The sequence below is a fragment of the Polypterus senegalus genome, chromosome 11 (genome assembly GCF_016835505.1).
Source record: "Polypterus senegalus isolate Bchr_013 chromosome 11, ASM1683550v1, whole genome shotgun sequence".
NCBI lineage: Eukaryota > Metazoa > Chordata > Cladistia > Polypteriformes > Polypteridae > Polypterus > Polypterus senegalus.
The window spans coordinates 140,793,835-140,864,387 of NC_053164.1; the positions used below are offsets into that span (position 1 = coordinate 140,793,835).

At 38.0% G+C, this 70,553-nt stretch overlaps 1 protein-coding gene across 1 annotated transcript; it reads left to right on the forward strand.

Moving 5' to 3' along the window:
• Positions 1-32,468: 32,468 nt before the first annotated feature.
• spx (spexin hormone) lies at positions 32,469-60,253 on the forward strand. Its single transcript, XM_039770196.1, has 6 exons — positions 32,469-32,760; positions 34,925-35,005; positions 35,104-35,161; positions 44,879-44,941; positions 55,340-55,426; positions 59,889-60,253. The coding sequence occupies exons 1-6, from the start codon at positions 32,755-32,757 to the stop codon at positions 59,948-59,950; spliced, it is 357 nt and encodes a 118-aa protein (XP_039626130.1). The 5' UTR covers positions 32,469-32,754; the 3' UTR covers positions 59,951-60,253.
• Positions 60,254-70,553: the final 10,300 nt, after the last annotated feature.

The window sequence follows — 70,553 nt, forward strand, 5'->3', positions numbered from 1 at the left end:
GGGAATGTAGTGACTGGAGCGACGGATGGCCTTATATAGGCAGGCAGCCAACAATGTGGGAGGCGTTGGGATGGGGGACCCAACGCCGCCTCACACGGTGACCGAGCTGCAGGCTATGGAAGTATATATGTACGTAAGTAGGATTTAGTTAGCGTTGGGAACCCGCGTACCAAATTTCTTGAAGCTGGGCCCATAAGTAACAAAGACCGTTGAAAGGTGCAATATGGCGGCCGACAGTGGCATCATACCACCGAAATAAGTACGTACATTGGTCTCGGTTATCGCAGGGAAGCCGCCTACCAAATTTCGTGAAGATGGGGCCATAAATAAGGAAGTTCAACATGGCGGACTTGTCGACCGTTATGACCGTTACACGTAGAATTTCGAAATGAAACCTGCTTAACTTTTGTAAGTAAGCTGTAAGGAATGAACCTGCCAAATTTCAGCCTTCTACCTACATGGGAAGTTGGAGAATAAGTGACATTGGAAAGTTCAATATGGTGGCTGACAGTGGCGTCATACCACCGAAATAAGTACGTACATTGGTTTCGGTTAGCGCAGGGAAGCCTGTGGTGTTATGGGTCCACAGCTCGTGGAGAAAAGGCCATTGATTTTAAATAAATAATCATCGCACCCGAGGCGGCTTCGTGAGGGGGCGTTGTTATGTGCGAGCAGCTGGCAGTCGCCGATGTGGGCGTTTCTCACCGTGTGCACAGGTGAGGAACTGCCCACATTCGTGATTGCTCCCGTGGCTAATGCTGCAGCTGTGATGGCCCTCACGTTTTTAAAAGAAGCGCGAGTCGGTTTTAGGGAGAGAGAAAGAAACGATCGGAGAAAGGAAAGGAAAGGAGAGGACGGAGGTTACCGGGAGCAGGAGAGGAAGCAGGTCGGTGAGAGGGAGAGAGCCGCGAAGAGCGAGCGGACGTGCGAGCGAATGAGCGCTCGTGGACAGCTGCATGGAAGCTGGGTGTTAGGCCGACACCCACGTGTTTGTGTTGATGTCGCTCCCGCTGAGCGAGCAGGTAGCGGGAGTGACCAAGGTGAAAGCGACGAGCCGCAGAAAGGCAGCGGAAGTCGGGAGGCTTGGAGTGGCAGTCCTTGGTGTGAGCGTCCTGGAGACCAAGGAGTCCAAGTCTCGAGGCTGGGATGAGAGCCAAACCGAAGCCAGGGATCGGGAGGTCTCCAGTCTCATGCGTGTGTTGTAGGAGGGCAGCTGCTGAGAGCGTCTTGCCTGCTGCTTGGCCCATACGGGATAAGCAGGTGAGACGCTAACAGAAGAGCACCGTATTTGTTGATGGTTTTAAGACTGCTTCCTAAAAAGATTTTAACCTCTCGTTTTTAAGGATTGTTTTTTCTATTTATTGGTTTTACTCCACGTTCTTTTTATGGATTATTTATTTAATGAATTTGAAGAACTGCACTATTTATGAACTTTGTTTTTGTTGACTGTTTTAAATAAAAGCACTTTTGCACTTTCTACCTTCCCCTTGCTCAGTAATTTGCCTCCATTGACTAGCTCATTCGGCAACATTATCGACGGTGTTGGGTTCAAGTGCTTCCAACATCAAAGGGAGTGTGGAGCCAGAACCCACATCGTCACATTTGGTGGCAGCGGTGGGATATCCCCAGTGGTGGGATGAGCTAGCAGTGGAGGCAGGAAGAGGAGACAGAGCAGCAAGTGGGATTGGTAACTGACTTTGAAAGAACCCACGTACCCAAGCCGGAGGAGGACATTTTTAAGGACTGAGCTTTTTAAGTACATTTATTTATTGCTGGTTTTTATTTGTCTTTTAAGGTTCTTATTCTTTTAATGTCCTGGTTTTATGAAGGGGGCTTGGGTTGGTTTGTTTTAGTGGAATTGTTTTAGTGCTTTTATTGTTTTAGTGCAGTGTAGAGTGGCCGAGCTGTGGACCTGAGCTCCAGTTGCATTGGGTTGGCAGTGGAGTGGAGCCTTCCCATGCAACTGGAGTTTTATGGGGGGTGGAATGTGGTGTTATGGGTCCACAGCTCGTGGAGAAAAGGCCATTGATTTTAAATAAATAATCATCGCACCCGAGGCGGCTTCGTGAGGGGGGCGTTGTTGTAGCGAGCCGCGGCAGTTGTCGATGTGGGCGTTTCTCACCGTGTGCACAGGTGAGGAACTGCCCACATTCGTGATTGCTCCCGTGGCTAATGCTGCAGCTGTGATGGCCCCTCACGTTTTTAAAAGAAGAGCGAGTCGGTTTTAGGGAGAGAGAAAGAAACGATCGGAGAAAGGAAAGGAAAGGAGAGGACGGAGGTTACCGGGAGCAGGAGAGGAAGCAGGTCGGTGAGAGGGAGAGAGCCGCGAAGAGCGAGCGGACGTGCGAGCGAATGAGCTCGTGGACAGCTGCATGGAAGCTGGGTGTTAGGCCGACACCCACGTGTTTGTGTTGATGTCGCTCCCGCTGAGCGAGCAGGTAGCGGGAGTGACCAAGGTGAAAGCGACGAGCCGCAGAAAGGCAGCGAAGTCGGAGGCTTGGAGTGGCAGTCCTTGGTGTGAGCGTCCTGGAGACCAAGGAGTCCAAGTCTCGAGGCTGGGATGAGAGCCAAACCGAAGCCAGGGATCGGGAGGTCTCCAGTCTCATGCGTGTGTTGTAGGAGGGCAACTGCTGAGAGCGTCTTGCCTGCTGCTTGGCCCATACGGGATAAGCAGGTGAGACGCTAACAGAAGAGCACCGTATTTGTTGATGGTTTTAAGACTGCTTCCTAAAAAGATTTTAACCTCTCGTTTTTAAGGATTGTTTTTTCTATTTATTGGTTTTACTCCACGTTCTTTTTATGGATTATTTATTTAATGAATTTGAAGAACTGCACTATTTATGAACTTTGTTTTTGTTGACTGTTTTAAATAAAAGCACTTTTGCACTTTCTACCTTCCCCTTGCTCAGTAATTTGCCTCCATTGACTAGCTCATTCGGCAACATTATCGACGGTGTTGGGTTCAAGTGCTTCCAACATCAAAGGGAGTGTGGAGCCAGAACCCACATCGTCACAAAGCCGCCTACCAAATTTCGTGATGATGGGGCCATAAATAAGAAAGTTCAACATGGCGGACATTGTTGACCATTACGCATAGAATTTCGAAATGAAACCTGCTTAACTTTTGTAAGTAACCTGTAAGGAATGGGCCTGCCAGATTTCAGCCTTCTACCTACACGGGAAGTTGGAAAATTGGTGATGTTGGATAGTTCAATATGGCGGCCGACAGTGGCGTCATACCATCGAAATAAGTAAGTACATCGGTTTCGGTTAGTGCAGGGAAGCCGCATACCAAATTTCGTGAAGATGGGGCCATAAATAAGAAAGTTCAACATGGCGGACGTTGTCGACCGTTATCGACCGTTAGGACCGTTACGTGTAGAATTTCGAAATGAAACCTGCTTAACTTTTGTAAGTAAGCTGTAAGGAATAAGCCTGCCAAATTTCAGCCTTCTACCTACATGGGAAGTTGGAGAATTAGTGATGAGTCAGTGAGTGAGTGAGTGAGTCAGTCAGTCAGTCAGTCAGTGAGGGCTTTGCCTTTTATTAATATAGATTATTTATTTAATGAATTATATATTTAATATGCTGGTAATTGTTATTCTATAATATTAACCTCTTTGAAAGCAGAAAGCATAACAATGTAATGAAAATACATAATTAAAACAAAGCACTATGTTAAAGAGTCATAAGTGAACAAGAATTGTGTGACTAGTTCTTAGATAATAGTTCATTGATTCATTTCACAAATAAAATGAATAAAAATCGTCGGCTTGTTCAAAAAACAAATGAAGAAGATGTCACAAGCTATCTACTAAAGCAGATGGCCTGCTAGTAGTTCAGGACTGACTAATACCAAGGGTATAATAAAAGAGGCAGATGTACAAAAAAAGGGTAGATTTGTATTCCATGGTAATTAAACAAACCTCACAATTCTTGGTGTAAATATTTATATGGGAAAAGTGAATGATGCACCAAACAAACAAAAAATGCAGACCAGAGTCAAAACAATTCTTCTTAGGAGAATTAAAAAAAAAAAGATGGAGTGAGAAAAAGTAAATGAAACATATGCTTGTAACCTGATATTTATTCGGTCTGTTTCAGTCCAGTAAAAGTTATTAGTCTCTTTAAAAGCAAAAACTACAAAAAATGGGGTTCTGTTCAGTCCATAAATACAACTCCTCAAAAACAAAAAATCTCAGCAGCTGTTTTTGGTTCACAGGAGTCTCAAGCTGCTCCTTCAGAGCAACCAACTGCTCAGCCACCAGACCCCTGTGTGTATGGTGCACCTGACACATACTAACCCTGTCTCTCAAGTCTCCGCAATGGATCAGTAAAATCTCCCCCTCGTGGCCACAACTGTACTTATAAATACAACTTCATTCTCCCATGCAGCATGAATACACACAGGGAGACACCATTGCAGTCCTCAAACAAACATCATAGTGTCAACAAACAAAATAAACATAGTCGATCATTAATGTAACAAAACACAATTTCACCTAAAAAAAAGAAAAAGATAAACACTATGGTGAATGTCCATTGCTGAAAAATTGGACTCCACTGTGACTGTCTTTCTAGATTCCCAGACATCTGCTGTTGCGCTTAGCCTTGGTGCCAGCTTTAAAACATTGGCTAGTAAACATTGAGTAATATGTGTGAGGACTGTAGCTGAAATGAACAGTAGAATGTCTGAAAAATACAGAAACAACCTGCCGGTAAGTCTAAAACCTTTTTACATATTTTGTTTTTCACTATAAACCCGCTGACGATAATTTATTTCTGCTTGTGTTAATGCTTGCAGAGTGTCTTGTGGCTGTTCATCTGGCTGCACAGTGCTGCATTGATGTCCTGGTGAGGCAATCATGTCACACAAGAATCTTGTGACTTTTTCTCGGGTAATGATTCCTTTTGAACTCAAAAGAATAAACGATACATGCACATTGCATTTAATGAGCCATAAGAAGTGTGTATTAAAGTAAGGTCAAAAATTGTGATTGTGTTTTTTGTTTATAACAATTCCAATAACAAAATGTACCAAACAAACAATAAGAACATTGTAATGTAAATGTGCTGTTACTGTATGGTACTTTGTATAATGGACGAATGATTATTTACAGAGTTCTCATTTGCCATTGATGATTTAGTTTTAACTAGAAAGTATCAAAAGTGAAGTGAACGAGAATCATTAATGGGTAGTACTGGCACATGCTCTTTAAACATCTAAAGAAAAGAGGTTGATGACATCACGCCGCATGCACTTTTAGCATTTAAATGAAAGGGTCTAATGGCATCACACATGTGCTTAGTAGTACTGTCCTTTTTATTTTGTCTCCTGTTTTGCATTCAGAAAACTGCAGTACTGTGGGATTTATACATCTAACCAATTAAATATTTCTATTTTTTGCAATTTCTTTAAATAATTAACTGTTATGTGATTTTTCTATTAATTAAGCTATTCTATGTAGTTCATTTGCTGAATTGTATCCAAATGCTGACAACTAATCTCCAGCAGAGCAGGCACCAGGGCAAATAACTCCTAATTGCTAAAGGACAGATATTTAATTGTTATCCTCAAACAGAATATTAAAAATAAGAAAATATTAAAAAGCAAAAATAATGAATTATTAACCATCTGATACAAAAATCTTGCTTCATTCAGTAAACAGTTGATATGATTCTGGTTTGATTTTAAACAAAGAGACTGGGATTAACAGCTTACTTAACTAAGGTGAGAGTCCAATTAGAAGAAGAAGTTGGTTGCAACAAAAATGTGAAGCCACAGGGAACCTCAAGGACTGAACATAAGTGACCATTATGTTAAGAGTATGAAAACCTTTTGAGTGTAGCCAGTCCAAATCCTGCCAAAGGCAGCGATCTGGGAGCAGACTGTGTTCTGTAAATCCTAGCAGGAACAGGTCTCCTGCACTTTGCTAAGGTGTTCAGGAAACTGAGGCAATTGTATCCTCAGCCATTTTTAAGGTTATTTTAGAGGTTGGTGTAGAACCCTTTACAAAGATAGTTTGTTGATGATTTCAGAGATAAGTATTGTGGGGTGTAAATGTAAAACAAGGTTAATCATTTCAGGATTAATTTGTCCACCAATTAAAAGAAACTTTGGAGGCTAAAATTCCTTTTACAGATATTTTCGTGATAAATTTTCGTGCTGAAATAAAAAAGTTAATCTTTTCAATAAATCCTTCTTTTTGCATTTTGATATATTGTAAAACTTCCAATGCTGTTTATACTAGAAAATACCAAGAAACTCTATCCCTCTATGCATTCTGTCAGACAAAAATTGGATTTATTTCTATAATTTATTAACTTTCCTAATCTACTTACTGCAGTGCAAGACACCTGAATATTAAGCTATGGTTAAGAGAAGCAATGGGCAAAAATCACGAACGTGATAATTACAGAACAGGACGATAAAGCAGAAATATCCTTATTTTAAAGTTAATTTAGATAGATGGATGGATAGCGCTTTATTTATCATTAAGGGAAAATACAAACTTTACAGAAGATCAAAAATATAAATATACATTTAATTTCTTTTTTGCAAACACGTGCAGCAAGCTATATGTTAGCCAAAAGCTTCCTGCTGGCCTAACTGAACAGTGTTGTTTATTCGTTAACACTGTTTTAACTAATGCATAATAAAATCAGCAGGCTGAAATCTATCCAACGATCAAATAACATCAAAGGAGAAGAAATTCAGTTATGCCAGCTTTTAGTGTGCGTGAAGGAGCAAAGGTCACATCTAACAGCATTACCTATGGCTCTAAGCCTTTTCATTTATTCTGTGTGAATATTCTAATTGAGTTAAAACACATTATAAAAACAATACTGCAGCTGAGAGGAGGCGTGAAGCTGAAGAAATAAAGGTATAATTATGTAAATATATTGACAAGGAGAAAATAAAAAACAAGCTTAATTTATTTAAAAGTCAGTTTTGATTATTTCACGCCAGGTCATGTTAAAATCCTGGGGATGAAGTGAGATGCAGACTCTGTGTTTAGATTTTAACTCTGGCCTTCGGTTTCATGTCAGTGTTGAGCGAGTGGCATTTGAATACTTCTGGAAGTTGAATCTTGTGAAAGAGGAAATGTAGCAGACATTTGAAATCTGAGAGGGTATTCATTAGAGAAGCAAGATCATTGGCTAAAAGTTGCTTATAAGTGCTATATAAGTTTCAAACTCCGTTCCAGGGGAGATAGGGTCCAGTGTTCCACAGGTTTTCATTCCAGTTATTTTCTTAATTGGAAGCTAATTTCTGCTAATTTATATTGTTTTTCGTTAGAATTATTTTACAAAGGAGATTCAGCACTTTTGTCTCAACTTGAAATTGATATTCTTGCTTTGTAAGTGGTTAAACATTGGCACTGATGTATTAAAATAAGTTTCTGTTATTTTTGGTTTATAGTGCATGTTTTACTTGTTTTAGGCCCAAGTCCAAACACTGCAATATCAACTAGCACTGAATTTCTACCACTAAAGAACAATATGCCCTCAGAGATTCGCTCTCACCTACTTAACGTGTTACAGGACCAGTCCCCCTGCATTTGCCACAGTCAAGAGATGAATTGCAGAATTACATTATGGCATGGAGTCTCTCTAAAATAACCTGGCTGGCCTTTGACAGTGATGACAGAAGAAGATTTGAAACATTGTAACAAAATATAATACAGATTCCAAGAGTACTACCCAACAACATAGTAGACACCATAGGGATTAGTTAGGGGTCAGCTTAATCCATTTTTCACAAGCAATTACATTGACACATTGTCACATCCAATGTTCCAAGGAGAATCTGAAGCTACTTAATTTGGACTGGGAGATTTTAAGAGTTGTTTCATAACTGGGGATGAACCTTTGATACATCCTTGGCCAGATCTACATCCAGAGTTCCTGGATATGTGCCCTGCTTGCCTGGTCAATAAGACACTAAGCACATGTGAGGGGAAAAAAAAATTGCCGACATTGTTCATCAGCATCCAAAGTGAGCTCTCCACAAAGCAATTCACGTATATCAACACACCAGAGACTCCAAGTGGAACCAATGCTCTTCCTATTGATATATGTATATCAGTGGAGTCAAAATTTTCATGGGGACTACCACCGTCAACTTATTCATGTTCTTCAGCTTGTTTAAAAGTTAGTGTGGGGTTCCCCCGACTTGATTATTTGTGAAAAACAGTTAAAGTATTGCAAGAAGGATGAAGAAACCAACAGAAAGAATAGCAGCATTTTACTTGTTTCCATTACAAAGTGAAGTTGACCATATATAGTTAATTTTGATTTATTTTAATTCAATCCCTGTGTCTGATTTAGTATTGACCGATGTGATATTCATAGCCATTTAGTATTTGTGTGTGCTATGTGGGGTAATGAGGTAAAGTGAGGGGACCTTTAGAGCTTTGACATCCCAGGAGCTGTGGAGTCTTAATCGGGCCATGGAAACATCACTATGAGCCAGAGTCCAAACAGCAGTCAAAACAGTGGAAGCGAAGTGATTCTCCATCACCAAAGAAATTCTGGTTCCAACCCTGAACTAGCAGAATCATGTTCACTTTTTTCTATGCGGCTGAGGATGTAAAGAAGTCCATATTAATCACACTGCTGAAACGGCCCACATAACCAGTGAAGATTATGCTCACTTGTTTTATACCATTGCTCTTTTGCATTATGACCGTGCTCCCACTCATACACCATGGGTTGCAAGGACTGCTTGACAAAACTGTAGATTCAAGGAGATGCCACACCTAACCTAAACCCCAGACATTGATCAATGTGACTGCCAACCTTTCCCCAATCTGAAGGTCTACCTCCATGAGACATGCTATACCAATTATGAAGATATCAATTTAGCTAGAGAAGAGGGTTTACACAAAAACATCATAACATTTTATTTGAGTAGCACAGAAAAGCTTCGTGAAAGTTATATATTATCGTCAGAAATTTGTACTTAGGCCCTACCGAATTAATATTTATAAATTCTGGAATCTATTTTTCTCCTTTTTTTATTTTTCTTGTTATGATGGTGACATACACATATTGCCATTTTGTCTGTATTTCCTTGTCTGATTTCTACCATTTTGTGGTAAGTTTCATGAGAACAGCCATCATTTTTATGGTTGCTATGGTCATTGCCAGTCACATGATATGGAAATCGCATGATTAATTTTGTCATCAAGTTCTACCTATATAAAATGGTAGTGTACAGTAGCTCATTATCTGAAAGCAAAAGAAGAAAAAAAAAGAAAGGTGTGCTTTACTGAGAGTTAGTGGAAAAAGAATGGTAAACATTAGGCCCTTTCTTTTAATATGGCTTTTCTGGTTTTCACTCAGGTTTTGTAATTGTGTTTTAACTGTTGATTTTTTGTTTTAACTTTGAGGAGGAGGATATCCATGTTGCAAATCTTTTGGAACTCAAGTATCGTTTATGTCACTGATATATCTTTTGGTTTACAATCTCCAGAATTATTATCTAACTTGGCAAAGTAGGTATTGTACTACCATAACAAACATAAGACAGGCCTCACAGCTCAACTAATGTCTACACATGACAGGAAATGAGTGTGATCAGTTTTTCATTTTTTTAGTATAGAATTTTTAAACACTAAATCAGAGGCAGACACATGCAGAACTAACACAGTAAATGATTTGAGACAAGGACTAAACAGTTTACTCCTGTATCAGTGGAATGAATTCTGCAAGTCACAAAACACCATTTTTTCATGAATTTATTTCAGAAGTAAAAGCAGGTCTTGCACTAGGAATGCTATGTCAACAAGACATTTTGCTAATCAGAATGTGACTGCAGAATATGTTTTAAACCTCACTCACTATTGCTGTCATTTTTGATGTAAGAAGTTATATATGTGTGCTTGTGGAAAAGAAGACAACAGAAGACACTATCTGGAAAACTGACTTTGCTATGATGCTCCTGGAAATGATGTCCCTACCTAACCCATTGGTAATGTAGAAAACACAGTATCTCTCCCTCCCTCTGGACTTAGTGTTTGTGTGAGTGTGATTCAGTTCAATGTAATATCTACTTGGTGTGATTGCATAATCATGTTTTTGTGTGAATATGGTGTGACCCCCTAGAATTTTCAAGGGAAAATCTTCACTGCCAATACAAGATCTCAAAACAGGTTAATATAATAGGACATAGTGGTGTTGCCCTCTCTTCTTAGGCATGGCACTTGAGATTTAAGGTTGCAGTTGAAGTCCCTTCTTTGACACCTAATCCTTAACCTCATTTAAAGTGTGAGTTTCACTGATGCCACAGTAGGCCTTTCTTTGGAATGTGCTTTCTGTGTCTGCATTTTATAAGACTTTCTGATGACCTGGTTCAAAGATATCTCAGGGTTACCACCATGGTCAGTGAGCAAGATAAACGTAACTTGACTTTTGCCAACCTTGATGGGCAAGATTTTGCACCATTTATCAATCAAAAAATTGGGTTTACATTTAATTAAGAAACTAATTGGAAAATGTCCACTACTTTCTTGATAAACCATAGTAAGAATTAGTTAAACCAATTTCTATTAATACTCTGCCTGGCTTTAACTTCTGCTCTATAGCAGGGCCCCCTGTTGTCACAATTTTGCTGTGTACATTAGTATTTTCTGAGTTCTATTTTGATATTTTGGGGTTTATTTTTCATAATATTAATCTTGGAGTTTTCTTTTAGTTTTTTTATCATCATAAAGATGACATTGTGTCACCATTTTGTGTTGCAATTTTTCAATTGAAATTCACAAGTTCACATGAGTCTTTGCAGCCACAGCTGTTTTGTGTATGGAAATGGTATCTGTTGCTTCCATATGCCAGAGCTGCATGTGAAGTCATTTTACATTTAAGACGATACTGTGGTATGTTCAGCATCCAATTTATGGATATTTCAAAATAAATACTATCTAAAGGTTAACAGTTTTCTAGTTAAATGATTATTACTATTATAGTCAGAACTTTTTTGCTTTAGTTTTTGTCCAAGATTTTTGACACTTATTTGAATTGATACCGAATTTTGTTCCATCCAGTTTTGACCTTTGCTTGTTTTCATGACAATTATTTTGCATTCTACTTTGTGTTCAATTCTATTTCCTTGTTCAACACTTTTTTTTCTTTGGGCTGCAAGCTCATTACACCTATTGCCATGGGTGTCTACATAACAAAGGCTGAAGTTACCCTTCTAGTTCAAAGTTAAATCAAATGCCTATTGTGTATCATTAGTTTGAAACATTTTTTAACCTTTCCCTTTGTTCTTTAGACTTTCAACAAAAAAGATAACAGTGGTATGTCTTTCATTTCCTAGGAACATCTGAGTACTGGTGTGTTTTCCGAACAAAGAGTTTTATTGAAGCATTATTTAGTTGTATGAAATTAAATCAAATCTGAAAAACTGGCTGTGCAAAAATTTGGGCACCCTTGCAATTTTGCTGATTTGAATGCATGTAACTGCTCAGTACTGATTACTTGCAACACCAAATTGGTTGGATTAGCTCGTTAAGCCTTGAACATCATAGACAGGTGTGTCCAACCATGAGAAACGCTATTTAAGGTGGTCAATTGCAAGTTGTGCTTCCCTTTGACTCTCCTCTGAAGAGTGACAGCATGGGATCCTTTAAAGTAACTCTCAAAAGATCTGAAAACAAAGATTGTTCAGTATCATGGTTTAGGGGAAGGCTACAAAAAGCTATCTCGGAGGTAAGAAATGTAATCAGGAAATGGAAGGCCACAGGCACAGTTGCTGTTAAACCCAGGCCTGGCAGGCCACGAAAAATACAGGAGCGGCATATGTGCAGGATTGTGAGAATGGTTACAGACAACCCACAGATCACCTCCAAAGACCTGCAAGAACATCTTGCTGCAAATGGTGTATCTGTACGTTCTACGGTTCAGCATAATTTGCACAAAGAACATCTGTATGGCAGGGTGATGAGAAAGAAGCCCTTTCTGTACTCACACCACAGACAGATTTGCTTGTTGTATGCAAATGCTCATTTGGACAAGCCTCATTAAGATTCATTTTGGAACAAAGTGTTTTGGACTGATGAGACAAAAATTTAGTTATTTGGTCATAACAAAAAGCGCTTTGCATGGCAGACGAACAACACCGCATTCCAAGAAAAACACCTGCTACCTAGTGTCAAATTTGGTGGAGGTTCCATCATGCTGTGGGGCTGTGTGGCAAGTTCAGGGAATTCAACCCAATATCAACAAATTCTTGAGGGTAATGTTCAAGCATCATTCACAGAGTTGAAGTTATGCAGGGATTGGATATCCCAACAAGACATTCATGCAGAGGAAGAAGTACAATGATCTGGAATGGCCGTCACAGTCCCCTGACTTCAATATCATCGAAAATCTATGGGATGATTTGAAGCAGGCTGTCCAGTCTTGGTAGCCATCAAATTTAACTGAACTGGAGAGATTTTGTATGGAAGAATGGTCAAAAATACCTCCATCCAGAATCCAGACTCTCATCAAAGGATATAGGAGGCATCTAGAGGCTGTTATATTTGCAAAAGGAGGCTCAACTAAGTGTTGATGTAATATCTCTGTTGGGGTGCCCAAATTTATGCACCTGTCTAATTTTGTTATGATGCATATTGAATATTTTCTGTTAATCCAATAAACTTACGGTAATGTCACTGCTGAAATACTACTGTTTCCATAAGGCATGTCATATATTAAAAGGAAGTTGCTACTTTGAAAGCTCAGCCAATGATGAACAAAATCCAAAGAATTAAGAGGGGTTCCCAAACATTTTCATATACCAATATATATTTGACCAATATCCCATAAGTTTCATTGACTTTATGCTATACTCTGATTAAAAAGTGTTCCTTTAATTCTTTTGAGCAGTATATATATAAATATATATATATATATATATATATATATATATATATATATATATATATATATATATATATATATATATATATATATATATATATTGTTAATTTGGCATTATATCAGGGATGTATTTATGTTATAGTATGTTTGAATCTTTCAAAGATGCCATCTAGGATTTTCATGGGTGCCACCATTTTGTGGAAATTTTATTTAGCAATTGCATCTGTGTTGCTAAGTTAGGACAGCCTTGTCCTCAATGGAGGACACAGAAGTACACTAGAAAGAGATGCTGTATGGATAAGCAATGCATCTGTTTTGGTGATGACAACAGACATTTTTGTGTTACCAAAAGTGTACCACTTTGTGTGGAACCTCAAAGACTTTAACTAAAGTCAAGAGGAAGAAAATCATCTGGATTAAGAAAAAGGTAATGGATATTAGGCTTAAGTGTGTGCCAGGGGATGCTTTTCGTAGATCCTGGAAAAGGTGTTGCCTTCATCACTTGAGAGGTCAGGAATCAAACCATATGCACAGCGTCCATTTTAGGACATTCTCCTTCCTCAGACAATACTCTGTCTTTCCGTGTCACCATTGATACAACTATGTCCTCAATCAGAAAAAAATGCTTTTCATATTTTTACTATCTGACAAAATTCTATGCTTTCCCCTCCCTCCAACCTCAGACACAAAACATGAAAAACACAAGACGTTTTGGAAGTGGGTGAAGCAGTCATCAGTTATGTTTATGATATAAACAGTTAACTCTCAAAAATTGTTACTACAGACTAACCATTAGGATGGTGATTTGTGTCTATCAATCATTTTTTGATAAACATTCTTTATGTGTGTGAAAATACATTTTGGATGACCAATTTTGTTATCCAAGTGATGCGTTTTCTTTGTATTTAACTTTGTAATTATTATAAAGAAAAGTGATGTCTTAACTTGTATATTTCTAGCCATTGGCATTACCATAAGTTAAAATAATGATCTGTTTGAAGGATGAGTCATTATCTTTCTTCCTGAAATTAATAGGAAAAGTAAGCTAACCTGCTATTAATTCAGTGCAGTGTAAATTATGCAGCAACAAACAGATCCTCACAGGGGAGCATTGTGGGTGGGTAAGCAAGTATAGGCAAACTGTGAAGAAAATGAATGATGCTATCAAGACAGGCAGATGTTGAAAATTTCAAAGCTACATAAGATCGGATCCAGTGGTCAAGACATGAGATCTACAGTATAATGCAAGTATTCAAGTGCCGGTCTTGGATGAATAATGTTTCCATTCAGTAATGCTTTAGAAAAGAAAAATCATATGTTTCTGCCTTCCTCGGTAGGGGAGTGGAGATTAAACTAAGCTAAACCTAGATTGATGTTTTGTGTTGTTTATTATTGTCTTGTATCTGTTTATACCTACTGTACATCTGCTTTTAAACATATGTTATGAATAAACTATTATATTTTGTTAAACTGAACACACTGTATGTTATATATATATATATATAAATTGTGGTTATTTGTTGAAAAATGATATATCAATATGTCTGAACCACAAACAGAGAAAATGATTTTGGATTTGTGTATACCTTTGACAATTTATGAATCTTGTTCAGAAATTGAAACATATCTCTTCATAGTTGTGGTGTCCTGGCTAAAGCTTAAAATATAAATATTTCAAACTATTTTGGCAAACAATAAACTACAGATAATTAAAGCGTCCCCTTCTTATTACAATGCCTTATAATACCTATATCCGACTTACTGTATAAAGCACTTATCTTAGCAAATATTCATACCCTGACATTCATCTCTTATGGGTAGCTGTAACATTAGTACATGACAGGAACCAGCCCTAGATAGGACACTAGTGTGTCACAGGTACATTTACAGATCCATTTTAGAGTTCCTATTCAAAATTAGGTACACGTTTTTGTGAGGTAACGAGACAATCAAAAGATCCATCCATGTATTAATTTGTTTGAAAACTCGCTTAATCCAGATAGCCTATGTGAATGCTTGTGGATTTATGGTAATCTTTTCATGCTTTACTTTGAGGAAACAAACCAAAGAAAAGTGAGCCAAAAGAGAGGTGTGACAGAGTATATCTGCATCAGCAGTAGAGAGCAGGAAGTATCAGAGGCATTGCAATGATTTCATAAGTGGTACAATGCATGATGGGAAGGTTTGAAATGTTTGTCTTTTTGAGATGAGGGGACAAGAATGCAGAGAATTTATTTCTTTACCAAAGACAAGTGCATTCATAGACGTTGAATGTAAGAGCAGTTTTAGTGGATTATGGCTGGCAGCTTGTAAGGCTGCAGTGAACTCAAGAAATAAGAACAAAGAAATGAATCTAGCATTAGCAGCAATGGAAAAGTACAGAAGTAAATAATCATCTAAACACATTTGGATCCTTCTATTTTTCAGCCCGCACAATTTTCTTCAATTTAATGTTGTCAGGAATTGGAGCCTGTGTTGGCTGCATTGGGCACAAGAATGGAACCCATTCTGGATAAGGTGCCAGTCCATTGCAGCACACATACATATAACTTTTTATGGTCACCAATTCAACAAAGACAAATGTTTTTGAATGTGAGAAGAAAGCCATAGTTTTTTTTCAGGTAATGTAAAAACCTAAAATTTCAAAATAATGTATAAAATAATGTTTGATTAATTGAATCTAGGTGTTGAAATGATGGCACAATGAATGGCACTTCTGTCCCACAACTCCAGAGACCTGAGTTCACATCCTGGTCCAGATGATGTCTTCTATGGAGTTTGAATGTTCTCTCTGTGTCCAAATGAGTTTTCCTTGGATGATCTGTATTCTTCTCACGTTAGGTCAAGTTATCTGTCCTCTTAATTAGCTTGTTGAGAATGAGTGTGAGTGTATGCCCCATGATGGACTGCTGTCCCATAAAAGTCTGGTTACTCCTATAGCGTCAAGCTCCCCATGATGTTAAATAGTTCATTAAGCAGTAGTTGAGTAGTTCACTCACTTTGTTTATGCTGGTCATTGCTTGAGGTAAAGGCTTTGCATGTTAAACATGCAATGTGGAAGTATCCATCACTGAAGCAAGGCCCTTCAAACCCATACATCTTGGTGCTAAGGATTATTCATTAGAGAAGAAAAAAAATCAAATGCATACAGTACTAAATTGCATTCTTTTAAAATTTATTTTATTGATTTTGTAAATTATATTACAGTGAATAAGACAAATCAATTACAAATGCAATCAGTACTACTTCTAATACATGTATGTTAAATATTAATCAGTTTCAGGATTTCATGCTCACAGTGTTGTCCAGCACCATTCCCATGTGTCCTGCTGCCACCAGTCAGTCCTGAAGAATTAGATTGTTCTCCTACTAGTCATTCACACCCTGCTCCTCACTATTACCATCATAGGCACCTTTAGTGTGTACTTGTGTGTTCTCTTTCTCCCTTAAATGACAGCACCCACTACCTTTTAAGTGATCAAGTTTAACTTTTTTTTTAATTCCTTTTATTTCAGAACACAACTCAATCAAACAAATGAAAATAATACAGCAGGTGCAATAGTATATTTAGAAAACAGTCCATGAATCTCAGCATTCAATGGCCAACCAAACCAGAAGTCTTCATGACTGGAGAACTCTGTCTCAAATGGTTCTTTATAAACATTAAAACAGCAAGTAAAAGAGATAAAATGTAACTTTCAAAGGTATTTATAATCATAACCAAACCAAAGGGGTTGGGGCTGCTGCATTCCTGCTCTAGAATCCTGGGTTTGAATGTTGACCTAAGCACCATCTGCATGCAGATTGTATGTTTTCATTTTTAACAAGGGACAGAAATACTATAAAAGAGCATGCCACTGTGTAATATGATGCTCTGACCGTTGCAGTAGAAGTCAGAATCCCGTTTGGTCTCTCGGATGGAGGAAGTTCCCTGTAACTCCAGTGGACAAGCTGCTGCTCATGTTACCCAGAGAAATAACCAGAACGTCAGAGTGCTTAAACACAGTATGAGATGAGCAATATCTAAATGAACCTCCTCTGAGCCCAAATTGTTGAATGATAAAAACTTTTTATCATAGAGCTTAAACTGGACTTTCAAAAAAAATAAATGAGTAAAATAAATATCAGATTTTTACAACAATTTTCTTTAAGACATTGCTTACCCTTGAGCCATTGCACCCTTTCTTTACATGTACTGACATTGAATGTTTAACCATTATTACCTACGGAGAGTATCTTTTCAATAACTATCCCAAAATAATAATAATAAAACATAGAATAATGATAAACAAATATTTTCTCAATTTCCTCCTATTTATAAACCTATTTTTCTTTCTACTCCAGAAAGCCCTTATAAATATATATATGTTAATAAATATATATATATTTATAAATAAATAAATATATATTATATGTGAAAGTTAATAAGTACAACTCTGAAGATACATTTCACTCATAGCACATCCCTCTTTTTACAGCTTCTTTTAAGAATAGTCAAAAGAATATCGCTTTGTAAAATTCTAAACAGTAGTTTGTTCACAATATTTCTGTACCCTTCACTGAAGGGTGGTCACAGATTGGCAAGGCAAACTGTGACTCTATCTCTCTTAAACCTCAGCTACAACACACTGCTATTCATAGATACTTCCATGAAGGAAAGTTTTGTCAGAGTGGATAAATGGGCACCCCATCCCCATCTCTCCTGTCTGATGATGAAAAGAAATAATCCTGTGGTCTGCACAGGTACTCCTGTAAGTACAATTGGCTCTCCAGTGACTGTTTTTGCTTTCCCTGCTTCCCTTCCTTCCACCTTATAAACAAGACAGCTCTACGTAGCCTGTCTTCCCTCGGCTTCCAGGTGGGCATCTTCATTACAGGTCGACTATGTCACACTCCGCTGCTTGTTTAACAGGCACTAGGGAACTGAAACCACAGTCCTTCCATCTTGACAGCAGCATGCTATGTGTAGTCACTCTTCTCCCATTTTCTTCTTGTGTGTGGACAATAGTAGGTTTACAGTTGTGAGTATGCAAAACAGAACAGTTTATTTGTGTATTATTATTTATTTAATTATTGTATTATTTGTTTTTTCTTTTCATTTGTCTTTTTCTTATTATCATCTTATTAAAGTGTGCTTGAATTTAGCAAGTAGACTACAAGAATGTGTAAATAGTGAAGGCTGACAATTTGAGCACTTGCGATATTTTATTTTTTCTCCAGCCGTCTGGAGTTTTTTTGTTTTTTCTGTCCCCCCTGGCCATTGAACCTTACTCTTATTCGATGTTAATTAATGTTGATTTATTTTGTTTTCTTATTGTGTCTTTTATTTTTCTATTCCTTATTATGTAAAGCACTTTGAGCTACTGTTTGTATGAAAATGTGCTATATAAATAAATGTTGTTGTTGTTGTTGATATTGTACCTAAGTGCACGGAGCCAATGTGACATTGCTGTGAATTAATAAAGTTAATAAAGCTATTGTTATAATCCTAACCTGCTTGTCGTTTTCCAACTGTAAACCTACTTTTGCTCCCCCTTGTATATATTGTCATGGCTGCACATCGGAGGACCTCCTCAAAAGCTCAATCGAGGAGAAGGGATGATGCTGCTAACATTGTCATATCCTTCTTTCTCCACAGTGCTGAGAAGCTGTCTAGTGAGGGAACTGACCCCGCCCCTTCTGGTCCAGCCACCATAAAACCCCAGGCATCTCGGAAAGTAGCGTCATTACTGACTTGAGTGACCTGCGGAACGGAGCTCCACTAGAATTGACTAGGCTATCCAGCCCTCCTTTTACTATTTAAATGCCTGATTTTTCCTGCATTTCAAAGAGCATTTTTTTTGTTCTTTTTTGTTTTGCTTTGTCAACAGACAATAAAAGGGCAACCTTGTTGGCGCCTCAAAATTACTTCATGTTTTGGAACTGTCATTCATGCACACGGCCACAATATGTACATATACACGATTGACACACTCAATGTCATTTACCTGAACATCTGCATCTCTATAATGGAGAGCAAAAATTGGTATACCCACAGTCACTGTTGTTCTGAGACAATGCTTCCTCATATTCTACCAGTAGATCATTCAGTTGCTGCACTTGTCCTTGGTTCAATCTCCCCAGATTGCACTGAAATTTGCAAGGACCTGGTATTTTCTGCCACTGGCCTTGAGGCATGTGCCAAGGCTCTCATGTGCAACATTCCATTGCCCTCCTCTACAGCATAGGTTCTTAAACTATGGATCACAACCCATCTTCGGCTGTGTGTTATCTGGATTTGGGTCGTGGAGATTTGTGAATCACAATATTGCATGATGGGAAAAGGTCACACCCTTGTTGCATTGTGCCTTGCAATGGGTCGCTGCAGGTAGTTTTAGCAAATGTCATTGATCCATGCCCACTCCCTCCCTTGGGTCTCAAAGATAGAAAATTGGTAAAGCAATCGTCTCCTTTGGGAACCATTTCTTTTGGGTAACTAAGCTCTAGCTACTCAAGTTTGAGGGAACAGCTTAACTGTTTTTGTACTGAGGCTGAGAACACTCACAGAAACCTTCTTATTTGATGCTAGTGCCAGCACATTTGTCACAAGTAGCCCACATGGCAAAGTTGCCCATTGTGATACCCTCCATTAATATCTGACATTTCAGCTTGGGTGGCACTCTACAGAGAGCCTCTATTACGTTCCCACAAAATTGAGGAATTTTGATAGGCTGTCTGCCAGGTAACTTGACATTACCAGTCTACCCAGAGGGACCAACACGCTGTTCATCTTTTTCTAGTGGTGCTAGGACATGTCTTAAACTAACAGCCCATCCTTTTCTCTCCTTTCATTTCAGCAGGTCTTGGAGCTCACCAATCATGTTTATGCCAATAATTCCTGGGACTACTTCCATTTCTGTCATGTTCATAGAGGCATCTCAAAGCACAAAAACACAATTTCCTAATTGTGTCTTCCCCATGAACTTAATGTCAACTTCAAGACACCCAATTACTGATATATCAAGGGCATTTGCAGCTGTCATTCTGACCCATTTAACAGGTGACAAAGCACAATCTCTCTTCTCCAAGTGTTCCCTACAATGTGCTTCCAAGATTGTTGTTACCTTGGAACCAATGTCTAAGAGACAGTTAATTTTTGCACCATCAATTGTCACTTCAATGGTAAAGCATTCTCTAAAGACACTGCTGTTTCAAGATTTTACTCGTCACTCTTTCATAGGGAGACTGATCTACACCCCGCCATGGACCTGTCAGCAGCTACCAGCAGGCCAGCAACAGCAATATTTTTAGCAGCTTCACTTGGGGAAGACTTTCCTGGTCTCACCTTTCATTCTACTACTTTCCTTTGTTGACATACCCTACTAGTATGCCTGGGGAGGCTGCAAGCATAGCAGATGAGCATTCCTGCATTGTTTTTTCAGAGCCCGATCTCTGCTGCTGCTTACCTTTTTGCATTTCAGGTACTGCTTTGAATAGCTCTTCTTGGTGGGTAACATCTCTAATGTTAGCTGTGAGGTGGCCTCACCAGCAGCACCAACTCCATTACTACACTTTCTAAGTGCTGTTGCAAGAACTTCCTGCTCTTCAGACCAAGTGATCACTTACAGCTTATGTTTTTGTTGTTCTTTAGCTTGCTTCTTCACTTCCCTGCACAATAAGCCATCTCTGAGGCCCAAGATGAATTGCTCTTTAGGACTGCCTCAACATCAACAATTTGGTTTGAGTCACGATGCTGTATTTTGTTGCACATTTTTGAATATTTGTCACAGGTCATATGCAAAGGAATGAGTCGTGCTGATATCAGCTTCCTTTCATAGGACACCTATACTCTGGTGGCAATAGGAACCTTATCTCCATTAGCCTCCTACAGAACTGAGAAGATCGGAGCTACAACCTCACTCAGCATCACCTTAACCATGTGTTTTGCCTCACCTTTAACATGGTGTCTAAGTATCTTTATTTGTTTTCCTTCCAGTATTTTAGACACTTTGAAGGAAGACTTTATGGGTGCTATCCATTCTTCTACACAAGTATTCAGAGATGAGCACCCACTAAAGTTTGGGAATATTCACTCTCTGGGTATATAAATTGTGTCTAGAGACTTCTGAGCAGCAGCTTGTTGCTCGATAATAGTCTTACAGTGCCTCCTTTTTTTGGCCCTTTCTAGATTGCATCAAGGCGCTGGATTGCTCGGATAGCCCAAGTCCTCAAACTCTTCGTGCAGTCTTGCCAATTAGGCCATATTAATGAGCTCAGTGAATAGGCGGGATAACACGAGGGTTACCTATTTTTGCAAAAGCTTAAATATGCAGAAATATACCCTTTTTGTGAGTGTTAAAATGTAACCGAGAGAAATAACCAAAGTGTCAGAGCTTGCCTGAGAGTGAGCATATATGAGCATAACTACATGAACCACTCAGAGTCAAGACCTTTGAATGATAAAAACAAATTACTGCCAGATAATTAATATAAATATCAGTTTTAGAACACTTTTCTTCAAGACATTTCTTAACCTTGAGTCATTACGCTCTTTCTGTAAATGTCTGAATGTTTAATGACAATTACCTTAGGATAGCACCTGCTTGAAAAAATTCCCAAAATAACAATTTAAAAAAGGTAAGTTAATCAGACATACAGTAGTAATAAAATCACAGAGAACCAATGCGCAAATTATATTTTCTTGATTTCTCCTTTTAGTCCAAACTGTTATTTTTTCTTCCTCCATAAGTCCCATAGCAAGTGAACGTTAATAAGTCCTCACCTTTTCCATCTTTACATTTACATAAGAACAGTCAAATGAGCCCCTATTCTTAACATATACACACACACAAATGACTCAATCAGCACCACTTGCAGGAACATCTATGTTCTCAACAAAACTTTTTTTTCATCCTTTTCATTTTCTTAATTTCACCCAAACTCCTCTCCCTCTGTCTTCTGGTAACGTTCCCCCTGAATGCCATCTGATTTGCAGATTTAAATACACCAAAAGAATGTATTTCCCAGTAAACTTACTGATGTGGATACCCTGAGTTTGAGGACAACCTGTGTGAAAGTCTGAAATGGAAAGGGTCAACGCTCCAAGTGATTTCTCAGCAGTGACATCCCAGCATTCCAGTATTCATCCAAAGATGTGCATCCTTGGTTAATGGATGTATAAATTGTTCATTTATAATTCAATATGCATAGATTTTTTTTACAGAAGCCTGTCCTGTGGTCAGGGCTGGCTTGTCAGATGAACCACTGAATTAAGTGCATCACACCTTATTTATACAGTTAATTCTCCTTATCCACAGGGTTTGAGACCATGAAAACCCTTGGACATGGAAAACATGTATACTGGAGCATTGATCCCATGGGAGATAAAGAAGTTAGCTTCCACTGGACTGCCAGCTTGAAAAGCAGACCAGCGGGCGGAGACAAAGTCTGGCAGAATTTCATTAATGATCCTTCCACTATTTCACCTATAGAAACCTTGTTACAACTTTTACTTCTTCAATAGTCAAGTACGATCACCTTTTAGACACTCCACCAGAAGTCATGAGTGACCACGGTGGGGCTAATCTGAGGACCACACTGAACAATCCAATCAGTAGTAACAGCAGGCGGTGTGTACAAAGGGCAGGGACTTAATCATTGTGAGCTTACGACCCGCACTTACTGTGAATTCCTCATTAATGAGGACCAATTGCAAGCCCTTGTCCCCATTAAGAATGTGGCTCAATGGCTTACCCATGCCTCTTGGTGCTGTGTAGACACACGTTGATCCATCCAGTGTACTGCGCATTTAAGGTATCACAGATCTGTTATTTCTCAATCCCTTGTGTGGTTCATGTATGATAGACCTCTTGGAATTTTTTTTTCTTCTACGCATGGCCATTAATTCAATTAATTCAATCCATCCCCACCTCATCCTACGGTCTGCAGCAAGAACCTTATCTGAGAACAGCTGTTGTTAGAACACAGGTGTTGCAAACCAGGTTACACTTTTATAATAGTTGATAAGTGAATTCACGATTCCATGATCCATGACATCCATGAGTTGGTTCTTTCTGCTTGGAAAAACTTTCTAATACTTAGAAAAATACTGAAATCTTTTAATGTATGGTAGACTACCTAGCAGGACACAAAGTGATTTAGACAGCATGGTCTTAGCCTGTGTTATAGTAAGCAAGAGTTGTTTTAAAAATAATAACCTGTTACTATTTATTCATGGTTATTTACAGTAAGGACTGTCTCTGAGGCATGGTTATTGTGGAGAGCAAGGATTTACTGTACTTGTCTTTTCCATGCTGGTCATGAGGGCTGTGGGGGAAAAATGACATCAGACAAGGAGACATACAGCATGATGTGGCTCAGGTGCTCTGAGTTTTCAACATGTGCTGCACACAATTTTTTTTTCCTTACAATATCCAAAATTGTGAAGTTCAAGGAGGGACTTGTGGCTAAACTTAGGCGATATAGGCATCTGTAAGATTCCTCTCTCCGAGACTACAAAGAAGTCATGCCCTGTAAACGATGGTGCTTTAATTTGGACATGTTTGCCGTCTATATAACCTAAGCTGTTGGGAAAGTTCCAAAGCCTCCAGAATTGAATGATTTCCCATTCTGCACTACTTGGCAACACTACAAGCTCCTTACTCAGTACCTCCCATATGGCTTTGCAAACTTTAGAAACATTTGTAGACACAGTGGAAGATTAAGTTTATAGCTCAAGGCTACACTTTACTGCGTAGGCCCAGAAGCTAAAATACGAAGTGTGTCTGCCATCCTTTCAGACAATCAAACTGAGTTTGAACTGGGTGTTAGAATAATAATAATAATAATAATAATAATAATAATAATAATAATAATAATAATAACAATATTAATAATAATAATAAGAAGAAGAAGAAGAAGAAGAAGAAGAATTCCTTACATTTATATAGGGTTTTTCTCACCACTCAGACACTAGTGAGTGGGGAGGTACTTCAGTTACCACTAATGTGTAGCATCCACCTGGATTGTGATGGCAGCCATTTTTGCGCCAGTACCCTCACCACACATTAGCTGTTAGGTGGAAAAGGGGTAAGAATGATAGCCAATTAGAGATAGGGAATGATTATGGTTCCAAAATGACTAGGCCATTGAGAGCAATTTAGCGTGGACATAGGGATACACCCGTGGTTATTGCAAAGGATACCAAGTGATCATTTATGACCATTAAGGGTTAGGACCTTGGTTATACATCTCATCCAAAAGATGGAGCCATGTTTACAGCACAACATCCCTGACACTGCACTGGGGCATTAGAATCCACATTAAGACTTTCCTAGATCCAAATACTGGCCAGGCTTGAACATGCTTAGCTTTAAGTGGATGACTGCTTCTGAAGTGCATGTGGTATGGAATAATGAACAAAGGGATGAATACGACTCTATATTTCATCAAAGTGCAAGGAAGACGTGAAAATATTTGAATTGCATTTCTTCATCATGTAGGTCACTTGTTTAACGAGAAGAGTGTATTGCCCTCCCATCACTGCTTTCGGTTAATGGATCTGACACTTCATCTACTCCTTTTTTCCTCTTGAAGCCATTAATAACAACTCACTCAAAAATAAAAGTGCCAAAGAGCTTCTTCAGAGCAATGCCATAGGAGAACCAGTTTTGGTTGCCAAAGGGGCCATCCAAATGAAGGTTCCAGAAACCACTTTTATTTATTTAGATACATAACAAGCTCCATACACTAAATAACCATGAATAGATGGTAACAGATTTGTGAAAAACCAATGGGTTATTGATTTTAAAATGACACTTTTTACAATAACACAGGCTAAGTCCAGGTTTTCTTAATCTTTTAGCATCCTGCTAGGTACCCTACCACACATTAAACATGTTATTTTTTTCTATGTATTAGATAGTTTTTCAAATCAGAAAGAACTGGCTTCATATGTAAAGAACACTTCTCAGAATAAAATAGTGCTTGATCAGGCAGTGGTTCTGTGAGGAACCACACAACCTGGTAAAGAACGATAAAGTGCCATTAAAGAACCAGCATTTGAAAGAGTGTAGAGTCTGATATTCCCTGAACTTTCATGTAGACAACTTCATCGGCTGTGAAATTGTGGTTGGTATCTCCGCAGCCTGGAGCCTCCACTCTGGAGCTCCAAGTAGGTGGAGTTAACTTACTCAACACTACTTGCCATTATCTAAGTCGGATAACTCTCCAATAATTCTAATCCTAACCACAGTGTAGCCAGGCAGAGCACTGGAGGTCTAAAGGTAGGCCCACTGGAGTCAACTACACCTCTTTTGACCACCCATTGGAATCAACACTACCAACTTAGATCTCCAGGGTGGAGACTCCAGGATTCACAGATACATATTTGTAAATTGTTAGTTTTGCCACATTGACCAAATGGTGCTACCTACTGACTAAGAGAATATCGACATGTTAAGTGCCACAAGTATAAATCCATTTTGGTCATACTATTTGTGTTGCAGTCTACACACCAGCTTTATGTGTAAATACAAACAGGGCTGCAGTCAGCGCTTTGGTTCTTCATACAAGAGTATTTTTTTTTTATATTATGACAGCGTTTCTCAACCTTTAAGTATTTGCGACCCAAGTTCTCATAACAGTTTTAATCACTCATAATCAATCATTTTTTTCGAAATGTAGATGCATATTTTATTATACCTACTTAACTTTTATCGACATTTATCCAACTCTATATTTATTGTTCTAGTATCAGAATTTAGTTTAAGTTAATTTGTTTTGGTTTCAACAGATTTTTTTTCATATTTTTGATTCTTGTTTTTTTTTTTTCACATCTTCGCTCCCCCTTTTTGTTACTTCACACCCCCCTATGGGGGCCCACCCCACAGGTTGAGAACCACTGCATTACGACATAATAATACAAAAAAAGTTACATATGAGTTACATACATATCAAGCACCTGATTTATATACTGCTTTTATAAATCATTAAAAAAATAATTTTAAAAGTTCAGAGTTGCAGTGTCCATCACTTCACTCTATTTGAGCTTCAGAGAATCAGAATGTCATCTGTGCATTTCAAAGCGTCACGTTACTAACTGATAGTGTTGATCGAATTTTCCAGATTATTCACATGTTGTGTTATGTATATATTGATTACCATTTTGTAAGGTTTTGTTAAATTCTGTAATGGTATTAAAGTGCCAGTCATGGGTTCAAGGTCTGTTAAATGTTTCTGAAGTTTGCAATGCATGTGATTAGTTGAGATAGATTCAGCTGCTGCAGACCTTTGCAGCTCTGCGATTTAGTAGCTCCACTGGACAGCCAATTGGATTGCAGTTTTTTGTCACTTGGTTTACTTGACGTGAGTCCATAGTGTAACCAGGCCTTATCACAGATATACTGTATAATATAAATAGACAACCTCCTCAATGGAGTGGAGCTCTGAAGTTCCACAACAAGAGTCTATTGGTTTAGTTGGAAAGGGAAGGCTCTGTTCAGCTTACACAGCAGAGGTTTGAAACTGATGAGATATTTAGGGAAGCTGTGGGATGAGTGAATCAACTGAGTTTTGTTTCAGTTTCACTATCACAAAACTTAATAAAAATAAATATTTGGGTCAGACAGAAGCAGTGAAGAGATTATACATTTGTATTGTTTTTATTTTGTGTGTTTTATTGATTTTTATGATAATTGTGCTTTTTTTTCTCACATTTATTTTAAAAATAACTGGGGGGCTCTGCCCCCTGCTTACTTCGCTTGCCAACGCCTGGGTAGGTGCTACGCACTAGCCACTTTGTGGATCTGCCACTTGCATATGGGGAAGGCAATGTTCAATTTAAACAGATCGTTAGTTTCATGGGAAATGTTACATATGCATAATAGAACTAACTATTTTACATTACAGTGAGTAATTAACCATATTAAAAAATAGTAAAACGTAATAAATTGAAAGAAAATTATGTTTCAGGTTGCATTAGAGGTATTCATTTCGTTATACATTTTTGTTCTGTTTGGCTTTGAAATTAACACGCAAATACTTTTTAAACTTACACTTTTACTGTAAACCTTTAGTAAAAACAATTTTTTTAATTAACTTTTCGTCAACATCACACTGAATTTTGATTCCGTGTTTGGACTTGCATCGTGACAACGCAACGTATAACTGCCCATGAGTGAGTATTGTTTCTTTCTCTCTAATAAATAAACCGACTTTTTCGAATGTTTGCCCCTGTGATTTGTTAATTGTCATAGCAAAAGCTGTTCTAATGGGAAACTGCAAACATTTTAATACAAATGGCATATCAAGATCTTCTTTGGTGTCTAATGTTATCCACAGAAGATGTACCACATTACCTTTCTTGTCGCGTGTTAAACTTTTACATGCCAGAATTGTTTGACCAATTTTGAATACAACTAATCTTGTCCTATTGCATAGCCCATCACTCATACATAAATTACGCAATAACGTTACGATACATCAGTCTTTCAACAGAAATTCGGTTGGTGGAAAACTAAACGGTGTTAATGGTTGTACATATTCTATGGGATATTGTAAGTTGATGTTTTCATCTTCCACACCATCACCACCAACTGTTTCAACTTAGTCTATTGATACACATTTAACCAATTTGCCATGTAACAAATCAACAATTTGCACATTAATTAGTTTGACTTCATCGTTTCTCGGTGGTAGGATTGCCCGTGTACTCATTTCTTCTTTTGATAACCCATCAGGATGAAATTCTTCAATAGGATTTGGACATAATAAGTCTTCTTTTATTAGGAACTTAAAGAGTAAAAATTTATAAGAGCTGAGAGCACAGGAACTGTGACTGACAAAAGCTTTCACGCAAATGAGAGGTGAGAGGACCGTGGGCGTGGTTGAGAGGAGGGCGGGACTTGAAAAAAATCTCTTGGCAGTAGTCTCATCTCAAGATTTTCTTTTATAATAGAGAGATATTTATTTATTTATTTTTTAATGTATTGCATATAAACCCTACATCGCCACACATTCTGCATGCAGATTTAGGGCATTGATTCATGCCTATAAGAATGTGAGTGGCAAAAAAGTGACTTATGTAGGGCTGGTGCCTGCTTTGCTTCTGAACTGGGTTAAAAATAAATGTAGTTTACAAAAAAGTTTTAATTCATTTTAACCTACTACTTTATGCCCTATATACTGTATATATGATGAGAACATTGGCATGAATTTTCATTTGATATAGAAAGTGCAAATTCATGTGTTCCACATGGGTATCCATTCTTATGCTGCTTTCTACAAAAATTTTTGCTATATGTATATAGATCTTGACATTTGTAATTTTGTAATTTTTGATGTTAAATGTTTTTCAACTTCGTCCTGAGATGAGCTGGCACCCTGCTCAGGGTTTGTTTCCTGCCTTGCGCCCTGCGTTGCTGGGATTGGCTCCAGCAGACGGACCCCCGTGACTCTGTAGTTAGGATATAGCGGGTTGGATAATGGATGGATGGATGGATGTTTTTCAACTTTCTGAATTGTGCCCCCTAGTGTTTGATCTGAGCCATGTCTGACTACAGTAAGGATAAGTGTATCTTCAGTTCTTTCTGTGAGTGCTGCACCGGTTTCATTTCAGAGCTACTTTCTGTCCTGCACACTCTTAAAAATAACAGTTCTTAAATGGTACTTGACAGGGAAGTGTGGTTCTTCATAGCATCACTGCTTGTTTAAAAAACATTTCATTCTGGGAAGGATTCTTTGCATGAAATTGGTTCTTTGCCTTTAAAAGGTTCATAATATGTGGACAAAACAGAAATATTTGATGTAGATTAGACTACTTAGTATGGTACTAACAAAAGAATGGCTGAACTAATGCCCTGTGTTATTTTAAAATTATTATCCCACTGGTATTTCACAAATCTGTTATCATATGTCCGTGGCTATTTGTGGAATCTGCTAAGAGTTCAGGTTTTCTTGATCATTTACTATCCTACTAAATAGCCTATACATTAAAGATTTCTGTTTTGTTCACACATTAGAAGCCCTTTGCAAAGACCAAAGAAACAATTTCAAGGAACATTCACGGAATGAAATGCTTCTTTGTCCAAGAATAGTGGTTCTGCAAGGAACCATGCAACCCAGGACAGTGCATCAAAGAACCGTCATTCTTGTAACAAGGTATCTTAGGAACAAAACAAATAAGATCTTGAATGTTTATTTCATAAACATTGCTTTTTAACACATTACAACTTAACAGGGGAATGAACATTGCAAGTCTAAGTGTACACATATCCCTGAACATTTACCCGTCTAATTTAACCCGTAATTGACAACATAACTTTAAATTCTTAAGAGTGTTGGACAACATGATACAATAGAATAAAATGCAGGAATACGGAAGCTTTAAGGGTTTGCTACACTACAGCTATTAGCCTCTTGTTGCTATGTAACACAAGCAAGCTTTTCGTTAAGATTTATAGGAGTGACTGAAGATGCGCTCAGGTAGCCCCGATTGCTAAAATTAATCGTCTGTGGCACCGAATTTGTGCATAGCACCTCCCTTATACCTCCAACCTGACACGTGTAGAGCCCATCCAAACAAAAAAGAAGAAAAGACCTAACGTGTGTAATGTCCAAGTGCCCGTTTATTCGTAGTCGGTAACACGGTATCACTTTTACATACAAAGAACACCTTTTAATGAATTGTCTCTTTGTGTCAAGCTTGCGACCACATCGAAAGAAAAAAAGGTTTTTGTGTTTTTTTTTTCTTGTCAAAAGACGTCAAGGTGGATGCAGGCATTGATGGGTTACCAGGCGTTGATCAAAACTGAACACACGTCCCCCGTTAAAAAATAAAAAATGGAGTAACTGACAAATTGGAGTAGCTGACCACAAGTCGCAAATCTAGTGCAGATTACTGCTGACAGGCTCTTTCCGCCCAGATGGACGTTATTGTCCGCTGGGAATGTTCTGACGTGCCAATCGATTACATGCCAGGGGGCGCCTCTACTAGTTCTGAAATTTTGTAAAGAAAATGTCATCTTTGACGTCACATCACGGTAATCTTGATCGTTAAAAATGGCTGGGAGTGCAGTACGGGGCAAATTAAGACTTTAACTCAAATGCCAAAAAGCGATTCCAATTCAATGGAGTTCAGAAAATCAGGGACGATTCATGACCCAGCAAGTTGATTATCGCCATCGTTTCTGTGGAGCAGTTTCAAAGCGTTTACCTTAGCACGGCCTCGTTTCTTCTTTACTGTGACCTTCGGCTGGTTTGAGTTCAGACCATTCCGATGGTTGTTCCTTCTTGTCTCAAAAGTTAAACGCATCAACAGCGAAAAAAAATAATTTCTCATCACGCATTTAGTGAATGCTCACAATGTTTTTATCACAACAAACCCCAATCCTTATTGTTCGGCTGTTTGTTTTCATCCCCAACGCCTCCTCAGTCAGTAACAAATTAATTCTGTTTTTACCAAACACCACACAATTATTTTACAAAGGTGAACATATTTTAAAGAGATGCGCCTATTGCTATTACACAACCTTAATTTGGATGTTTATATTGTACATTGTGGGGACGCATTGCTCAGTTTTTCCTCGCACAATCCGAAGTCGTACGCGTTTCATTCAGCAGCTACCTTTAATTTCTTTCTTGTGCGAGCCCATCGATTAACTGGCACCCATTTTCGTGTTGATTCAAGCCTTTCGCCCACTGGTACGACTGAATGGATGGGTTCAAATCCGGACTGGTACTCCAACCAGTTTAAATACAGTCTGGTGGTCGGACCAATCAGATTCATTTTCGTGAATGAGTGAGAACGGCGCCAAGCGTGTGCAGTTATGCTGGTTTGACGTCCCGTCCAGGGTGAGCGCCCACAGCCCCTAAAACTGCACAGAGTGGCTTTGGAAATGTGAAGGATATATAAATCTTCTTATAATAATCATGGTTTAAATACCAGTCATGTCTTTTCTGTTGGAGGTTGTATGTCCTCCTCGTGTCTATCTTTCTCCAATGACGCTAATGTCCAATTTCAAATGTAACGTGGATTGCTGATTCCTTATTGGTCTGGCATGAGTGCAGAGTGTGACAAGAGGTTTGTTCTTAACGTTCCCTATTTGCAAACGAAACTGGTGAAGGCTCCGGCACCCCGCTAAATTCAGCTATCAGGTTGGCAGGGTTAACGACAGCCTGCAGTATACGAGTATATAACATGTTGATCCCCAGACGAAAGGTTCCATTTTCTAAAAGCAAACTCGGGAAATTGATTAACGGACTGACTTTGTAGTGGTCTGACGAAGGAAAACCCTACAAGTGAATCTGATCGTCGTGTTTTTGTTTTTGTTTTTAATTGTGATAATATTTTTTCACGTGTTTGACAATGTAAACTATGGAAGGCGCAAGAAAAAAATGTTTAAAATCACATCTAAACCCAATAATATACATAATTAGGAAAGGTGAATAAGCCTAAACTATAAAGATCTGTATAACTCGGCTTTTAAAGCGAATTGAACTTGACAATAAATTAAAACTGTAAATATGTACAATTCACTACTCATACACCTGCAGTTATTATCGAGAAATATACAAAATACAATAGTTGTGGAGCATAATTTAGGTTTCTTCACTTAATGTCAAAGTGCGAAGCTGTATGCTTATCTTACGGTCCTTCAAGATGTTTCAACCAAAACAGGAGGTAATTGTCTTCTGAAAAGAAAAACTTTAAAATAAGTTTAATTCCTCTTGACATTTTAAATATAGCATGTATATTTGAATGGACAGACTAGCAGTGTTTAATGCTGGAGATGCAAATGTTAACACCTTCTTGTTATATTACTTACCACAATGTGCAGTATTTGTTAGGCAAAGAACAGATACCGTACATGTTCTCCTGTTTCTCTTTCAAAAATAATCACAACAAGGATTGTCCTCAATTTATATTTTAATTAAATAAGAGAGGATGTTTTCTTCACATTCTAAATCAGCAACGTCGAAGGCCAAGAATGAGGCGAAAATACAAGCGTTGCCTGGACCGGTTGCAGCTCGTTTAAGCCACTTAAAACAAAAGTGCACTGCTGTTAACTCCGACTGTTAAGTCATTTTTGGATATATATATATATATGTGTGTGTGTGTGTGTGTGTGTGCGAAGTACACATAATGTCTTAATAAATCTTTGTTAAAAGTAGTGAATGAATGTTGGTCATTCCAAGTATACCCTGTGATGTGTTAGCGCACTGCTGGCGTCCCGTTCTGATCTGGTGCCTGCCTTGCCCCCTGTGCTGGGGACTGCAGAAAGGCATGGATGGACAAACTGTGAGTTAAATACTATTAATCTTGACTGTAAGTAAGCGGAAATTTTTTAATACTATTTGAAGACAGCACTTTTTTTTTTTTTTTACTAATGTACATACCGTTGCAGTCTGTATTCGTTTTGAGGTACAATCAAACAGGCAGATCCGTGTTGGTTAAAACGGAGGAGGGGAAGTCCTGCACTTGAGCGATTATCTTCTATTTAACCAAATGCGCGGCGATGACCAAGAAGCACCGGACGTCGCGATGACGCCCACTTCTCACGTAAGCAAAACTGATTGTCTAAGGAAAGGGAGCTGCTTCGGTCGATATAGCGTCTGACACTTCAGACCACGTGGCCACCTGTGTATTTTATTCAACACCGAGAAAGCGGGTTTGGTGCGGAGCTAAGTCCAGAAGACCTCTTGGCTTAAGCGAGTTTACTAGAAGGATCTCGATTGTGAAATCTTCTTGTCCCGTCGAAGTGTAAGTTTAGTGTGAAGGTCGCTCACACTCTCTCGGAATCCTTCTGATTTAGCAGGATCGCAGTGCTGAGGATTGGCAGGTGGATTGGCGGAGGAGCCAGTCTGTCCGAACTCGGCTCGCTGAGACTGAACAACTGCCAGACAATTATGGGGGTGAGTGAAAAGTTTGAAAGGTGAATACGTATCGGAAGAAATCCATCCATTCTCATCCTTCCATTTCCAAAGCATTGTCGCAGGTATCAGGCTGAATAAAAGGTAAAAGTCTTTAGTTATTAGAATTAGTATAAATTAAGCTCTCGGGCTAAAAGATGCGCACCAGCTTCAAGGATTCCCATCGACCCATCAATTTTCTGAACCTACTTTTTCTAGTCAGATGATTCTCCTTTTTTGACTGCTTCAGATATACATCAGGAATCGCTTTGAGCAAGGGAATGAGGCAACATGGAAATTATATTACGATTGCTACTACAAATATTGATTAGAAAATGCGTGGTTCTGAAGTGGCAGTCCATTATAAATCTTAACTTTTAGAAACTGATATGAGAAAAGCATGTATCTGAGAATAAATGCATTTATATATTTATGTTTAACAAGTAATGATCGCTTATACGTTTCATATATATATATATATATATATATATATATATATATATATATATATATATATATATATATATATATATATATATATAAACATATATATATGTGTGTGTCTGTTTCATATGTACATAAAATATTTATAGTATATAATACAAATATGTGTATATAAAAAACAAATCTATTTCTTTAATGCGGTTATTATTAGACCACGTATTAAACGTCATGTTCTAACAGTCAACTTCCAGAGCAGTTTATCTTGATGCTAAAAAACATTGATTCCTATAAGCACGCCTGGTAGTATAATAGGAGAAAGGAGTAAACCTGATTCCAGAAATTATGCTTAATTCAAAATGATCATGAACGGTTTAATTCAGATTTATCAAAATACGTAGACCGCTCTTTTCCGTCCATCCGTTTAGTTTCTTAGTAATTACACTTCAGCGAACTCACAACTTCTTATGTATAAATTGCAAAAAACAACTCCATAGGAGTAAAGTCGCGTGGTCGAAAACAATTACAGTTCGCGCTAATGCTTACATACTGCATATAAAATCCAATTATACAAACTTACTAAATTCAGTTAGATCGCAGCCCACAATTCATCGATTCATCTTTTAAATCCGGTTACTCCAACTTCATGGTTGCGGGGACCGAAGACTACACCGAAAAAAAAAGAAAACGAATTGAGAGGTACCATCCCTAAACCAGAGCAGTGTTTTATGCATTTTAACATACCTTTAAATCAGAATACTCTGTCTTTAAAAAAATTATAACACGATGGGTGCTAAAACACATCAGTCTAGTCATGCATTAACTAACACCATCAAAACAATATTTCATATCTTCTGACAGCGCTGAGGGCTTTGGACAAGCCAGCCTTTACCATAGTGCCTGTGTATCTACAATTAGAAACGCTTGTTCCGCAAAAGCCATTTAACTGTCCAAAGTGGTCGAACACAAATCCTAAAGCGGCTCATGTCTTTCAAAAAAACTGCCTTGTGTTATCTGAAGTCAGGATAGAAGCAAAATTAAATTGTCAAGAAACTGACGTGTAGGTGGATCTCTTATAAAGAATTTATGAAAAGTTGCAAATGAAATGTAATTTATTTATGTATTTAAGCATGAAATTATAGTATGTGTAGTCTTGTTTTCCTACCAATAAGGTATGGAAGTTTAAACATTTAAATGTGCGAAATTAGGCAGTGCAGCGTAGTGGTTAAGGATTTGGACTTCACACCCCGAGGTTGTGCGTTCAAATCCTACAACTGACACTGTGTGACTATGAGTTAAGTCACTTAACCTGCCTGTACTCCATTTGGAAAACCCAAAGAAATGTAACCAATTGTGTTATAAGTATTATTAGTCGTCTGGCATACAGGCGTCAGCCAATAAGTAAAAGTAAAATCGGACAGGCAGAAGCTAATCACTTTTATTGGGCGGTTATCCTTCCATTGACCTCGTCAGATGTAATGTGTCCTGTAGGGTTTTGCCAGTAAGCCTATAACATTTTGAGCTAGAAATTTTACATTTAATATAGCACTTCTTAAGTTAGACGTTTTATGTTTATTATCTGAAGTAAAAGTGCTGGAGATATTGTGGAGCACCATTCCGAACTCCTGCAGATCAGCGTTAACACGTACGCCTAGTCCAGAAGGAGTATTCTTGGTTATACTTTCACTGGATCATTTTCCGTTCTTTCCTTTTTCTTCCTTGCCAGGTTGCAAGGTGCCTGACAGCAAACTCCCTGACGATTCTCCTTGTGGCCACTTTCATGTCGAACTCTTGGAGCGCCCCTCAGGTATTTACGTTGTCGGTCTGCACTGTGAATTGAAGTTTCAACCCTGGAGCAGGAGGACTGCTGATTGATGATAACTTTCCGCTTCTTTCTCTACCAAGGGCCACTTCCAGAGAAGAAACTGGACTCCTCAGGCGATGCTTTATTTGAAGGGTGCTCGTAAGTAAAGGCTTGATTTCCTACCTTTGTATTCCTCAGCGCTTAGTGCTTTTTGTTTTTCGTTTTCTTTTGTTTTCCTTCTCTGATAACACAACACATTCAAACTCGCTTTTTCTAAATTTATGTTATCGGGGACGGAGCCTATCACTGCAGCCCAAGCCAACCCACACATCCATGCCAAGTTACAATGGCTGTCAACCAAAATGCACGTTTTCTCATCAGGTCTTAGTGAGGACACTTTATTTGACCTCAGGGAAAATGTAGGTTTTTAAAGAAGCACAAAAAACAAACAAACAAATAAATATATTATTATTATTATTATTATTATTATTGGCGGTGCAGTGGTAGCACTACAGCCTCGCAGTTAGGCGACCCGGGTTTGCTTTCCGGGTCCTCCCAGTGTGGAGTTTGCATGTTCTCCTCGTGTCTACGTGGGTTTCCTCCCACAGTCCAAAGACATGCAGGTTAGGTGCATTGGCAATCTTAAATTGTCCCTGGTGTGTGCTTGGTGTGCGTGTGTATGTGTGTGTACCCTGTGGTGGGCTGGTGCCCTGCCCGGGATTTGTTCCTGCCTTGTGCCCTGTGTTGGCTGGGATTGGCTCCAGCAGACCCCCGTGACCCTGTATTCGGATTCAGCGGGTTAGAAAATGGATGGATGGATGGATGGATGGATTTTTTACTATTAAATGTTAGGCATGTTCACTGACCTTAGTCTTAGTGGAGAATATGCACTACTGCAGTTCTGACAAAAAAAAGCATCATCACTAGTTATACTTATTTGCTACATGAGGATGCATTGATACTTCACAGAGGCTGATAATACCACTAGCATCAGATTCTTATACTAGGACCTCACATTCCTTGTGAATATGTTGACGATTTATTTAGTAATAGTGAGCAGTTGAACTTAACAATTGAAGAACTATTTAGCTTTTTCATATTTATTTGGGGGTGGCGCAGTGGTAGCGCCACATAGGTAAGGAGACCAGGGTTAGCTTCCCAGGTCCTTCCTGTGTGGAGTTTGCATGTTCTCCCCATGTCTGTGTGAGTTTCCTCAGGGTGCTTCCTTCCACAGTCCAAAGACATGCAGGTTAGGCGCATTGGCGATTCTAAATTGTCTCTAGTGTGTGCTTTGTGTGTGGGTGTGTGTGCGCCCTGCCCAGGGTTTGTTCCTTCCTTGCGCCCTGAGTTGGCTGGGATTTGCTCCAGCAGACCCCCGTGACCCTGTGTTAGGATATAGTGGGTTGGATAATGGATGGATGTATTATTATTATTAATAATAATAATAATTATTGTTAATTCAAGTTATTACAAACAAGAGACCTTTCCTTAAATACACAAGAGAATGACTAAAAAAAAGAAAACATCTGACTTGTCTAAAGATAAAAAGAGCAGCCCCAGTCACAGTAAGGCATTATCCAGGCATATTACTGTTAGTATAAAAGAGCCCCAGTTGTGTTTCTTCACTCACTTCTCCTGAATAATTTGTTGGCTGAAAGTCCTCAGTGTTAGTGTGTCAGAGAGAGAAGGTGCAGCATTGTTCATAATGGCAACCAGTTCTCTCCTTTGCTGCTACCTCTATTGGGTCCTGAGTGTGTCCTATACCCGAACCTGCATTTTAAATCAGTTTATTGATTCGGTGGGTCACTCATGGAGTGATGTTACCATCCCAGCACACCACAATGTAGAAAATCACACTAGCCATCACAGAGGTGTATGTCACTTCCCACATTAAAGAAATGCAGTCTTCTAAGAAAAAAGAACCTCCTCTGCCCTTTCTTATATAGTTTCTCAGCGGCCAGTCCAGCCTGTCATTAATGTGGACCACAAAGTACTTGAATCAATGCAAACACCTCTACCTCCATTCATTGAACAGTGACTGAGCATAGAAGCTTTCTGGTGCAGTAAAAGTAATGACTAGGTCAATGGTTTCGCTGGTGTTAAGTTGCAGACAATTCTTTCTTTCTTCACTTGACTCCTATACTGTCTCATCCCCCTTACCAATAAACCTCATACGTGCAGAATTATCAGAACATTTTTGTAAGTGACATGATCTGGTGTTATGCTTATAGTCAAAGGTGTACAGAGTGAAGAGAAAAGGAGACTCACATCAAAAATACTGTCCTTGAGGCACAAAATGCAGTCAGCCAGCTAGACAGTTCATGCTCTGGGACACCACAGGCTCATCCTCCTGCACATATCTAAGCTTACTGCTTAACTAGGGTGGCTGGGTGGTATTGAAGACACTGGAGAGATCAAAAAGCAAATAATCAATAATAATAGTAGTAATAATACATTGTTTTAATGCAGTGCTTTGAGCTCTGAGCACTGCAACAATATTTAAAAAGCACAGAAAAACATCATACAAGTAACACTGGATACAAACAAATATAAAACATAAAAACCGAATACATGAGAGCTAATCAATAAGAAAAAAAAAATGGTGTGAACAAGACCTCCAATTGACTCCAAGTTACCTGAATGGAGCAAGATACTCTTCTCTGGAAGAGGACGTGACTTCAGATGTGGAGGTGTGGATTCTCATCCATACCACATCACACATTTCTGCAAACCACTGCAGCACATGTCAGATATCACAGTATGATAAGGTTAACAGGACATTTTGTCTCCAAATGTCAAAGATTGCAACCCCATTGTCTCTCAAGTGGATAATCCTAGAGTCAATGACTTTATATCCTATCCATGAAAATCACAAAACAGTAGAGGAGTCAAAAAGAACCCTTGACAATGTCTTATGGCTACTTTAAACAGTTTTGACTTAATTATAAGTATGCAACGAGGTCTGAAAATTGCATTATAGGGTCATAGGGACCAGAGTCAATCCTGACAGCATCTGACATCAGAGACTCCTCAGTTGTGGATGGGACATCATAGGGAACACTCACACACACATCCATACATCCGGGTTTCTGAAGTTATAGCTGGAAGCCATTCTGCCACAGTGTCTTGCCCAATGAAATGAAATTATTAAAATATAGGAATTCTTAATATTGTGTTTGGTTCCTGTTTATCCTTAGTCTTCTTACTAGTGTAGTGTAGCAGCTGGGAGGAACTTAGGTTCTCACTGTTCTAAATAACCACAATGACGATAATCAATTAACTAAAACTCTTAAGTACAAAATGATAAATGATAGTCACCCTATGACAGAGTCCAAATCCAGTCCAGTTTCACAGATCCACATGATGGTGGTATACGCAGTGGACTTCAGGAACTCAGAGTTTAGGCTTTGTAGCTCACTGCTCTTCATATCTGTTTTCACTTCCAGTTAGCTCACCCCAGCTCTTGATCTGGGGTCCACCAACCTTTCTCATAAATGACGTATGCATGTTACAGACAGAGAGATAGACAGACAGAAACAATTAAATTAGTTAGCTATTTAAAAAAAGAATTAATGTGAGATCTGTAACCCTGTGTGAGAGACAATGGGTGTGGATTTGGGTGATCCCTGTGTTGCACTAGCAGCCCATCCACGAATGCCCCCCACATCACACTCACAGTTGCCAGTGTATGCTGTGAACTAAATCAAATTATTTGAGTTGGAAATGGATGGATGGTTCAAAGTGGCATATACTATTGTGATATTTCTGTATAATTGAATGACTGTCCTATAATACTATTATTATTATTATTATTATTATTATTATATTGTATTAAAAATAGCATAGCAGAGTTATAAAATGGAATAACAGCAATAGTTCTGCTGTTATATAACTAGCTGTGTGACAAACTGTGTACTGGCAACTGTCCTGTCTTGCACGTTCACCCATATTTTCATTTTGGTTTGCCAGTGAAGTCAGAACCAGTCCCAACAACAAGGAAGGATGCTGTGCATGTTTTATGCCAGTTAATCTGAAGGGCTAGTTTTAAATAAAAAAATATAATTATCCAAACATGCTTACGCTTTAAAGTGTGGGCAATTCCCACGTGAATGAAGGAATGTATAGATTTATCTACGTTTCTTTAATTACAACAGGAGGACAGCACACAATCTGGGGTTTGACTGTTCTAATTAGACAACGAAATTAAAAATATAGATAAGAAACATGCATCATGACAAAGAGTAGTTAATCATTTTACAAAGAATGGAAAGTAATAGAAATAAAAAAAAATAAATTTTACTTCAAACTCAAACAAGAACTCTGTTGTGATTGTTAACATCTTTGCTTAAATTTTTTTTAATGGAATATTGTTTCGAAGACTGCCAAGGAATCTTGTTTTAGTTTTCCTTTAAGGTCGTTGCAAGAGAATCATGAGGCAGAGCAGAGGTTGGTGGACAAATAACTGAAGGTAGTAACCTAGTTTGTGAGGCAACACTAAACTTAAAGCAAAACATTGAATTGAATAAAAAGCACATCTCTAATGTAAATTGCTTGATCAATTGATAAATTGTTTTTTATGGAGACTTTATTTTTAGACAAAATCCAGCCATCCTTCAATTTCCAACATGACTTTATGCATTACAGTTACCATGATGTCACACATAGTGCACAAAGTCCTCAGTGACACACAGAATCATAGTAGTAGCAGTCAGAGGTGCCATTAAACATGTCAGGTGAAAGGAGACAAATGTCCTAAGGAGACCTACCTCAGCCTCACAACATACTCATAACATAAAAAGCCAAATTTCCCCTGGGGACAAATAAAGTTCTATTTATCTGTCTATGTGCCATTTAACAGAGCATTGTGTAGACATATTATGTAAAATTTAAACCCAAATGCAAAACATTACTAGATTTCAAGCCAAATTCAAAAGATTCTCAACAATTATTTTATGACACTGCAAACAGGGCCGTTTCTGGGCAAGGGGCCTAAGGTGCCCTCTAGTGGTCAGGGCACATTACTGTAGCCCTCTATAGAGATTCCTATCTTTATTTTGTTTAGAAAAATTTGTCTGGATCGGACCAGAGCACAAAGAAATGATTATGTTGTCCGTCTCAGCAGCACCTGCACTGTCTGCCCTATGCACAGCACAATCTGTGTGCCGTTGCATACACTAGTGCAGGCAGCGTGCCAGGCATGTTGTGTGGTGTGCATTCTCTTTGCTACCTGTGTGCCGTGCATGTGAAAGCGAAGCAGAGTCGCTTCAACTTCAGCAGTTAGCCACAGCCTGGACCAGGAGTCAAGACTCACCCTCTGGTCTTCCCACTTGACATGCAGCCTGCCAGATGGACACACAGCTGGGTCCCAGTCCCCTCCTCCTCCTCGTCAAGCATGGTGCTGCAGGGTGAGTGATGGCTGACCCAGGTACAGTCTAGACTCCAGTGCGTGACTAAGTTCCTCCAAGCGGCTTCCTCCTGCGATTGCTGGAGACTGCTTGCTTTATTCCTTGGGTACTAAGGAGGTACTAAAATGAAAGAGTGAGCCTGAGGAGAGGAGGTCTTGGAAGCAGGAGCACTGGTACTGCAGCAGGGACACTGTGACCAGTACACCACCAGGAATTTTTAAACAGTACATACACTCCATGAAGACACTAGGCTGGGACACATTTATTGTTATTATTTTATTATTCTATTTCTATTTATTTTTAATTAAATTAATGATTAACCTGTGTTAGTAGCATATAGTGTGTGTGTCTGTGTCTGTGTATGGTGGTGTGAAGGTATGGAGGGGGCAGAGTTTCATGTCTGGGGCATCAAATAGGTCAGAAAAGGCCCTGACTGCAAACGAAATGCAACAAGGTATCCTTGTGACATCATGTAAAACAAACACAGTAAATAACAAGTTTTATCTTACTTTACTAATTTCTAGAGAATCTCCAATAGCTTTGAAGTAATTAGTAAAATCCTTAAAATTCACTCACTGCTGAAGCTTTCATTGAAAGGTTCAGGATCACAAGGCCATTCGGTCCTACTTAGTACCATTTTGAGTATATAAGTCAATATTAACCAATTTCAGTTTACTAAAACAACTCTCTGCCCCAGCCAGAGCATAGCTTGCAAAAAAATGTACAGTGCAATGCACAAACATGGGCAAATTCTCACATGCTTAATTCTATGTATGGCTTCAAGATGTTCAAGAGGTTGCAGTTCCTTTTTAAAAATGGCACAGTTTGCATCAAAGACATTTGTAAAGTCACCGGATATCGGCACTAATGGTGACATTAAAAAACAATTTATTTATGCACATAATTCACTAGGCCTCTCACCAGCCCAGGGCCCAGGACAAATGTTCTCATGAAGATGGGGCTTCAGATATTAATAGTAGTGGTGGTGTTTCACTTACTGTATTGACTGACAAAGGTCCACAAGAAAGGTTTGAGTTTTTTTCAGGAAGAAACGACACTCATCCAATTAAATACACTCCATGGAAGTTTATAAATGGGCAGCACAGTGGCAGTGGTTCACATCCCAGGCCCTCCCTGTGTGGAGTTTACACATTCTTCCCGTGTCTGTGTGGGTTTCCTCCAGGTGCTCTTGTTTCCTCCCACTTTCGTAAGCCATGCAGGTTAGGTGAATTTGTGGCACTAAATTGGGCCTAGTGTGCTCTTGGTGTGTGGATGTGTGTGTTTGTCCTGTGATAGACTGGTGACCCATCCAGGGTTTGTTCCTGCCTTGTGCCCTATGCTAGCTGGGATAGCCTCTAGCACCTCCCTGGTGTGGATTAAGTGGGTTAGAAAATAACATCACATGAAGTTTATAAGCAATAAATACTTTATTTTTAAATGTCATGTTTTAATGACAAGATGACCCAAAGTGAAGCCGCTCTCACATCACAAAAAACAAAACATTATTTATCTTCACAAGCTCATTTTACATAGTTTATATTCAATAAAGTGTTTTGTTTGTACCACATCCCTTAAAGCTACTTTTAGGGCTTTGAATGTACAATTGTTTCAGTATGGTGTCTTTCTAAGCCTAAGAAGTAAAGCTTGGTGTAGTAGAAGGAGCACTAAAGTTAGAACAATGAAAATATTAAATTCTAAGCAGAATCAGCAGACATAAAGCTTGAGTCCTCTAAGCCTAAAATGGACACTGTAATATTACTTATGGCAGTATTTGCATCTATTAGAGGGACTTCCGTTTCCTCTAAATGTATTAGCAAGTACCCTTAAGAAAATTAAATATATGTGTAATTTATTTTTTTTAAATACATTACTACTAAGTGCTTGAAATGCTGATACAGTGATATTTGACTGAACAGTTTTTGTCCCCTGTAAAACTTTAAACCACTGGGATTTGTCAAGAATAATCTGGCATGGTGTAGATAGACTCATTAATAGTATGGTGGTCAACTCCAACAGAGGCATGGATGCAGGCCTACACTACGAGGGATGTTCAAAAAGTTTCCACACTTTTATATTTTCCTTGGAAATGGTGAAGGCAAGAGGAGTAGTAATTGGGCATTAAAAAGTTGGTACGACGCTGGCAAAATTGCATCGCAAATAAAGGTGTCTATGTAAAAAAAGTGATGTAATTTGTTTTTGAAATTCTTAATAAACGTTTTGAACATCCCTCGTATCACTTCTATGCCTCTTGGGTTAATTATACACTGTAGTTTGTTTTGCTTAAAAATAGTATTTAGTTTTTCAGATAGCAGGAAGTTTTGTCTAAGACTTTTTGGAAATTGTACTGTGTAGAATCCACTTTTGCTCATAGTTTTTCCTTTTAATATCATTTTATGGTTGCTATTTTGCAGTGTTATATTTATGACATTTCCACACACCTATTTTGTATTACTGTTAACCACAGTTGTCACAGTTTTGCATGTTTTGACAAGGCCTTGTCTGTGTCATTTGTGTTGCTTTGCTTCCCCATGGCAACCATAAGTTATGACATGTGACTGGCAGATCACTATTTAAGAAAGAGGTACACTACGTGTGCTATCCAAATTCTTAGATAGCAATGTAGTTATTCTAAAAGCAAAACCAAGGTTCTAGGACTTTTTCCTGCTTTTTGATATTGAATTTGGTATTTCAGACGCCATTAGATTTCCTGCCATTTCTAAGAAAACACTCCGGCTACAATTTTTATGGCTCAATTAATCCTGGTCATGTTTTAAGTTTGATGCATTTTTGGCCTGCTATGACTGACAGAACATGGATGAACATTTTCAGTTTGTGATAAATTTTCAAGAGCACATTAGTCTAGATGTTTTTTGGTTTATTCGAGTGTTGCTTGACAAACTGTCGATATGCAACAATGCTCTTCTTGGAAACTGGATTTGTCTATCTTGTTGATCTTCTAGAAAAGCAATCCTTGTTTACCTTTCTGTGATGGTAAACTCATAAAGTATGACATTTGGTAGAATGAGAGAGACCTCTAAATCCACAATTCTAACCTTGGAGGTGTTTGAGTATTCAAATGTGAAGATTTTGAAGAGAAGTTGGTTGGTAGACTGCCATTTCTTGTATTGATATGGTCATGAATTTTCTCCTTTCATAAGTAACTTTCTTACTCTATAAAGATACATGTCATATTGTTAGAAAATGTCTTTGTAACTCTTTTCAGGGTTGGGAATGACTTTTTTCACAACTTGAAACCTGAGTAACATCAACCTACCAATTCTGTGCCTTTAAATGCATACAAAATTACTGTGCTTCTCAGTGACCATTAGAACATTGGAACATCAGAACAAATTTGAGGAGAACGTGCCATTCAGTTTAACAAGCTGACAAATTCATGTCGCCTCATTTCTCCAGTCAATTAACATTTTGCACATTCAATGCTTCATTCAGCCTATTCTAATTATCATGTCGCTGAAATACGTGTTGGTAACTCCAATGCAGTCACCTAAAGGCCTACATTAATTTGCTTATCAGATGCTTTTATCCAAAGCAACTTACAAAAGAGATCAACTTAACCGAGTAAACATCAGTCAAGGGACTGTTTGAGAACAAGTGCTACAAAATTAATTGCCACAAGTGAAGAACTCAAAACATCATTTAAGCTAGTTGCAATTGGCAAAACCTAACAGTGATCAGTTAGAAGAAAATTCAGAAAACAAGAGTCTTCAAACACTTCTTAAACACGTTGAGGGAGTCCGAGTTTCAACTGTAGGTGGACAGTTTGTTTCATCAGCGAGGAGCTCTGGACTGAAATATAATAAAACGGTTCTAGCGTTTTATGATTGTAACAATCTGAATCTTAGTGGTGTGAACCTTTATCACAATTGGACTTGTATTCTTTTATTTTTAAAAGATAAACTACAGGCAGGTTAAGGGACGTGCTCATGTTTATACAGTGAAGCAGGGGTGGGAACTGAACAAAAAAATCTTGTACTGCCAATTCCAGAGTCATATCCACTACAAGACACTGTGTGCTGATCTGTTCCTGAGCTAGGTGTCCTGCAGATATATAATAATAATAATACATTTTATTTATTTGTAAGCGCCTTTCTAAACACTCAAGGACACCGAACAATAGACAAAGCACAGATTATAAACAAAAGTAAAATACAGAAGTTAAAATCAGACAGAACAATTGTAATCAAGAGAAAAAGCAGTCCTAAACAAATGAGTTTTAAGTTTAGATTTGAAAAGTGAAAATTATTCAATATTTCTAAGCTCAGTGATATTTCAGTATTATATATTCAATATTTCAAAGCTCAGCTAAGTGGTAGTGAGTTCCAAAGCTGGGGAGCAGAGCAACTGAATGCTGACTGTTGACAGCAACTGAAAAAGAATTGCTTTTTCTGCTCAGGCCTTGGAGCGTATCTCTCGACTTTTCAGCTGAATGACACTTATTTTGATTTTGCAGAGGGACGTCGCTTCATATCTGAAGACAGAAAAGAGGGAGATATGTATGACCGAATACAGCTTGGTAAGACCATGTTCTAACTTAAAAAAATGTACTAACTTTATTAAATATATTATGCAAAGAATTCAATGGAAAGTATACCGTCTGCTAATAAAATCAAATGGATTTAGAAATTGTCAGTGATGTAAAACATGAGGAAGACTTTGTATTAAAAATATTGAAAATCAATCCACTCATTTATCTAAATAGACTGCTGTGCTCAAGCTTAATTATTTACCACAAACGATGGCAGCAGAGTGGCACCATATTTAGCATTGCCGTCTCACAGCTCTAGGGTCCTGAGTGATATTTCTGACTACTGCCTTGTGTGAAGTTCACAAGTTCTTCCTGTCCTGTTTAGTATGACTCCTGGTATTTCAGATTTCAATAAATTTCATTTGAAACACTCAAGGTATTTCAGATTTCATCCAAGCATTTGCAGATTCAATTTTAGTGAATCTAAAATGGCCAATTGAGTGTTAGGTACCTCTGTAATGGACTGGTTCTTAGCTTGAGTTTAATTTTGTGTGACACTATATTGAAAAATGTTGGGTTATAAAACAATTCAAAAGTAAATGCATACAAAACAACATCACATATTTGTGGCTTTTTTTTTTTTTTGCCAATAATGGAAGTGAGTCTTAAGCTGTGTTTCTACCTACATTACTAAATCTTTATGTTGTATAAATTATTTGCTTACTAAAATGTAAACAGTTTTCATTGTGCCAGTGTCCCCATCTTTGTATTCCCAACATGCTATGAACACATTTAATGAACTATTATATATTCACATTGTATACATTAAAGATGCAAATTCCTCAGAAAGATCAATGTTGGAATGACCAGGAAATAACAAAGGAGGAGGAGGAGGAGGTTAGGAAAATGCACTGATATATTGGTGATGGATCACCTCCGTATTTGAAATTAGGACCCAAGTGCAGCTATGCAATGAGTGACACCTCAGCACCACACTAGTTCGAATAGAATGGAATAGTGCGAGTTTTTTTTAGAGCGGCCAATCCTGCCCCCAACGCCCAAGTTTTCCCTGCAAGTTGTTGGGATGTTGATGTAATTGGAACTAATCCTGGAGATCTACAGTCATATGAAAAAGTTTGGGAAACCCTCTCAGCCTGCATAATAATTTACTCTACTTTCAACAAACAAGATAACAGTGGTATGTCTTTCATTTCCTAGGAACATCTGAGTACTGGGGTGTTTTCCAAACAAAGATCTTTAGTGAAGCAGTATTTAGTTGCATGAAAGTAAATCAAATGTGTAAATCTGGCTGTGCAAAAATTTGGGTACCCTTGTAATTTTGCTGATTTGAATGCACGTAACTGCTCAATACTGATTACTTGCAACACCAAATTGGTTGGATTAGCTTGTTAAGCCTTAAACTTCATAGACAGGTGTGTCCAATCATGAGAAAAGGCATTTAAGGTGGTCAATTGCAAGTTGTGCTTCCCTTTGACTCTCTTTGAAGAGTGACAGCATGGGATCCTCAAAGCAACTCTCAGAAGATCTGAAAACAAAGATTGTTCAGTATCATGGTTTAGGGGAAGGCTATAAAAAGCTATCTCAGAGGTTTAAACGGTCAGTTTCAACTGTAAGGAATGTAATCAGGAAATGGAAGGCCACAGGCACAGTTGCTGTTAAACCCAGGTCTGGCAGGCCAAGAAAAATACAGGAGCGGCAAATGCGCAGGATTGTGAGAATGGTTACAACCCATAGATCACCTCCAAACGCCTGCAAGAACATCTTGCTGCAGATGGTGTATCTGTACATTGTTCTATAATTCAGCACAATTTGCACAAAGAACATCTGTATGGCAGGGTGATGAGAAAGAAGCCCTTTCTTCACTCACACCACAAACAGAGTTGCTTCTTGTATGCAAATACTCATTTAGACAGGCCAGATTCATTTTGGAACAAAGTGCTTTGGACTGATGAGACAAAAATTGAGCTATTTGGTCATAACACAAAGCTCTTTGCATGGCAGAAGAAGAACACCGCATTCCAAGAAAAACACCTGCTACCTACTGTCAAATTTGGTGGAGGTTCCATCATGCTGTGGGGCTGTGCGGCTAGTTCAGGGACTGGGGCGCTTGTTACAGTCAAGGGTCAGATGAATTCAACCCAATATCAACAAATTCTTCAGGATAACATTCAAGCATCAGTCAAGAAGGTGTTGTTACACAGGGGTTGGATTTTCCAACAAGACAATGACCCAAAACACAGTTCGAAATCTACAAAGGCATTCATGCAGAGGGAGAAATACAATGTTCTAGAATGGCCATCACAGTCCCCTGACTTGAATATCATTGAAAATCTATGGGATGATTTGAAACAGGCTGTCCAGTCTCGGCAGCCATTAAATTTAACTGAACTGGATAGATTTTGTATGGAAGTATGGTCAAAAATACCTCCATGCAGAATCCAGACACTCATCAAAGGCTATAGGAGGCATCTAGAGGCTGTTATATTTGCAAAAGGAGGGTCAACTAAGTGTTGATGTAATATCTCTGTTGAGGTGGCCAAATTTATGCACCTGCCTAATTTTGTTATGATGCATATTGAATATTTTCTGTTAATCCAATAAACTTAATGTCACTGCTAAAATACTACTGTTTCCATAAGGCATGTCATATATTAAAAGGAAGTTGCTACTTTGAAAGCTCAGCCAGTGATAAACAAAAATCCAAAGAATTAAGAGGGGTTCCCAGACTTTTTCATATGACTGTAAATGCCAGAAGCAGACTTGGTAGGTCCATGTAGTCTGATTGTGTATGTTTTAAACTGAAGTGTCAGTCCAGCATAAGTATCTAGTAGGTCAATTTGAGAAAAGATCGCCTGCAATGACCAAAAGATAGTTAGAGAGCAGTAGTAGGTCTATAGATGGTCTACTTTGGCCCAGAGAGTGCTCAGTAAAGTGTGAAGAAAATTTTTCAACTCAATTTTATTGATTCCAACAGAACAAACCATCCAAGATGAGAATTTTAGTTTTTAAAATGTTCCATTCTTCCTATGTTTTATGCCTAAAAATGACATTAAAGGCCTGATACTAGTAGTATAAAAAACATAGGCTGTGTTACATGTTTCTCTTTTCTTTGAATGGTTATTGAAATTATAAAATAAATGTATTCAGATATTTTGGAGAGCATGCTATTCTTCTCTCATTTGGATATAGTTTTATATTAAAGATCTTTGAGACCTGGGTTCAGTACTCACCTCTTGTTACTGTCTGTAGGCAGTGTGAACATTCCACTTATGTACAAATGAGTGTTGTTTGGTTCTTTGGTTGCCTTGTACATCCCAATAATATACATACTAGAGTGATTGATCTTTTATAAGTGCCAGTGCATGTGCATGTGAGTGTGTCCTGTAAGGGATCAGTGTTGTCTCAGACATGTTTTGTGCTCACAGGCATATTGTGGAAAAAACTTTTGCAGCTTAGATAGATAGATAGTGATGCACCTAGATATGAAGAATGCATAATGAAGTTTATTGTATCATAAACAGAACATAACTGCTAAGATTGCTAACACACACATGTACATGTAAGTACAGCAGCCTATTAGAACACATTATGACTCACATACAGAACATTTCAAAGTCAATAGAATCTCTAAATTAGGAGCAAGCGTAAGACAGCTCTTTAGTTATCAAAAAATGGTACTGATTTGCATTCTTACATTAATAATTTAATGCATTATTAAAATGTTTTTTAGTAAACCCTGCTTAGCTCTCCTAATAATTTTTTTTCCAAATTCTTATCTATAAAAACATTTGTCTATGGAGTTTGTGAACATTTCTTTATGCTTGCTGCTGTTTCACTGTTTCCGAGTTGCTTGAGCAGACCCCTCGGACCCTGTCTCTACCCGATGTGCAACCTTTGCCCAATTTTTGCCATGCATGCTCAGAATTTTGACGCATGTGTACTATAAGTGTACTCCACTTTATACTTTACAACACTGCCGATCCGCTTAGCACACATGTGAATAATTTATGCCGTATACACACGTGTGTGATGTCACTACCAGATTGGTCCTCCAAAGACTTTTTTTTTTCACATTGCACAGTGTAATCTGAGCTGCACGTGTGGATGCACAACTCTCAGTATTTTCATTTGAGGGGTACATTGGCTGACCCCCATGGGAATATTATGAAATTACTTTGTTGTTCTGCATGGACTCACTGTATTTTGTGTTTTCAACATTTTGCTCCCCATTATAAACATTATTGCTTATCATGAATGTTTTGCTTATGTACTGCTCCTTGCTTTTTTCCAATTTCACAAATAATGAAGCGGCCACAAGATGGATGACAGACTCTCCAAAAGTAAAAAACAACAAAAAAACAAGGTTGTTTGCATGTAACCTTATATGACCACCTCATATACATTATATTATATGAAACTGTAATATAAATGTAAGAGCCAATCTTCGAAAGCTAATGTTTAATGCATATAGTGTTTGCTTACTTTTTGTAGAATGTCAGATTCTTATAGTTACTAGAATATAGTATAGTCTTTCACCCCCCTGTAAGTTAACATGAGATAGAATTATCTTAGCTATATTTGAAGAACAGAGGTGTTAATTAAGCCAGTTAGGGAATTAGTCTTACTGCTAGCATGGCCTGTTAGATATGTTTGCAAAGAGGAGATGACATACTGTTTTCTGACCGTTTCTAACGTGCTTACGTGATTAACTTGCATAACGTGCCTCAAGTACGACTGTATGACCAAACTTAGGAAAATGAAACAAAATTTATAAACCTTAAACAGAACCTTTCTTAAATAAGAACTTTTCTTTTCTTTGGTATATCATTGTCTATTTTTGTGTGAACCGATTTGCTTTTACATTTTGCTAAAACTTTTAAAACAAAGATATTTTGATCACACGTCACACTGGTGTTTGAATCTTCCTATGAAGCAAGCTATAAACTGCAGAACTTTGGTAATTTTGGATAAACGTAGCTTCATATGTAATGGTGGGTGCCACTGTAGTGTATCCAGAATAGCAGCATAAAATTATATAGAACCCACTACACTTACTTACTTTTTACTTTTGCAAAAAGTAAAAGAGATGCTACCGTACACTAAACTATAATTATGTGTCAGTTCTAGCAAAACCCAATAACAAAGCATAATAACTTACGGCTTTTTTTTTTTTTTTTGCTAAATGAAACAACAGCCCTGTTTTGGCACTTTTAGTTCTTATGTACACCGAGCAAAAACAACAATTCCTGTTTTTGTGAGGATTCACACCCAGATAATCCTGTAAAGCCAGCATTGCTTACTGGATTGTGTAAGCAAACACAGTTTACTGTATCAAAGCCTTCACAACACTGAAGATCAACCAGTACACAAATTACTTGAGAAACAAACTACCTCAGCAGTGTTACCTCTGAGAATAATACTGTACATCTAAGATGAACTGCACATGTGGGCGGCACGGTGGCACAGTGGCAGCGCTGCTGCCTCGCAGTTAGGAGACCCGGGTTCGCTTCCTGGGTTCTCCCTGAGTGGAGTTTGCATGTTCTCCCCGTGTTTGCGTGGGTTTCCTCCCACAATCCAAAGACATGCAGGTTAGGTGGATTGGCAATTCTAAATTGGCCCTAGTGTGTGCTTGGTGTGTTTGTGTGTGTCCTGCAGTGGGTTGGCACCCTGCCCAGGATTGGTTCCTGCCTTGTGCCCTGTGTTGGCAGGGATTGGCTTCAGCAGACCCCCGTGACCCTGTGTTCGGATTCAGCGGGTTAGAAAATGGATGGATGAACTGCACATTGTCCCTAATAGGTAATGCTGTTTGTGCAGTTTTGAGAAATGTTTCTGTACAGAGAAACTCCAGGTAAGCAGGCACTCAGAAAGCAGACCTTTCCTGGAATCTACCCATCCACACAGAATTACCACTGAATATTCTCAAAGCTTTAGAAACAAAATACAAAACTTGCATTTGTTTTTATAAATACAACAGTAAGCAATAACTTGTTAGTAAAGAGCACCCATTTCCCTATTACATCACAGTTAAACATAACTAATCATAATACTTTCAAACCATTAGCTTAAACAGTTAGCAAATGATCTGAGACTAGGGATCTGCACTGACAGGTTTGAATCCCGTAAATGCCAAAAAGTGACTCTACTTCGTTGGGCAAATTGCAATTGTTTCGCCCTGGATATGACATTAATCTGTACTGATGCCAGAATGTTTGCCTGTCTTCTCAGCTCAAGGTTCAAGTGGTGTGCAATATGCCTCAAAAAATCAAATGAAAACACAAAATAATATCTCTGCTGTGGATGATTACTCATGTCCCTAGGCAAACCTTAAAAGATAACCAGAGCACAAGGCTGCAACAAGATCCTGTAACCATGTAACAAAACCACAATCAGAATCTGAAATCTCAGACCAAGACTGCAACTGGAACCCCTCTCCAAAAAACAAGGCCACAACTGGAATGTACCCACTGAACAAACCAAGAATGACAATTATCTCTGGACCTAAATATGGTTCTATAGGCCTTATATACAAAACTATCATGGTGAAAAAAGTCTTTTTGCTATCAATTAAACCTGAAATGGACATGTTTCCAAATGACTAAGTGATCGACACACTGAAATATTCTATTAAAATTATATAAAACATAATTGTGTGCTGTTAATTAGAACTCAACACATGGCAAATAGGGATCCACTTGATCCTATTCCTCCAAGTAGGAAAATATATGAAATCATTTGAACCCAGGTTGCCCTGTATTTATTAGGATATTTATATCATTGATATTCCAAATAATGCATGAATGTGAGGAAAATTGTGTTTATAGGCTAGTGTCCAAAATGTAAGTGCTTGTTTATGGAAATTTAATAAATGAAGAGGTATGTTGTTTACATCAAAATCTCAATAAAAGCTCAAGTTCACCCACCTTCTTAGAAACAAATTTAGGGATAGTATACTGCACTTTCTGTCTTTATTTTTTAGGAAGTTTTAATCTTAAAAACAGTGTTGACCCGCTTATTATTAAACATATTTTTTTCCAGATAGTGATATGTATTTCCCAATTAAATTATCAAGTATTTTGTCAGGATTATTTATTATTGATTGGGGTACCTCTAATGACAGTGCAATATACACTGACTCAGATATACATTCCACTATGAGGCACGGCACCTGTTAATGACAGCTCTCTCATCATTAATGCTTTACATTTTTTGTTTCATAATGGGTGCAAACTTTAACTTACTTCTTTCTGACTAATCTTTACATGTATAAATTGCTAAATACTTTTTGCGGACAGCCTTGTCTAATATCTCTTCTAGTATCAAACCTTGGTGATGATCCATTACAGAGTTAATGTAACTCTTGCCACCATTATAAAATGTCTTAACAGCTTTCTGAAAGAATGGGCCAAACGAAAAAAATGCAATGCCTTAAAAATAAACAACAGTTCAACTGTAACAAATGCTTTATTAAAATCTATCTATCTATCTATCTATCTATCTATCTATCTATCTATCTATCTATCTATCTATCTATCTATCTATCTATCTATCTATCTATCTATCTATCTATCACCAGGAGATTTATTCCAAAAATCAGCATCTATGCTTCTTGCACTTTCTTTAAGATTGTTTAAAAATGCAACAAAAGTAGACTAAGATTTTTAAGAGCTGTATAAATTTTGACAAAATTGAGTAACATATAAAGTACTTTCCTGAGCACCATTTTGCCACAATTTATCTAACAAATTAAATTAATTAAGTTCCTATTTTCTAATTTGGCAAAGTAGTTTGTATTTTTTTTCTTGCTCCATCCATTTAATAATATCCTAATAAATGCTGATTTAACTTTATTCTTATACAGTTTATGCATTTCTTATTGCAACAGCAACATTTTATTCTTCTTTTTATTAATAATATGCTAGGATGGGGTAATTTCAACAATTTATTTAACAAATAATAATTTTATCTTCATTTTTCTTTTAATTCTCTCTCTTTGATAGAGATCTTTCAAGCTACCGTTGTTTGATTTGTTTTATTAATAGTTATTTATTTAAAGGGTAAACAACCAAATGCAGACAAAGAATGTGCACAAATATGTTTTAAAATAAAATAACTTTCCCACCTTGGCACCCACCCACCAACCCCCCTGAACTTAACACAATTTAAAGACCACATATGAACTTGTAAATCTCTCTGCATTGGAATAATCATCATAATGTTATCATAAATTGATTATTTAAGTACAATACAAATTAGCAATTTGCTTGTTAAGCTAAAACTGGAAATTAAATTGCATTAAATTAATTCAATCCCTGTGCCCAGGGTAAATTGCCCACCTTGGCCTGGTCATTCTGGCCACCTAATCATTCCCTGTCTCTAATTGGCTCTCTCTCACCCCTTCACCACCTAACAGTTAATGTGTGTTAAGTGTACTGGCACAAAAATGGGCACTGTTGTATCATCCAGGTGGATGCTGCACGTTGGTGGTGGTTGAAGTTGCTCCCTACTCACTATGCCCAGTACTTTGAATAGTGAGAAAAACACTATATAAATATAAAGAATTGTTATAATTGAAATTATGAAAGTGTTTTGTGTGTTGGCATTTGTACATTTCTCATGCAGTGTGCCTTTTACTGAATTAAAAATAATTAGTATTTATTTGATGTATGTTATACTTTAATACTTCAATGATGTATATACTTTAATATTGTCATTTTGGGTTTGTACTTTACGACAAAATAATATGTACCTAGATGTACTTCATTTTGTATTATTTATTCAGCTGACATTTTATTTATTACTAATGCTTCTAGCTAACCCGATCTTTCCTGACGCCTTAACCGCAGATCCAATGATCTTGTCTCTGCCTAGTTCACTGTTTGCACATTAACACCACCAGCACCACCAGCTCCACCTTACACCGCTCACTTGAGTCTGAGGCTAAACCTCCTGCACCCACTTTGCCCGACTCTGTGAGTTGATTCAAGTCAGCAAGCTTCTTGAGGGTTGCAAGAAGACCACGTACACCCACTCCAGTGGATTTAACCAGAGGTCCAGATCTTGCAGGAGTTGCAAGTACTGCTCATTAATTCCTTGCTCGTATTTCTTGCTTGCACTTTCCCACACTGTGTTGTTGGTAGTATCACTCTCCCATAGATTCACACACACACACATCATGACACCTTTCATGGCCAGCTTCTCAGGATTGCGTCTTTCCTTCTTACAGACACTAGGCCCCATTGGAAATGTCATGCCCAAAATGTCCTTATTCAGAATAATTCACTGCCCAAAAAAATTAATGGAGCACTTAATCATCTCAGTCTAACACCAAGTCAATCAAGCTTTGGCGCTATCAATCTGTCCAGTGGGGGAGCATAAGTGATTGCAATCCACTTCGCCTGCTTTCTTGCAAATGAAAGTGACAGATGTCAACTGAAGGGGCAACAGCAAGACAACCCCTAAAGGGAAATGGTTTTGCAGATGGTGTCCACAGATGATTGTTCTCTCCTCATCCTTCCTGACCGATTATTTACTAGTTTTGCATTAACACTAGCATGTTAAGAAAACCTGGAGTTACTGTAGCTTGTGGCATTGTATGCATCAGTAACCTTTTAAAATCAAGACTTATTGGCATTTCACAAATCTGTTACCATCTAGTCATGGTTATTTACTGTATGAAGCCTGTTTTTGGATCTAAATAAATACAATTTCTTTCTGGAACCTTCACATGGATGAGTCTTTTGGGAACTAAAAATGGTTCTTCTTTGGCATCACCCTGAATAACCATTCTGGCACCTTTATTTTTAAGAGTGACTGTAAACTTCAGAGGTTCTGTGGCCCGGCTACACTGGAATGCACAGGTCCACATCAGACATAAAATTCTTCATAATGAAATCCACCTACTTCTGTCTAATAGCAAGTTCCCTTAAAATGGAACTTCAGATAAAAATGTTACCTAATATGCAGTTTTTCAAGACAGAATGTCAAAGTTTACTGATTCAAATGCATAACTCAATCAGTTTGGTATTACATGTCATTATGGGTTGTTCATGTCTCATCACTCCATTCTTTTGAAGTATAAGATCAATCAATTTGTGAAGGATTTTCTGATAGTACTCACTGTGAAAAGTACTTTTTTAAAATAAATATCAATTGATGGGATAGGCTCCAACTGCTTCACAGCCCAGTTTTGGATAAATGGGTCACAAAGATAGATGGATGTATGTTTTAAATAATGTTGCTGTTTTGTAAATTATTATTTTATGGTACTTTCTTTGAAAATTAGAACGTAAGATATTTATTTGAAGCCTAACCTTCTTGAATTTTTGACAGATCCTTCCTTTTTAAATAGTATGTTTCTACTTCCCATTTTTCTTCATTTATGTGCTATATGTCACGCTTAATGCAAACTTCAACTGTTTTCTCTAGAAACAAGAAGTCAAAACCCAAATCCTGTGGGCCTTTCAGAAGCGGCGGCAGTGTTGATCAGCTACATCAGGCAGGCACAAGAGGAAGGTAAGCAGAGCAGTCAACTACACAAACAACAGTCTCTATTTCTTTCAGTTTGTAGTTAATTAGAAATCCATCTTAAAGAGTCTGTAGTTGGGCAAACAAAAAGCTCAATATGCTCTCCAAAGTGATCAGGCCATTCAGACCATCATGCTTCTTAGCTAAATGCTAAGTTGTCCCAATATTTCATTTAGCTTGTTTTTAAAGTTCGACAAAGGTACCAAAGTGGCCTTAAGTCCTAGTTTGGACAGTGGCAATGTGGAATTGGCACATTCTTTCCATTTCCTGTAGTCTTTCTTTAAGAATTCCATTTTTCAGCCACATACCACCTGAATGGAGACTCTAAGTAGATCTTATTTGAGCGTTTTGGTCATATGTGTACTGTTATGGACTTGCACACCACCTAGCGGTAATTTCTAATGCTGCCTGGGTAAGTTATAGATCTCCACAATCCCATATTTGGGAAATGGATGGATACTGCTAAAATCTCCTATTCTCCACCAACCTAGAACAAATGAAATTTGGTAATAAAACCATCCCGTTTATATGTTTTGTGAAAGATAAGATAAACAAGCATAAAGAGTTGTGAGAAAAGGACAAATAGATGAAAACAAAGTCAAACCCAGAAACGAGCTGAACCTGTAAAAAATGAAACCTTTCAGCAAAAAACTTTAATCAGAAAACAAAGTCAAAGAGAAAACGAAAAGATCAGAAATTAGAAAATCAAGAAGGGAATCTGTGCTACGTGTGATAGTGCTTTTATTCCAGTCATGGATGCAGCACCAAATTTAAAGGGTTGCATTGATGATACAAGGCACAGAGTTGTGCTGTGCAACTTCCATTAAAACCAGGAGCCACATGCCAGTTACCGGAATAATAACATGGCAGTGCCCGATTGCAAAACAAAAAAAATCTCACAGCACTGTGAATAATTAATCACTACATTCAGGGAGTATGTAAATTAAAGAAATCCACAATAAAAGGTTCTGGAGAAAAAGAAGTCCAAATTCCCACATAACGTATTGTTCTAAAAAATGTTTTAAGAGAGAAGAAAAATAAAAATTAATTGATTGCATCAGCCCTGAAGATGTCCCCTACTCACACATACAGTGGGTACGGAAAGTATTCAGACCCCCTTCAATTTTTCACTCTTTGTTATATTGCAGCCATTTGCTAAAATCACATAAATTAATTTTTGTCCTCATTAATGTACACACAGCACCCCATATTGACAGACAAAAAAAAGAATTTTTGAAATTGTTGCAGATTTATAAAAAAAGAAAAACTGAAATATCACATGGTCCGAAGTATTCAGACCCTTTGCTCAGTATTTAGTAGAAGCACCCTTTTGAGCTAATACAGCCATGAGTCTTCTTGGGAAAGATGCAACAAGTTTTTCACACCTGGATTTGGGGATCCTCTGCCATTTCTCCTTGCAGATCCTCTCCAGTTCTGTCAGGTTGGATGGTAAACGTTGGTGGACAGCCATTTTTAGGTCTCTCCAGAGATGCTCAATTGGGTTTAAGTCAGGGCTGTGGCTGGGCCATTCAAGAACAGTCACAGAGTTGTTGTGAAGCCACTTCTTCATTATTTTAGCTGTGTGCTTAGGGTTATTGTCTTGTTGGAAGGTAAACCTTCGGCCCAGTCTGAGGTCCTTAGCACTCTGGAGAAGGTTTTTGTCCAGGATATCCCTGTAATTGGCCACATTCATCTTTCCCTCAATTGCAACCAGTCGTCCTGTCCCTGCAGCTGAAAAACACCCCCACAGCATGATGCTGCCACCGCCATGCTTCACTGTGGGGACTGTATTGGACAAGTGATAAGCAGTGCCTAGTTGTCTCCACACATACCGCTTAGAATTAAGGCCAAAAAGTTCTATCTTGGTCTCATCAGACCAGAGAATCTTATTTCTCACCATCTCAGAGTCCTTCAGGTGTCTTTTAGCAAACTCCATGTGTCATGTGTCTTGCCTCTCCTCAGTGTGACTGTTCTTGAATGGCCCAGCCAGAGCCCTGACTTAAACCCAATTGAGCATCTCTGGAGAGACCTAAAAATGGCTGTCCACCAACGTTTACCATCCAACCTGACAGAACTTGAGAGGATCTGCAAGGAGGAATGGCAGAGAATCCCCAAATCCAGGTGTGAAAAACTTGTTGCATCTTTCCCAAGAAGACTCATGGCTGTATTAGCTCAAAAGGGTGCTTCTACTAAATACTGAGCAAAGGGTCTGAATACTTCGGACCATGTGATATTTCAGTTTTTCTTTTTTAATAAATCTGCAACAATTTCAAAAATTCTTTATTTTGTCTGTCAATATGGGGTGCTGTGTGTACATTAATGAGGATAAAAATTAATTTAAATGATTTTAGCAAATGGCTGCAATATAACAAAGAGTGAAAAATTGAAGGGGGTCTGAATACTTTCTGTACCCACTGCATCTAACAGTATAAATAAATGCGTAATTTTTACATATATTATCTGATGCATTTCTGTTTTGTTTCTGTTATTCATTCTATATTTGTATTTATCATATAGTATGGTATGTTGATAAATGGAAGAATAAACTTTCATTTCTAATTTCTAGAAATTAACAGATGGGTTGATTTTTCCACATGTGCATGTACGAAGCAGTCTCTTCACCTTGTTTTGTTTTACTCAGTCTGGTTTGTGCCAAATACTGTTGTAACTTAACTGGGGAGTCCCAAAATCACAAAAGCCCCCAATCACTTTCAAAGAATAACCCTCTCTTGAGGTGGGGATCCTGTCAAACCCCAACAAGAAAGGGCCTTGAAAAATCTTTATAAAATGCTGAAACAGCAAGGCAATCCACAGTGAACAAAGTCCCAATACGGAATACAAAAGCAATAGTCAAAATCCAGAAATCACAAAAGATAATAGCACAAGCATAGTAACACAAGAAAACTCTCCACTCCTGGTCGCATTTGAAATGAACCATGAGAAACCATGGAAGGCCCTTCTATAGATGGGGTGGAGAGCTGTTCTTAGCAGTGATTGGCAGGTGACCCTCCCCCTTTGGGGAACCGCCCACATAGCACATGGTACATAACAAAGGCAATTCCTCTTTACCAACCCACACATAGAATAATGTACATAAAAATAAAATAAACATTAATACAAATAACTGGTATATAAATTAAACAAAGCAAACAAGAGACACAACTTTGAACACTAGCCAGGGGGAAATGCTAGATGAAACGTGACATTTCCCTTCAAGGAGGATGGCAAAGCAACTTGTTTAAGGAAATGTCATTGAGCAACAGCAAATGGAGCAAGCAAAGCAGTTTGATCTTTATAGCTTTTTAGGCTATACAGGGGTCCTAGCTGTGAAGGTTCAAATTGATATTTGGTTTTTGAACTTTGAAGCAGACAGAGTTTTTGATAGTCTTGATTTTATTGGAGTCAAATATGTTTTTCTTTGTCTTTTATCTAGTAAAATTATACAATAATACTTAATATTCTACTACATACCACTTATTTAATAGATTCAACCGCGCTCCAAAGGTTCAAATATTTATAGGATCATTGTTGTAACACGTACAGAGTACAGTGAAATTCTTACTTGTATGTGCTAGTCAACATGCAACATGTCATCCCAGCTCTCTTTACCTCATACATTTCCTATCACATCCCAGAGACATAAGGCTAATTTAAATGGTGACTCTAAATGTGCCTGATATGAGTAAATGTGAATGTGCTGTGAGATGGACTAGATTCTCATGCAAGAAAGACTAGGGCTCCCCTTGACACTGAAATGGTATGAACAAAGCAGAAGGTCTGGTGGGAAATCCCTGTTTATTGCCTTCAAGTTAAAAAAAGTTTAGTAGAAAAGCTAGAGGTGTGGAGAGCACTACCACCTTCAGCATATTGGTCTTGGTGGTTGTTCATACAAAGAATTCATGTTGATGTGTCATGAAGACTTGATCTCCTGAGAACAAGGACAGGTGGCGGTACAAGGTTAAGAGTAGACCAGAGTTTTTAGTAATCTTCCAGGTCATTGACTTACCAGATCTGTTATAGACAGACAGTTGAAGTCATAGTGTAATTTCCAAATCCTTTTCATGTGTCCTCTTCAAATTGCTCCACTGAAGGCTTACAGCATGACAGTGAGTTAAGTAAATAGATGTATATTTATTAATAGCAGGTGTACTTGTTGGACGTGCAATTAAGAATTTCACTGTATTCTGTACTACTACTTCTACTAATATTACTGCTACTACTACTATTACTACTACTACTTTATCTTATAAAGAAATAAACATTTTTGAAAGCAGGGGTGCATGTCATATACATTCCAACAGGTTTCTGGTGCTGTGTGACTTATTAAGATGTTTTCAGAAGCTATCATACAACAGCACCTACATTTATTTTTTAATAAGAGGGTATACAGAAGAAAAAAAAATGTAATTCATGAAGCTAAACAAAATGTATTTCTCAATTTTCTACACAGATGATGACAACGTGGCAATGGACTTCCAGGGCCTACCGGTGTGGAAGCGACAGTTCTTCTGATAGACTGAGAAAATTATGTCAGCTAGTTCTCTATACCATTTGACGTGACCAATTTCAATGTCATTCAGTGCCACAATGTTAATTCTTTACTATGGCTATAAGCCCAGTGCCATATTTCAAATGTATATAGTAAATTAAAGGAGACTTTGCATCCCAAACAGCCATGTTTTTATCACTCAATGCCAAATAGCAGTCAGGGAATATTACTGCTTTTTCCAAAATGTGTTTTATGGATGGACTATGGTGTTTCAGGTGAGAAGGTCAGACCTGCTTCAAACTATAGCTTACTGGCAGATGTTATTTTCTACAATAAAGATGTATTGCTACCAAAGCATTAATCAGGCTTATTTGTATTATCCATAAAATAAATGTGATTACTAAATAGTCATTTACATGTCCAAAAAGTTGCCCATAGATTAGATACTCCTAACCACTAGATACCCACTCACTAACATTTCTAGATTTTATCATCTATGTGTCCTAAAATATTTGCACATATACTGTACGTTTCTCATTTTTCTTGTGTACAGTTACCACATGTAGTGTCTCTTTTGTCATATAGTTTCATAGGCTACTCTGTTTTCTCCTTTTATCCTCTTTATCGCTGAGACTTTAACAAAATGTCTCAATTCACATACTTTTAGCCTTCATATGTTATACTGTCTTAATAATAATAATAATAATAATAATAATAATAATAATAATAATAATAATATATATGTATTTTGCACATCTTCAGTCTAGCTTGGTCTTTGCTACCAAATGACCTTTGAATGGAGTACTGAAACAGGCCGCACACCTGTTTAAATATGGCTGCCAAGATTGAGTTGTTTTCATCATGAACAAATGACAGGGGTGAGAGGTGGTATGTTCTTCATGACAAGATGGCAAGAGAGGGGAGAACAAGAGACTTAGAGTGACAAACCTATACTATTTCAATCATACAACCTGGACCAATTCCCCTTAGTTCATCCAATCCTTTTTCAAATATTACTGGATTAATAGAAAAAGTCTATTTGTCCCTTCCTGAAGGGACATGAAGGGAACAAAACAGCTCAGGCACAACCCCCTTTCCAGTTTAGCTACTTCATTGTGTGGGTGTAATAAACAATATATAAAGGAAAATGTAAACCATAAAACTGGCCTAGATGGTGCTTTCCTTATCAGTGAAACTCTGGAGGTAGAAACCTGGTTGGTCCAGCTTCCAGACTCTTTAACATTATAATTAAAGATATACAAAATATTTATCAACATATGTGATATTTTACATTCGAGTAAATGTCTAATTGTAACATTGTCTGTATTTTTACAGAAAAAAATTACATTAGAGAAATAAATTTGGCCTTTGAGTTAGACAGAAGTAGTCTGCCGACACAGCAAGCAAGGTCAGTGTTTATTTGATTTGAAACAACTGGTGAAAGGAATCCTTTAAGTACTGTAATATTACATAATAAAATGCAAAACCATAGCATATTGCATGGGATATGGTGAGATGGGTTTCCTTAATTGTGATTTCAATAATGACAGTGAAAAAAAGACACTTCACTTTTCATCTGCCTTTCTTGTTAAGGGTTCAAGGTAGCAATATGCCGAGCTGATCAGAGCTGGCCATCATGTCTTCAACAGCAATCTCCTGCTCCTCCTAAGGAATCCCCAGGCTCTCCCAGGCCCTTTGAGAGATGTAATCTGTCCATATGTAATCCTCTCTCAGCAGATCATGCCATTTCTCTTACCCTGGGGCAAACTAACTAAATTCCCACACCATCTCTGCTTGATCTGGAGAAGCAACAGTTCTACTCCAAGATCCTTAAACCCACTCTTATCAAAGAACGGCAACCCTGGGCAGGAAATTCATTCCAGTCTCTTGGAATCTTTTCTTTAACCAGTATCCAGTGCCATGAGTTGGAACACTTTAATTTTTCTCTGGCTTAGCCCTATTTATTCTATTTTTGTTATTTACATCTCTTAGTATATAAGGAATTAATTTATTTTCTTACCTTGTTGATTTAAGGTCATTCTGTTCTTAAGAATATTTCACGTCTTGATGTGTCACCATTTTTTTGGCATTTGTGTACTGTTGCTTGCCTCACTACTACTGCATGACAACTTGAATTCACAATGCTTGAAGTCACTGTTGTAATGGTTTAAGAGTTGCTTTTCATCTACAATTCTGGATTTCAAACAAAGAAACCTTTAGTATGTTTGTAAATTGAAGGGAATAGAATTTCAGTGTTTATTATCAACTTTTGGTATTACATATTGGTCTAAGTTTATCTTCTAGCATCAACTGTTACTTTTTTTTTTTTATAGTTTTATATATATTGTTTTACTTTGATTATTGTGTGATCCATCTCCTGCCCCAATTTAATCTTTCTGTCTGTGAAAATAACACCTTAGGGGACGACTCAGAGGTCAAGATCATCTGTGACGATAAGAAGTAGGATGATTGATAAACTGAAGGCTTTGTCTGTGAATGTAGCTCCTGCTTCTGGAACAACATGGGCCAAACAACTGCTGCTACGCCATTCTATTGATCAATCCCATCATTACCCTCACTTGTGAACAAGACCCTGAGACACTTGAACTCCTCCATTTAAAGCAGCTATTTACCCACAAATTTTAGGGAACATACAAGTCTTGCCTAAGTAATAGTAATGGTGATAATTTTCATCCCAGATGTATCATCCTTAGCTTTGAAATATTCTATTGTGTGTCAAAGATCACAGATAAACCCTGACGTTATTATCTGTAAATAGCAGCGGTACAGTCAATAGAGTCCCAAAGTGGTTACTCTTTATCTACACCTAATATCTTGTACATTTAAATCATGAACAGGAGACAAGTCAAGAGCATCCTTAAAAGATGTCTTAAAGGCACACTGGACAGTCTTAACTTCATGCCAAGTATGCAAATGCAACTCATGGGGCCTCATGTTAAATGATGTGTACGCATAGAAATGTTGCGTAAGAACATTTCCACGTTCAAATCATGATGTATAAAATGTAAACTTGGCGTAAAGCCACGCACATTTCCACGGTAAATCATACCCTGTCGTACGCAAGTTCTCCGCTCGGTTTTGTAGACTGGTGCCACCCAGCGTCAAAGCAGTGCTTCTGTTCCTGTGTGGTTATCCTTTATTTTCCTGATGCGGCTTTATAAATACACTGAAATTAACCGCATATTGTTTATTAGTTTAATGCATCTGATTGTAATTAACCAGTAACAATATAATATTCCATGGAATGGTCAAACTATTCCAAGTACCATAGCTGCTTTGGCTTTGTTACTCTCACTGCACCTTCTTCTTCTTCTTTCAGCTGCTCGCGTTAGGGGTTGCCACAGCAGATCATCTTTTTCCATATTACTCTCACTGCACCACTTGGAGCAGCTGATCGGAAAGAGAATTATCGGTATACAGCATCAAGCACACACTGCCTTAGCCATGCTTCCTATTTGAACTGTTTCTCACACGGCAAACGCTTCAAACCTTTTACGGACCTCGTGGTTCACAAAGAGTTTCATCCCAAGAGCTCTAAACGCAATCAATCAGTCCATCAACTGCTCCTTGTAGAACTGTCTGTACTTATAAGTACAATCACCTCACTGTAAACTTGCGATACAGTTATAATATTGCACAACCTGAGCCACTTTACAAAGCGCGCATTTACATTTGATGACGATATCATTTTTAAGATGAAATGCAGCAAAATATGTTTATTATATTATACAGATAAAACTTTAACTTCATTTAAATAATATATATTGTTAATAATTAAAGGTTGTTCCTACCTCGCACTGTATGCTTCACTGGGACTGGTGTAAAGGATAGAATAATTAAAAATGTACTACGAAGATATTTCAATGTTCCTTAAAAGGTTTGAAGAATCGTCGCTCTAAGCTTACAGATGGCTTAATGTCTATTACAGAGCTGATTGTGTGGCGATCGGTTACTTTTAGAACATTAGAACAATCTAGACGAGAACAAGCCATTCAGCCCAACAAAGCTAGCCAGACCTATCCACTTGTTTCCTCCAAGAAAACATCAAGTCGAGTTTTGAAAGTCCCTAACGTCTTACTGTCTACCACACTACTTGGTAGCTTATTCCAAGTGTCTATTGTTCTTTGTGTAAAGGAAAACTTCCTAATGTTTGTGCGAAATTTACCCTTAGCAAGTTTCCAACTGTGTCCCCATGTTCTTGATTAGCTCATTTTAAAATACAAGTCTCGATCCACTGTACTAATTCCCTTCATAATTTTAAACACTTCAATCATGTCACCTCTTAATCTTCTTTTGCTTAAACTGTAAAGGCTCAGTTCTTTTAATCTTTCCTCATAATTCAACCCCTGTAGTCCAGGAATCAGCCTAGTCGCTCTTCTCAGGACATTTTCTAGTGCTGCTATGTCCTTTTTGTAGCCTGGAGACCAGAACTGCACACAGTACTCAAGATGAGGCCTCACCAGTGCATTATAAAGGTTGATCATAACCTCCTTGGACTTGTACTCCATACATCGTGCTATATAACCTAACATTCTGTTAGCCTTCATAATGGCTTCTGAACACTGTCGGGAAGTCGATCGCTTAGAGTCCATTATGACTCCTAATCCTTTTCATAAGGTGTACTCTCAATTTTCCAACCGCCCATTGTGTATTCAAACCTAATATTTTTACTTCCTATGTGTAATACTTTACATTTACTGACATTAAATTTAATCATCCACAAATCTGCCCAAGCCTGTATGCTATCCAAGTCCTTCTGTAATGATATAACGGATTCCAAATTATCTGCTAATCCACCTATCTTGGTATCATCTGCAAACTTAACCAGCTTGTTACTTATATTCCTATTTAAATCATTTATATATATTAAAAATAGCAGCGGCCCTAGCACTGACCCCTGTAAAACACCACTCTTAACATCGGCCAGTTCTGATGTGGTTCCTCGTATCGTCACCCTCTGCTTCCTGTGTCTGAGCCAATTCTGCACCCATCTAAAAACATCACCCTGAACTCCCACTTCTTTTAACTTGATGCCCAACCTCTCATGTGGCACCTTATCAAATGCTTTCTGAAAGTCCAGATAAATAATATCATAAGCTCCACTTTGATTGTATGCTTTTGTTGCCTCCTCATGTAATTCTAGAATGTTGGTAAAACACGACTTCCCTCTTCTGAACCCATGCTGACTGTTCAGAATAACTCCTGTCCTTGCCATGTGTTGCTCAATCTTATCCTTAATAATTCCTTCCATTAATTTTCCTGTGATGCATGTTAAGCTTACTGGCCTATAGTTGCTTGGATCTGCCCTGTCACCCTTTTTATATAATGGGATGATATTTGCCATTTTCCAGTCCTTTGGAATCTCTCCAGTGCTCAGTGACTTCCTAAAAATATGTGTCATGGGTTTATATATGTACTCACTAGCCTCCTTAAGAACACGAGGATAAATATTATCTGGGCCTGGTGATTTGTTTGATTTCATCTTATTTAATCTGAGCAGCGCTCCTTCCTCTACAATTTCCAAACCCCTCAGTACCTCCTTAGTAGTCGTGTTTACCTCTGGGAGGTTATCCACTTGCTCACTTATAAACACCTCAGAAAAATGTAAGTTTAGGGCATCTGCTATTTCATTGTCTGTATCTTTTAATTGCCCTTTACTATTCCTGATGAACTTGACCTCCTCCTTAACTGTTCTTTTACTACTAAAATACTGAAAGAATCTCTTGGGGTCTTCTTTCGCCTTATCTGCTTTATTCCTCTCCAACTGTGTTTTAGCCTCTCTGATATCCTTCTTAATGGTTGCCCTCATGTTCTCATACGCGCTACGATTCACTTTGCAGTCATTAGTCTTATAGTTGGAGAAAGAAAACGAAGGACAGGAATTCCAGGTTAGTACGTTTGAAAGAGACAGTACTGCAGGGGCGGCCCTGAACAGGTACACAGTTTGCACCTGCACAGGGCCGCCAAATCCCAGGGGCCACCACGCCAATATATATTGAATATAAAACAGAAAGAGAAAATAACAACACAGCTAAAAACGCAGCGGCAAATTTCGACAAAAGTTAAACGCTTATGTCATGAGCATGACGCGACTATGCAGTGTCCGCAACGGATGTGGCCATTCACCATGCATAAGATACCATATTGACATTGGTGGGCGAAAGGGCCACCGATTCTTTCTCTGCCCAGGGCCGCCACCAGCCTAGAGCAGCCCCTGAGTACTGCTGCAATAAATTATTTCATCAAAGGTCACGCACAATCACTGCACCACTGTGTTTCCATGTTTAATAACATGCTTTAACTCCTATCATCATGAAAATTATATCACATATACATCTCAGTATTATAATTATTCAGAGAGCTGTAATATCACAAATGTAATGGATTCTGTGTCCTGTCGGAGGTAGAGAAAGCCGGTTTAAGAAGCACGTAGTGATTCACACACATAGATCACATAGAAGAACACATACAAAACAAAGCATTTAACGTGCTACTTTACTTACGAGGTGATTTGAGAAACTATTAGATTAAACGATTTTAAGATGAAGTTTATGATAATCTACTTTAATGACAAAATAAGCTACGTGATTAAAGTGGAAATTTCGAGATTGAAGTTGACATTTCGTGCTTTTTCCCCACTGTGTGCCTTTTTTTTTCTCTGTACCCTAATAAGCTTTCATATGACACTCAGACAGCGGGCTACAACTCGCTTTTTCACGGCGATTTTGATATGTGACAACTTCTTTTTTATTCCGGGCACTGTATGACTTTGTGAACTTGAGCTTTCAAGTTTCTCTGACACACTATGTCACTCAATCAGCTTCCTTTTGTTGCTTATACCACTGTTTAAATCAACAAATAGTATTTTTTTCCTTTACCTCCACTTGGTATTCGCTGAAATTCTTCCATTTTCCCTCTTGCTTTTCCCATTGTCTTTTCAAAGAACGCTGAGCTTAAGGGCTATTTATATTGATTTGCATATTCAAAGAGGCGTAATTCTGGGAGGAGTTGGGGCGGGACAGCAGGCGCATGCACGAGCGTTACTTTCACGCTGACCAGGATGTATCTAGCGGAGGAATGCGAAGATTCCTGCATCTGGATTTTTCTGTGTGTAAGCACATTTCGGCTTTTGTGCTTACGTCATGTTATAGTGCGAATTCTACACACGCCGTTATGCATGAGGCCCCTGCTCTGCCAAATGGCACATTTGGTACACCACGCTCTTGCCCTCCCAACATGATCATGATTTAAGCAGAATTTATATTAAACAACTAATTTATACAGACAGTTGCATGCAAGGGAAAAATAATGTTCTCTAAAGGTCTATTAAAAGTTCATGTGGATTTTAAAGTTTATTAAAAAAGAGGGACTACCAAGCAGTATACTGTACTTCAAGTTCAGAAGAAACACTTACTTAGGACCAACAAGGTGGTTTCCCAGATTCACCACAAGTAAATAAAGAAACAGAAGGCCCATAATGCTTTTTTGAATTTCTGATTTCATGTTCTTCCTTTTTTGTTCTCTTCTATGAACTGGGATTCACCTTTTGGCATCCTACATTTGGGGTAGTTAGTTACTCCTGTCATAGGTGGCTTTGTTCAACATTCCTATGGCTCTGTTAACCTTTTCTCTTTTGTTATCTTCCACCTCTCCTAAATTCCTCCTTCTTCCATTTCTAATTGATCTTCCGAGACATGTGTTCCATTAAATGTAGTCCATAGACTTATATTTACCTAATAGATTCTCGTTTAACATTTCTAAACAATCATCAAAAGGTACAAACAGACAATGAACAAGAATTATCTGTGAGAGTTGTTACAAGTTCACTCTTTTGCGAAAAAAAATTGACCAGCTCTGAGTGGTGGCATTATGCTAAAGGGCTCCTACTGTGCAACTGAAAGGATGAATTTTGCAATGTGGCATTTATTAAAATATAATAATACCAAAAGAGGAAAGTATAGCAGAAAATAATATAGATAGCAAAAGTCTGGATACAGTTTTAGATAATCTTACTAAAGATCATCATTGTCAAGGTTGAATGCTGTCCTGGGTGGCTCCTTCATTTAGATTTCAAAGATGAATTTTGCCTTTGAACAGAACAGCAATCTTAATGACATTGCACCAAAAAATGGCTTGAGAAAAGAAAGATCAATGTCTGGGAATGGCCCAATCAAAGCCCCAAGTTCAGTTTCACAGGAAATTTCACAGAAGATCCTCTATCAATAGGACTGAGCTGTTCTGCAAAGATGAGAAGACTAAAACTAATCTGATAGAGACCTACTGCTAAAATCAAAGCAAAAGGGCCTTCCACCAAGTATTCATTAATGGTTAACACACTTAAGCCAATGTTATATTTTGTGACTTCTAGTTGTGAAATATGTCATATTTGCAGACTGGGGATGCTGATCTCATTGCTGGATCTTGTCAAACGACTGAAACTCGCTGGGCATGTCACATTTAACAAAAAAGTGCTGACCTTCCAGCACAGTGGTGTTATCCACTTTTTCTGTCAGACAATAGAGTGCTGCCTGACAGAGCTGGCATTGTATGATGGGTTAATAGGTATGGTGAGTTCACGTACAATCTCCTTGCTTTTTTTTCTCCATTCTGCCATGATATGTAAAATACTAGACAACAGATGGGCGCGCGTCTATTATGTTTGTGTGGTCCAAAACATACATGGTCATTACATTCTGTGCATTGTACTTCCAGATGTGCATTCATTGATTACCAGCTCTCTTATGCACATAGTGCCCACCTATACAATGAGATTTTAACTAATTTTATCGGAGTGTGTCATGGACTATTTGAAGTGAGTCACTGGGTATATCAGAATAGATGACCAGCTTCACAGGACCACGCTGCCAACTCCTTTTAACCCGCTAAGAATATGTAAATGAAATCTATGACTGAAAATCACTGACAAGTTACATAATGTGACGTAGCCTTTCCACAAACAAGGAGCTGAAAGACTTTCCCAAAAATACCCTACGAGGGGTGTTCAATTATTTATCTACCTGAGTTTGAAAGAAAGTAGCAAGCATGTTGAAACAAGTCTGGGCTTATTGTGACATGTCTCAAGGTTACTCATGCACAGTTGTGGCTGAGTACGAGTCTAACATTCCAAGAGACAGGATGTCAGGAGAGTTCTCATGTGAGTCAAGTAAGCTTCTTCACAACAATGCACCAGTTCACATATCTTGTCAATCACAGGCTGCCATCCGAGAATGTGGGCTCCAGCAGCTAAACCACCCACCCAATTGTCCTGAGCTGGTTTTCTCAGATTATTTCTTGTTCCAAGTTTTGAAGAAATCTCTAGGTGCACAGTATAGAAACATCTCAATGACGATCAATAAATTGGGATACACCTGAGCTATATTTCAAGTGTCATTGCAAAGGGTCTGAATGCTTGTGCCAGTGTGATATTTCATTTTTTTAATTAATAAAAAATTAGCAAAAAATCAGTTTGCAATTCTAGAGTATTAGGTGTTGCTTGATGATGGAACAAATTCCTTTAAACAATTAGCACGTAAGGTTGTAACATAACAAAATGTGTAACTAGTGAAGGGATCTGAACACTTTCTGAAGCCACTGCATAAGGAATAAACAGTCAGACTTACAGTATGGTGGCTGCTGGTTGCCTCCTCTTTAAAATTCAGAACACAACACAGGGGGCCCATCAGTTGCTCAGACTAAGGCTTTCTATACCGTTGTTCTTTTAATGGCAGAGTAATACCTGCCTTTAACTAAAATCCTTGTTTAATTAGGTGGCCAAGCACAATGTGCATAAGCCTTCAAATGAACACTCTTTGAATATCTACGGAGACCTGGCAACCAGTTATTGTTGTTTTCAGCTAAATGTAACATATTTCTTTTTCAGTAGGCTTTCAGAAGGTACGTAAAATGTAATGAGTGGACACAGTTTTGAATAGCCAATAATTATCTGTTCTGCTACAAGGCATAATGTTATTTAAACCTGCACCTATTTGGTAGAATTAAGCACAGTAAAATATATTTAAACAAAGCTAACACTGTAAAGCTTACAAAGAGATAAAATATTATAAGAAGTGTAATTTTGAGGTCTATTCATGTTGGCTGTCATGTGCTGATTTATGGAAACTGGAAAATAAAGTCACCTCAAGCAAGGAGTTCATTTAATGATAAGATTGCAGTCCAAATTACAGTGACAAGATTATATCAGTCACAATGCAGGGTAGGTGAGGAAGATGGTTTGGGGAGGTCAAACTGAGGTGGGAGTATTACTAGGTTGTATCATTTTTTAAACCTTTGGCCATCGTTTCTTTTCACACAAAGCAGGATGTTACTGAGATGAAACATCACCATTAGGGTACCACTAATCTGTCTAAATCAGGCTCATGTTCCCTATTAGTAAGAAAACAATCCAACATTTTATGAATTCTGCTTCGCAATCATAGGAAGAACCAACATTGAAGGATCAAAAAGTGATGTGCTATGAACTCTTGGCAACAATAAGCCAATGGTAACCTTTCTGACACCTTCTTCTTTTCATCATCTTTTTTCCATGTGTTGTTTTCCCTTGTTCGTGATCACCATAATGGAGGTGTACCTGCCTCTTTTCCATTG

Coding starts and splice junctions, on each gene's coding strand:
- spx (XM_039770196.1), top strand. Junction 35,006..35,103: donor ACTCTTGGAGCGCCCCTCAG/GTATTTACGTTG, acceptor TTCTCTACCAAG/GGCCACTTCCAGAGAAGAAA. Junction 44,942..55,339: donor GTATGACCGAATACAGCTTG/GTAAGACCATGT, acceptor TGTTTTCTCTAG/AAACAAGAAGTCAAAACCCA.